Raw genomic sequence first — 70,829 nt, 5'->3', positions numbered from 1 at the left:
GCTTGAAAGGGAAGGTTATAAATTTTGCTAATCCTTAAAATGGATTTTTGCATCAATTCTGTTATGTTGGTTGCAGGATAGCATCTTTTTCAAACATCCCCAGCAATTCCAGGAGGCAATTAACTCAGGCACTCCTCAATTTACAACTACAACTAGCTAACAAAATGAAATTCAATGTAGAGAGAAGTCAAATCTTACACTTAGGCAAGAAAAACCAAAAGGACACATGTAGATTGGGTGAAATCAGGCTTAATAGCGGTCACAGGGATCTTGGAGTCTTAGCGGACAACCTGTTTTTCATGAAAACTGGCCCATTTTTTCCCCAAAAAAGAGGCATGAATAGCCTGGGGTGGGGGCCTTGCAGAGTGCACCTGGGGGGGGGGGGAACGAGCAAAAAACACCCAATTGTTTGCAAAAACGGGTTCGTTTTTTGTCAAAAAAATTGCAGGCATAGCCTTATGGAGGCTTATAGAGTGCTGCTGGGAGGGGGGAGGCCCATTTTTCACTCCTGCCCTCCCCAGCCCCCAGGAGCTCTCTGAAAGCCTCCATAAGGCCATGCACGGCCATTTTGGTGAAGGGAGGGAAAAAAATGCTGTATTCGATGTATAAGACGCACCCAGAGTTTCAGCCTCTTTTTTGAGGAAAAAAGGTGCGTCTTATACTCCGAAAAATACGGTAGGTTGTCCCCATCTTCTTTGTGGCTCTTTCCAAAGTTCCAACATCATCTTTTTTTTAATATTGTGGCAATCAAACCGATGCAATCTCTATATATAAAAAAACGGCTGTATGTATGTTCGTTCTACCATAACTCTGGAACACCTCAAGCAATTTCAACCAAACGTGGTACACAGGCGACTTACTCTCTGGAGAAAAATACTGGGGGTGGGGGTGTAAGGGAACCCTAGAACCCCTCGGTGTGTGTTAAGATACAGCCTGTCATACCTTAACGTGGCTTCTACTGTACAGCCGTAAAATGGCTTCTATTGTACAGCGCAGTGGCGTTGTCATGGTAACGGCTTCACAGTACTCTACAAGAGGGCTACCTCTGGTAAGGGGGAAAACTCAACATTAGAAATGACGTTTGGTCCAGACACTTACCTCCTATAAGGAGTTATCGGCTAGTAGTATAATACGGTATGTTCTTCTCTGGCACGCCTTTAACAGAAACTTTAAAGCTTAGCCAGGGTTTTCCGAATGGATTATATATTTCCTTTTATTTAACTTATTAACAGTCAGTGTTTTATTTCCCTTCATGATTACAAAGCAGTCCAAAATTTTTTGAGTCTACAAGGGGCTTGGGGGATGGGGGTGGGAGGGTTGCATGTTTAACTCCCACGGGAGCAAAAAGTGGTAGTGCTTGCACACACGTGTGCATCGGCCTGAGTGGTCCTTCTCCTGGGTACGACGCTACGCCGTTACTTCAGCCATCATCTCTCCTCCTTCATCGGTAATAAAACCCGCTATTCATTCTGAGGCCCCTCCCAAAATGATTTGCAACCGATCAGAAAAATGGAACATACGGGAAGTTCTCAATTTACAACAGTGGGTTTAGCAACCGAAGGTCCAACTAAAAGCGACATTTTTTTACAGTGGCATCTCCCCGCTCACCGGGATTAAACTTCAGAGGCTTCCTGACTCATATTTTACCACCATTGCCGTATCTCGCGGTGTTGCCCTGTTACCGATTGACTCGCAGCGATTCACTGAACAACCATGGCAAGAAAATGGTCCCGAACTCGCTGAACTTTCCCTTAGCCGCAGACATTTGGGTCTCAATGGTGGTCGTAAGTCGAGAACTATCGGTACATTCCAGATTTGGGGGTTGGGGGAACCGTCGTCTTCGTAGACAGCGTTCTTTTCTGTTTCTCTTCGCTGCGAGCTTCAATGAAGAATTTATCGGCCGACAATTGGACATTTTGGGAGCCCAGACCAAAACGCACTGTCCGTCGAGAAGTGCAACGAAGAACATTGCTCGTCTCGTCTGATCCAGCCATCGGTTTCTTTCGGGGAGGGAAGGATTTGAAATAAGTCTTCGTTTGGGGGATTTGGTTACCTCTGGTCCAATGTCCCGAACGCAAGCCCTTTGCAACGAGAAGTGTGTCACAGACACAATTATTAAAAACGAGATGAATGCATAGGTCGAACTCTCGAATCCTCTCTCGGACGTCAGTCCGTAGACTCGGCCCTAATTTCCATGTCCGACATCGGTAAAACGGAAATAAAAACAGAATTACCTCCCACCAAACCCCCAAATTGTCCCTCGAAGAACTTTTTTTAAAAAAAAAAATCCGATTTTAAAAACCGAAGGATTAGCTCGACCTCCTAGCTAAGTGTTTCGACACACAACTCTTAACCCCGTATCCTTGAGTTCGTAAGCACCCCCAAATCCTTCCATTGCCGAAAGCAGAAAGGGTATTAAAAATTCTCTTCTGGGGAACAAATTTTCAGATTTTTCTTTCTCTCCTCGATAGTCCGCGGAGAATCGTCTGCCCGTTTGACTGAAATTTGCCTTAAATTTAAGATTTCAGTTCGTCTCTGGAGTAAAAGAATAGTGAGTACATTAAAGGTCTCCCTTGCTGCTTCCAAATTCAGCGTTTCTTGACCTGAAGCACTTGAAAATGTAGGGACTTCAACTCCAGAATTTCCCGGGTCGTTTTCCGGGAACAAAAATGGTGGACAATTGGCTCGCTTCACAATCGCGATGTTCATTTAACCACTTAACAATCGCGATTTGCTTAACGAACACTGCCCAAAAAAAAAGTCGTAAAATTAAGTTGGTCACCCATTTCATGACCGGCATGACTTACGACCATAATTCCGGTTTCCATTATGGTCCTACATCTAGGACTATCTATTTTCTTTTCTATTTTGTCTGTTATTTAATTTCTGTTCTTTTCAAGGCAGGCCGCAGGACACCCAAGGGTGTATAATATTATCCGTCCAAATGAAAAGGAATGAAAATTAACGTAATTATGTTAAATTATTAAGGAAGTGGGGAAAAAATAAACCCCACACAACCATCCTCAAGTTTGCAATGCAAATTTTAAAAAAGGCAATAGGTAGTTAAAGAGTTGAAGTCCACACATCTTTTAAGTTTCCAAAATTGAGAGACGCTACGCTAGCTAATTCTGGGGCAACTAGCTATGACTCCTAGTTTCTAATTTAAGTCTGTCCGTTTAAATAAACGAGTTTTTGCTGCTGGTGACTCCTTTTTTGCTGCAAATGACTCCATTTGCAGATGAAGTGACTCCTTTCGTGCAACGCCAGAAGCAGAAAAAGCCCAAATCTGAATTTTTTCCCCCTTCCTCCTGGCTTCCATTCGGCTCTTGCGTTCGCTGGATGAGCCCACCCGTCGAGGCTCAAACCGAGCCCGCCGTGACATCAGCTGACAGGATTTGGGGTAGAGAGCAAGGGCACATCATCTCGCCGTGTCACACTGTGGGAGTCCCGGGCCACAGACTCGCCGGCCCGCCGGAGCAGGGAAGGCCTCCGGTAAAGTTCTCCGTCGTGCAAACTTTCGGGCAAGGGTTTGCGTTTGGTCTCAGGCAGCAGGAGCAGGCAAAGCAGGGCCAGGATGTTGAGGGAGGCCAAGACGATGTGTTCCAGGAAGGAGCCGTGCTGCTCTCGCACCCGCAACAGCGGGGCGCTCAGCCCTCCGAGAGAGGCCAGGGCCAGCGTGATGCCGAGACCCTTCCCTCTGTGGATGAAAATTGTTAAGATTAGCAGGAGCCTCAAGTTTTCCGCAGGGAGGAAAGGATGCAGGAAGGAGGAAGAGAGGAAGGAGGGAGGGAAGAGAAAGGACAAGTGATAGGAAAGAAGGAAGGAAGGAAGAAGGATTAAGGAAGGAAAGGATGGGGGAGGAAAGGAAAGAAGGAAGGAAAGGAGTGACGAAGGAAAGAAGGAAAAGAGATAAATAGGAAGGGAGGAAGAAGAAAGGAAAAGAGGAAGGAAGGGGACAGGAAAAAAGGAAGGAAGAAAGAAAGAAAAAAGAAAGAAAAGGAAAGAACAACTACAGAGAAAGGCAGAATGGAAGAAGAAAGGAAAAGATGGATGAATGGATGGGAGGAAGGTAGGAAGGAATGAGAAAAAAAAGAAAAATAATAAGGGAAGGAGAGAGTTAGGAAGGAGAAAGGAAAGGGGATCGATGGATGGATGGATGAAAGGAAGGAAGGCAGAAGGAAACAAAGGAAGAAGAAAAAGCTGTAATCATGAGGACTAGACACTTGAAGACAAAATGGGTGGATGAAAAGGTATGGAAGGGTGTAAATTTACACTGGAGATTTCTCCTCACTTCCCCGAAAGCTGTTTTTCTGTGCTTTAACTCAGCGACCGCCCAGTGCGGTGGGGAGGGAGGGCAAGAGGGAATGATTTTGGGTGAAGTGCAGGTGTGAGCACACAGCTTTATTTGTGAGTGGCGGGTCCATGTGCCCATGACTTGTGCGAGTAGGGTTGCATGCCTGCCACTCCCGTGGCCCCATTTGCGAATAGGCCTCAGCCCTCAGGTAGCAGGCTGTGGCCCAAAGGTTGGGGACCCCTGCATTAACTCTCTATTTTTCTACCCTGGGAACCCCTCCCTATTCTCTTGGGAGGGGGGGCTTTTCCCCCTGACCTGATTATGGTGGGGATGACTTCAGCAGCGAAGAAGATGCTGAGGGAGCCGGCTGCGTGGGAAGTGAAGAGTCCGAGAATGGAAAACGTTCTTCGGGCTGCGTTGTTGAGATCTGCAACGGAAGACAAAACGGAAGGTGTGAAAATGACAAAAAAAGGGAGAGAAGGGGAAGTCAAACAGGCCGGGGCTGCTGGGAGTTGTAGTCCAACATCTGGACAGCAGCACATTCCCAAAACCAGGATGACCCCGCAACAGCCATTTATAGCTATCTCATCAGAGAGAGAAAAAAGGTGTTTGATAAAGTTAAATGGCCAATTTCAACGTTTTCTTGGATCATTCCTCCCAATTTTTCTATTTCCCAGGGAGGCTTTAACATAGATTTTATTTTTTAAATTCTTCTCCTGAAATTGAAAGATGATTTTAGGAATTGATTTTTTTTAATAGGAGAAAGGCATATTGCCTCTTTTTATTTGCCCTACAACTGAACGGCGAGATTTATGGCTTGACAACCACAGATAATTAATACGGGGTAGCACTTTTCTGTACAACGATCCTTGCAATAAACTCATTTATTCTATTTATAGCTTACTCCCGCTTGATAACTTATTTCTCAACCTTGATAACTTCAGCACCCGTGGACCTTGATTCCCAGAATCCCTCAGCCAGCATGTCCACAGGTTGGACTAGAAGACCTCTAAGGTCCCTTCAAACGCTTCTGTTCTGTTCTACTTTATTCTAAGGGGTTAAAGACTTCTAATGTCTATTCTATTCTATTCTATTCTATTCTATATTCTACTCTACTCTACACTCTATTCTATTCTACTCTACTTTACTCTATATTGTACTGTATTGTATATTCTATATTCTATTCTATTCTACTTTACTCTATTCTATTCTACATTCTATTCTATTCTATTCTATTCTACTTTACTCTATATTCTATTGTATTGTATTCTACTCTATTCTATATTCTATTCTACTTTACTCTATTGTATTGTATTCTATTCTATATTCTATTCTACTTTACATTCTATTATATTCTACTCTACTCTAGATTCTATTCTATTCTACATTACTCTATTGTATTGTATTGTATTCTATTCTATTCCATTCTATATTCTATTCTACTTTACATTCTATTATTCTACTCTACTCTAGATTCTATTCTATTCTACTCTATTCTATTCTACATTACTCTATTGTATTGTATTGTATTGTATTCTATTCCATTCTATATTCTATTCTACTTTACTCTATTGTATTGTATTCTATTCTATATTCTATTCTACTTTACATTCTATTATATTCTACTCTACTCTAGATTCTATTCTATTCTACTTTACTCTATTCTATTCTACATTACTCTATTGTATTCTATTCTATTCTATTCCATTCTATATTCTATTCTACTTTACTCTATTGTATTGTATTCTATTCTATATTCTATTCTACTTTACATTCTATTATTCTACTCTACTCTAGATTCTATTCTATTCTACTTTACTCTATTCTATTCTACATTACTCTATTGTATTGTATTGTATTCTATTCTATTCCATTCTATATTCTATTCTACTTTACATTCTATTATTCTACTCTACTCTAGATTCTATTCTATTCTACTTTACTCTATTCTATTCTACATTACTCTATTGTATTGTACTCTATTCTATTCTATTCCATTCTATATTCTATTCTACTTTACATTCTATTATTCTACTCTACTCTAGATTCTATTCTATTCTACTTTACTCTATTCTATTCTACTTTATTCTATTGTATTGTATTCTATTCTATTCTATTCCATTCTATATTCTATTCTACTTTACATTCTATTATTCTACTCTACTCTAGATTCTATTCTATTCTACTTTACTCTATTCTATTCTACTTTACTCTATTGTATTGTATTGTATTCTATTCTATTCCATTCTATATTCTATTCTACTTTCTATTCTATTCTACTCTACTCTACTCTACTCTATATTCTATTCTTTTCTACTTTACTCTAGATTCGATTCGATTCTACTTTACTCTATTCTATTCTACATTACTCTATTGTATTGTATTGTATTCTATTCTATTCCATTCTATATTCTATTCTACATTACTCTATTGTATTGTATTGTATTGTATTCTATTCCATTCTATATTCTATTCTACTTTACTCTATTGTATTGTATTGTATTCTATTCCATTCTATATTCTATTCTACTTTACTCTATTGTATTGTATTGTATTCTATTCTATTCCATTCTATATTCTATTCTACTTTACTCTATTGTATTGTATTGTATTCTATTCTATTCCATTCTATATTCTATTCTACTTTACATTCTATTATATTCTACTCTACTCTAGATTCTATTCTATTCTATTTTACTCTGTATTCTATTCGATTCTACTTTACTCTATATTCTATTCTATTCTATATTCTATTCTACTTTCTATTCTATTCTATTCTACTCTACTCTATATTCTATTCTTTTCTACTTTACTCTAGATTCGATTCGATTCTACTTTACTCTAGATTCTATTGTATTGTATTGTACTATATTGTATTCTATTCTATTCTATATTCCACTTTATTCTATTTTACTCTACTCTACTTTATATCCTATCTACCCTACCCTACTCTATTCTAGCTTTACATCTTAGGCTGAAGATTTTCCTTAGAAATTGAGCCTGGGGTACTTACATTCACCCAGCCCCAGCAGGATCAGAGAGGAAATGCCGGTCAGGGTGGTGGTGAGGAGCAAAATCCCGCGACGTCCATACCGGTGTACGGTGAGGCACAGAAAGAGGCACCCGAGACCGGCGCTGCCAGCCGACAACAGGAAGGGGAAGTAGAACTTGGCGCGTGGGTCCTCCAGCGACTCCCAGACCTGTTGGTAGCAGTGGGAGATCGCGTGGGCTATGAATCTGAAGGAGAGCGAGCCGAAGGGAGAAACCAAAAATTGGCTTAAGCTTAGGTTCAGGGTCTCAAAAGCACGAGAACAAACCAGGATACCCCCGACGCAATTAGGATGGAAGGAAGAATCTCACCGACGTTAAAAGGACCCACAAGAGACAAATAAGAAAATCACTTTGGTCCAGTGGTTAAGGCACCAGACTAGAGAGCAAGGAACTGTGAGCTCAAATCCTGCCGTAGACATAAAAGATGGCTGGCTGACTTTGTGCCAATCACCAGAAGACCATGAGTTCTAGTCCTGACTTAGGCACGAATGCTGGCTGGGTGACTTTGGGCTAATCACCAGGAGACAGGGAGTTCTAGTCCTGCCTTATGCATGCAAGACAACTGGGTAACTTTTGGCCAATCACCAGGAGACAGGGAGTTCTAGTCCTGCCTTATGCACGAAAGACAACCTGGGTGGCTTTGGTCCAATCACCAGGAGACCATGAGTTCTAGTCCTGCCTTAGGCACGAAGGTTGGCTGGGTGACTTTGGGCTAATCCCCAGGAGACAGGGAGTTCTAGTCTCACATTATGCATGAAAGACAACTGGGTGACCTTGGGCCAATCACTAGGAGACGGGGAGTTCTAGTCCCACATTATGCACGAAAGAGAACACGGGTGACTTTAGTCCGATCACCAGGAGACAGGGAGTTCTAGTCCCACCTTAAAGATAATTGGGTGATTTTAGTCCAATCACCAGGAGACAGGGAGTTCTAGTCCCGCCTTATGCATGAAAGATAACATGGGTGACTTTGGCCCAATCACCAGGAGACAGGGAGTTCTAGTCCCGCCTTATGCATGAAAGATAACATGGGTGACTTTGGCCCAATCACCAGGAGACAGGGAGTTCTAGTCCCGCCTTATGCATGAAAGATAACATGGGTGACTTTGGCCCAATCACCAGGAGACAGGGAGTTCTAGTCCCGCCTTATGCATGAAAGATAACATGGGTGACTTTGGCCCAATCACCAGGAGACAGGGAGTTCTAGTCCCGCCTTATGCATGTAAAACTACTGGGTAACGTTTGGTCAATCACCAGGAGAAGGGGAGTTCTAGTCCTACCTTAAGCATGAAAGACAACTGGGTAACCTTTGGCCAATCACCAGGAGACAGGGAGTTCTAGTCCCACATAATGCACAAAAGACAACATGGGGGACTTTGGTCCAATCACCAGGAGACGGGGAGTTCTAGTCCTACCTTACGCATGAAAGACAACTTGGGTGACTTTGGTCCAATCTCCAGGCAACAGGGAGTTCTAGTCTCACATTATGCATGAATTATTTACCTAAAAAATGTTCGCTAGCACCTTGCCTCTTTTACCAAGTTCCCCTTACTTCAATTTTCACTGTTTTTTCCCCCCGTTCTAAGAATTTCTACATCTCTCAGCCGCCCACAAGTCTACCCCACCATTCCCGAAGCCTCCATAGGGTCTAGTAGCATGCAAAGTTCAACGTACGTGGTAAAACCAAGGATCAGAATGTTTTTCCAGATGTTCCTGCAGGACAGGAGGGTGCGGAGTGAAATCTGGGCAGCTGCAGGCAGATGACAAGCGTTGTCCAGCTCTGCAGGGTTGGCGGGAGATGGGAGGGGCCGGATCAGACAGTGGAGGAAGGAAAAACGGAGGTCCATCAGTGGAGATGTTATCACACCAGGAGAGCTGATGTCTACAGCAGTGTTTCTCAATCTCAGCAGCTTAAAGATGAGTGGACTTCAATTCCCAGAATTCCCCAGCCATGCTTAAACACTCTCTTAAAGGCCTCAAACCCAGCCATGGGGATTCTGGGAGTTGAAGTCCACCCATCTTCAAATGGCAGAGACTGAAAAAACACTGTCTTAAAGGTCCCAAAACCAGCCATTGGAATTCTGGGAGATGAAGTCCACCATCTTGAAGCAGCCGAGGTGGAAAAACACTGTCCTAAAGGCCCCCAAACCACCCATGGGGATTCTGGGAGTTGAAGTCCACCATCTTGAAGCAGCCATGGCGGAAAAACACTGTCCTAAAGGCCCCCAAACCACCCATGGGGATTCTGGGAGTTGAAGTCCACCATCTTGAAGCAGCCGTGGCGGAAAAACACTGTCCTAAAGGCCCCCAAACCACCCATGGGGATTCTGGGAGTTGAAGTCCACCCATCTTCAAATGGCAGAGACTGAAAAAACACTGTCCTAAAGGCCCCCAAACCACCCATGGGGATTCTGGGGGTTGAAGTCCACCCATCTTCAAATGGCAGAGACTGAAAAAACACTGTCCTAAAAGCCCCCAAACTACCCATGGGGATTCTGGGAGTTGAAGTCCACCATCTTGAAGCAGCCATGGCGGAAAAACACTGTCCTAAAGGCCCGCAAAACCACCCATGGGTATTCTGGGAGTTGAAGTCCACCCATCTTCAAATGGCAGAGACTGAAAAAACACTGTCTTAAAGGCCCCCAAACCACCCATGGGGATTCTGGGAGTTGAAGTCCACCATCTTGAAGCAGCCGTGGCGGAAAAACACTGTCCTAAAGGCCCCCAAACCACCCATGGGGATTCTGGGAGTTGAAGTCCACCATCTTGAAGCAGCCATGGCGGAAAAACACTGTCCTAAAGGCCCCCAAACCACCCATGGGGATTCTGGGAGTTGAAGTCCACCCATCTTCAAATGGCAGAGACTGAAAAAATACTGTCTTAAAGGTCCCAAACCCAGCCATGGGGATTCTGGGAGTTGAAGTCTACCCATCTTCAAGTGCCCACGGCTGAAAAACCCTTCCTAAAGGCCCCCAAACCAGCCATGGGAATTCTGGGAGTTGAAGTCCACCATCTTGAAGCAGCTGAGGCTGAAAGACACTGTCCTAAAGGCCCCCAAACCAGCCATGGGTGTTCTTATCCTCGACTTACGACCTGACAGCCAGCAACAGCCAAGCAGCGCCTGATTGGCTAAGACGCGGCTTGGCTGAGCGCGGGCTACTCAGGACGTTTCTATTGGCTACCCTGCTTGACGACTCTGTATAAATAGCTCCCTCAGTTCCCTCAGCCGACAAGGCGACGTTTCCCCCCCCCTCTCGCTCTCGCCTCCTCGTCCTATTCACGGACACTACCATGGCGTCAATGCCTCCCGTCGCTCCTTATGGAACCCCAGGCGAAACGTGGGCCGGGTTCATGGGACGCTTCGAGTGTTTTTTAATCGCCAACGGCAACTACGACCTGCCCGCGGACCGCAAGGTCTATTTTTTCCTCAGCTGCTGCGGGTCCGGTCATGTTCAACTCTGCCAGGGCTCTCGCCGCGCCACTGCCGGCTCATGCCCTCCCCTGGGACACGCCAAGTTAAAAAATCACTTCGCTCCAGCTCCCTCAAGGATCGCACACCGTGACGCCTTTCGCCAACGCGTACAGAAGGAATCCGAGCCCGTCAGCCCATTCCGTCAATCCTTGAGGATGGCTGCGATCCCGTGCGAGTCCGCTGACCTGGACGACTCGCCGGTGGAGCAATTCGTGTGCGGGGTCCGGAACCTCCGCCTGAGGCGGCATTGGTTGGCCCGACCGGAGATCACACCGCAGCAGGCGGTGGAAGAGGCCAGAGCCGCGGAGCTGTCTGACCAGTCCACGGCTGAGATGTTCAACAACCAGCTACCTCCTCAGCCCAACCGAGCCTGCCTCATAGACGAGCTCGTGCCATCGGACGATCTCGAGGACGAGGACCAGGTGGACCGGCTGGGGGCCGTGCCTAGGCGCCAAGCGCAGCAGCCGTTCCGCCAGACCGCGGGGAGCTGCCTTGGTAGTGGAGGCAACCACGCCAGGACCGCTTGCCCTTTCAAAGCTTCAGCGTGCCGCAGATGCCACAAGAAGGGTCAGCCACGCCTCGACCGGATCGAAGATCACAGTCTCCCTTTTGCTCAAGGGGTCGCCCTGCACGACGGAGGTCGACTCTGGGTCCTCTGTCTTAAAGACCCCCAAAAGCAGTCATGGGATTTCTGGGAGTTGAAGTTCTCACGTCCTAACTTGACTCACAAACATGCAATTACAAAGTGCTAACTTATCTCAGAATTGTGCCGAAAGGATCCCAGTTTACAACTCACACACTGTGCTATGGTAATGCTGCAATGCCCAGTCAACCAACTGGAATGACAGGGTTTTTTTTTTTTTTTTTGGCAAGCTGCAATACTCACCATCCAGGGCCTCCCGGGTCTCGGGTTCCTGGGCGTTGCCATCTTGGCACAGGGCTAACAAGACGTCCTTGGCCCGAGCTGTACGACGGGTGGCCAAGAGCCAACGGGGAGATTCCGGATACAACCCTGGGCAGCTAGGGAGAAAGGGAGGATTAAAAAAAGAGGGAAAATTAATGAGGGAGGAAGGAAGGAAGGAAGGAAGGAAGGAAGGAAGGAAGGAGAGAATTTAAAAAAATAAATAAAGAGGGAGGAAGGAGGCAGAAGGGTGGAAGAGGAAGGAAGGGAAAAGTATTTTAAAAAGGAAATATTAAGTAGGGAGGGAGGAAGGAAGAAAGGAAGAAATTTTAAAAAGAAAAATTAAAGAGGGAGGGAGAGGGAAGGGAAGGAGGGAGAGAATTTTAAAGGAAATATTAAGTAGGGAGAGAGGGAGGAAGAAAGAAAGAAAGGAAGGACGGAATTTAAAAAAGAAAAATTAAAGAGGGAGGGAGAGGGAAGGAAGGGAGAGGGAATTTTAAAAAGGAAATATTAAGTAAGGAGGGAGGGAGGAAGAAAGGAAGGAAGGAGGAAATTTTAAAAAGAAAAATTAAAGAGGGAGGGAGAGGGAAGGGAAGGAGGGAGAGAATTTTAAAGGAAATATTAAGTAGGGAGAGAGGGAGGAAGAAAGAAAGAAAGGAAGGACGGAATTTAAAAAAGAAAAATTAAAGAGGGAGGGAGAGGGAAGGAAGGGAGAGGGAATTTTAAAAAGGAAATATTAAGTAAGGAGGGAGGGAGGAAGAAAGGAAGGAAGGAGAGGATTTAAAAAAGAAAAATGAAAGAGGGAAGGAGAGGGAAGGGAGGGAGAGAGAGAATTTTAAAAAGGAAATATTAAGTAGGGAGGGAGGGAGAAAGGAAGGAAAGAAGGAGAGGATTTAAAAAAGAAAAATTAAAGAGGGAGGGAGAGGGAAGGAAGGAAGGGAGAGAGAGAATTTTAAAAAGGAAATATTAAGTAAGGAGGGAGGGAGGAAGAAAGGAAGAAAGGAAGAAGGGGATTTAAAAAAGAAAAATTAAAGAGGGAGGGAGAGGGAAGAAAAGGAGAGAGAGAATTTTAAAAAGGAAATATTAAGTAGGGAGGGAGGGAGAAAGGAAGGAAAGAAGGAGAGGATTTAAAAAAGAAAAATTAAAGAGGGAGGGAGAGGGAAGGAAGGGAGAGAGAGAATTTTAAAAAGGAAATATTAAGTAAGGAGGGAGGGAGGAAGAAAGGAAGAAGAGGATTTAAAAAAGAAAATTAAAGAGGGAGGGAGGGAGAGAAGGAAGGAAGGAGGGAATTTAAAAAAGAAAAATTAAAGGGAGAGGGAGAGTGAGAGGAGGGAAGGGAGAGAATTTTAAAAAGGAAATATTAAGTAGGGAGGGAGGGAGAAAGAAAGAAAGAGAGAAAAAAGGAGAAGATTTAAAAAAGAAATTAAAGAGGAAGGGAGAGAGGAAGGAGGGAGGGAAGGAAGGATGGAGGAGGGGAAGGAAGGAGGAAAGGAAGGGAGGAGGGAGGGAGGAAGGAAGGTTTTGTAATTCATGTTCAATAAAAATAAAAAGCCAAAACAGGAAGGGAGCTCATCTTGCAAACAAACAATTCTGCTAATAAATAGGGAGAAACAAGCCTCATCCAGCGAAGATGAACAAACAAACAAGGATTAAACCTGGAATGAGGAACTGCCTTGCCAAGATTTCAAGATTCTGTGGTTCTATATTAACAATAAAGCAGCATTTGAGAGACCTTGGGTGCTCGTTCCCACTATGGCCTACTTGGAAGGGCTGAGAAATTTCTCCCAAACTCCTCTCTAACGTGTGGCCAAAACGGGCCTTCCGACGAACGTCACAATTCAAGACAAAACTGGAAACACAAGGAATAGAGCCTTGTGTATCTTGCTCAGCTCCCAGCAGCCCCGTGGGAAGCCTTATTTAAAACATTTCCATGGCAATGGCTGAATTTAAACACGTCCATTTGTCTTCTCACTAAGCCAATTGTCCTCTGGAAGGCGGCAGGAGGGCAGGAAGTAACCCGAGGTCTACGATTTATGCAGATTTATGCAATTTTTGCCTCGCATTCCTGAAATGCAGAAAGATCAGCGCATCTCCTTGGTTTTATAAGGGACTAGCCGGATACCCGTGCTACGCTACGAAACTGTGTGATCGGGCTTGATACTTAAAGCTTGAAAATTAATGTACAATGTGTAAGCTCCTTAGCATCAGAGTGTCTTAATATAAGGTAACGGGCAGTTGGAACAGAGTTCTTTTCAGGTGGGGAGAGGGAGTAGAATGTCTAAACTTTCAGCCTGCAGGCTGGATGAGTCACGCACTGGCCATGCCCACGCCCGGTCTAGTGAAGGGGGCAACACGAGAGCGTGTTAATATAAGGCAACTAGCAGTTGGAACAGAATTCCTTTCAGGTGGGGAGGGGGAGTAGAATGTCTAACTCCTTAGCATCAGTGTGTGTTAATGTAAGGTAAATGGCAGTTGGAACAGAGTTCCTTTCAGGTGGGGAGGGGGAGTAGAATGTCTAATTCCTTAGCATCAGAGTGTGTTAATATGAGGCAACTGGCAGTTGGAACAGAGTTCCTTTCAGGTGGGGAGGGGGAGTAGAATATCTAACTCCTTAACATCAGAGCGTGTTAATGTGAGGCAACTGGCAGTTAGTACAGAGTTCCTTTCAGGTGGGGAGAGGAAGTAGAACATCTTAACTCCTTAGCATCAACGTGTGTTAATATAATATATTGTACTGTATAAGAACTACTGATGATCTGATGGCATTTTGAAAAATCCTTTCTTAGCAAGCACCTAAGAAGCCAAGAGGAACATACGTGTCAAATTTCAACTTCGTAGGCTTTATAGTTCTGGAGATTTCTTGATGAGTGAGTGGTATTTGCCTTTTATATAGAGAGATAATAGTGAAATAATATTATTTACTTATACATAATAATAATCTTTCAACTTCTAATTTTTGCTTCTATTATCTAACCTTTCCCATGTTGAAAAATATTCGGTATCTTCTTTATCTTTTATCTTTAACATTAACGTATCCATTTCCACGCAATCTAGTATTTTTGTCATCTGCAAAAGTTTCCTTATTTTTCAAGTGCTGTCCAAATAGAATTATTGATGCGGTCAAGACACGTACTATGGAATATATATTCCCTTTTGTCATATTTTTCTCGTAATATACCTAACAAAAATATTTGAAATCTTTACGTTGTTTTATCATTTTCTCTAACCATGTATGTATATTCCTCCAAATATTTTTTTTTCTTGTCTTCGGATTCCCAGTCTCTGGTAGGGAACAGCATCAAGATGGTTTGATATTGACTTTCCTTCTCACCCGTTGCTCTTTCCTGGGGCCGAGTGGCCATTTCTCTCCTTTTAATGGTTCTGGCATCCCTTCCTCAACGTTGCTTGACCCAGTGTGGAGAAAGGTAAGTCAACTTACCCATACAGCAGGCAAACCCCCATTCCGGTTGAGATGACCCCTTGTAGAACACGCCAACTGCCGCAGACCCACGCCAGACCCAGGAGAAGGAAGTGACCTCCCACCTGGACAAGGTCTCCTGCCATGGCTACCGGCAGCCGTTGCGAAGGACAACACAACTCCAAACCTAGGGAAGGAGAGAAGGCAGGCAGGGCGTTGTAACTCAAGAGGCAGAATAGAGGCTCAAGTCCTCACCTTACGACCAGAATGGAGCACAAAATGCATTTATATTTTATGTATTACTAGCTGGATACCCGTGCTCCACTACGAAACTATTGATCGGGCTCGATAAACCAATACTTACAGCTTGAAAATTAATGAGTAGTTACGGTCCCACAGAAGCCTCTCCTCTCCTCTTTCTCTCCCTCAGGCTGGTCCCATTGATCCTCTCCTATCCCCTTCTCTCCCTCAGGCTTGCCCCACAGAGGCCTCTCCTATCTTTATCCCCTTCTCTCCCTCATTCTAACTCCTTAGCCTCAGAGCTTTTTTCAGATGGGGAGGGGGAGTAGAATGTCTAAACTACCAGCCCGCAGGCCGGATGAGTCTCGCGCTGGCCACGCCCAAGTGGCAGTTGGAACAGAATTCTTTTCAGGTGGGGAGGGGGAGTAGAACGTCTAACTCCTTAGCATCAGTGTGTTAATAATAATAAAGCACCTAGAAGCCAAGAGGAACATATGTGCCTAATTTCACGTTTGTAGGCTTTATTGCTATTCCATTCTATATTTTATTCTATTCTATTTAATTCTATTCTATTCTATTCTTTCCATATTCTATCCTATCCAATATTCTATTCTACTCTACCCTATTCTACTCTATCCGAAGTAGGAAACTTAAAAAGTCAGCTTTGGCCCATTTTACGACTTTTCCTGCCACATTTGTTAAGCGAACCACTGCAGTGGCGAAGTTAGCAACTTGGCCGTTAAGTGAATCTGGTTCTCTATTAATTTAAGGTTGCAAAACATTTCACTCTGGGACGTTGCAACCGTCATAAACGTGAGTCCAAAATCACGGGGATGCTGCAATGGTCCAAAGTTTTTTTTTCAGGGCCCGCTGTAACTTTGAACGGTCGCTAAATGGAACCGTTGTAAGTCGAGGACGACCTGTAATCCAAACCATAGCTGGAAGTTTACCGCGGCATTCTCTAAAGTTGGCAATTTTAAGATGGGTGGACTTCCACTCTCAGAATTCCCTGGTCATTTTTCCGGAAAACATTTATGGACAATGGGCTCACTTAACTGTAATGTTCACTTAACAGCCATGTTTAACAAGCACTGCCAAAAAAGGGTATTAAATCATCTCGGTCACGTGAGGACTCATTTAACGACCGGCATGACTTACAACGATAATTCTGGCCTCCATTATGGTCCTAAGTGGAAGACTACCTTCCCCCTCCACCCCAGTCCCATTTTGTCTGTTATTTAATTTCAGCTATTTTTCAAGGCACCGAAGGGCATGTAATATTATCCGCCTTAATGAAAAGGAATGAAAATTAACATAATTATATTAATTAAGCAAGCAAAAAAAAAAAAACCAACAACAACAACCCACACAGCACAGCAAAATTAGCAAATTTTAAAAAAAGGGAACAAGCAGCTAAGTGCTTCTCCAAGTTTAAGGATAAGGGCAGAAGATGATGGGATTTGTAATCCACGTCTGATGAAGCATTTCTCAAATCTCCCACAATTTACGGTGCGTAAACAATCCATGTTTCAAGCATTTTGGAATTACAATAATACAATACAATAGTAGAGTTGGAAGGGACCTTGGAGGTCTTCTAGTCCAACCCCGCCTAGGCAGGAAACCCTATACCGTTTCAGACAAATAGCTAATTTGAATTAATTTTGGAATAGCTGCATTTGAAGGCCCGACGTATTCCTGGTTTCAAGATTGGACAAACCAAACTAACAAGAGTTGGAAGGGACCTTGGAGGTCTTCTAGTCCAACCCCCTGCTCAGGCCGGAGACCCCTATATCACGCGGGACAAATAGTCCAATCTCTTCTACAAACCTTCCAGTGATGGAGCGCCCACGATTTTGGGTGGCAAGCTGTTCCACAGGTTAATTGTCCTCCCTGTTAGGAAGTTTCTCCTTCATTCCAGCTTGCTTCTCTCCTTGGTGGCTTTCCATCTGTTGCTTCTTGTCCTACCTTCAGGGTCTCTGGAGAAGAGGTCCGACATTTCCCAGAAAGGCAGCTGCCTTTGGAGGCTGAGTGAGGAGGAAGAACGGCTGGGGCCTGCTCCGGATGTGCATATGCACAGAGCAGTTAGGAGAGGAGAACAAGGGAGGACAAGGAGTCGACTGGGGAAGCAAAGCACAGGTGGACGCTGAACGGCCCCTCCCTGGCTGGGGAATAAATAGAAGGAAAGGGGAGTGGTGGTCGTAGGAGACAACAGTTCGTATTTCTGAAGATTTTGCTCATGGGGTTTCGTGCCACAAAGACTACTTGCCAGCCTGGGAGCTGCCCTTGCAATTATCGCAAGGAACTGATAAGGTCTGTACTGCAGTTAACTCCTTGAAGGACTCCTTTTGTATGTTTCTTGCTTCTGTTAAGGAAGGGTCAGAACAACTGGAGGTTATAACATATAAAGAGCAATTGCAGGAACTGGGTATGTCTAGTTTAATGAAAAGATGGACTAGGGATGACATAATACCAGTCTTCCAATATCTCAGCGGTTGCCACAAAGAAGAGGGGGTCAACTTATTCTCCAAAGCACCAGAGGGTAAGACAAGAAGCAATGGGTGGAAACTAATCCAGGAGAGAAGCAAGCTAGAACTAATGGGGAATTTTCTAACAGTTAGAAGAATTAACCAGTGGAACAACTTGCCACTAGAAGTTTTGGGTACTCCAACACTGGAAATTTTTAAAGAAGCGATTGGACAGCCAATTGTCTGAAATGATATAGGGTTTCCTCCCTGGGCACGGGGGTTGGACTAGAAGACCTCCAAAGACCCTTCCGACTCCGTTATACTTTTATATATGTCTTCCCCGTCCTAATTGCATTTTATTCCTTCCTCCTTTTGGGACTATTATTTTAAAACTCATTCAAAAAACCGGCAAAAATTTAGGGCGTCGAAAGAAATACGTTAGGCTTCAGGCCTTGCCATATTTTAAAAACATAATTCACAGCCAGCGCTTCGGTTCCTAAGCCAGGATTGTGGGTCTCATCCAGCCGTCCAAAGAAATCCCAATTTGGTGGGGCGATGCACGGAAGCCCCGGCGTGGTACTTACGGGTAACGTAGAGAGCGAGTTGCATGGCACCTAGCATTGTGCCCCACAGGCACCGGCCCAGTATGAAGACGGAGGGAGAGGCGGCGAAGGCTGCCAGGAGACCCACGGGGCAGCCGAGAGTCAGCGCCAGGAGCAAAGTACTCCGTCGCCCTATACTGCGAAAAGCAAAGGAAATCGAGAGATTACAGGGCAATCCTCGACGTATGACCCTCATCGGGACGGCAGAGGCGGTTGTTAAGTGAGCTGTGCCGGATTTTGCCCGCTTTTCCGCATTGTTGATCCGAGCGGTGTCGGTACGTAGGTTTTGCGACCTATCTTGCCGTCGTTCTTAAGTGAATCCCGGCAGTTGTTAAGCCAGTAAGACGGTCGCTTAAGCGACTCTGTCATCCCCAAACGAGAGTTTGTCAGACGCCGGCTGGGAAGGTCACAATCGCGTGACCTGCAACGGTCGTAAGTGTGAAGACTGGTGGGAAGTCCCTTTTGCCAGCGCCGAAGAATCGTTAAACAAATGTTTCTGAGTCCTCGACCTACGACCCACCACTGAGCCGAACGTTTCCCATCGCGAAGCGAGACGTTTGTCAAGGTGAACCTTGCCCCATATTACGATGTTTCTTGCCGCCGTCGTTAAGCGAACCATTGCAGTGGCGAAGTTAGCGACACGGCTGTTAAGCGAATCCCGGTTCCCCTTTGACTCTGCTTCGTAGAAGGTCGCAAAATGGGATCAGGTGACCCCTGGTTGATGCGACCGTCATAAATACGAGTCAGTTGTCTGAATTTCGATCATGTGGCCATGGGGATGCTGGTACAGTCATTGAGTGCGAAAAACGGTTGTAAGTCACATTCTTCGGTGCCGCTGTAACTCTAAATGGCCACTAAACAAACTGCTGAAAATGGTGGACTACCTATACTTGAGTTTTTCTTTTTCTTTCTTTTTCTTTCCTTCCTTCCTCTGCTTTCTTTTTTTCTTACTTTTCTCTTCCCTTTCTCCCTCGCTTTTTCTTCCTTCCTTCCTTCTTCTTCCTTTCTTTTCTTTCCTTTCCTTCCTTTTCTCTTTCCTTCCTTCCTTCTTTCTCTTTCCTTCCTTCCCTTCCTTTTTTCTCTTTCTTTCTTCCTTTTTATTTCTTCCTCTTCTTTCTTTCCTTCCTTTTCTCTTTCCTTCCTTCCCTTCCTTTTTTCTCTTCCTTCCTTCCTTCCTTTTTATTTCTTACTTTTCTTTCTTTCCTTTCTTCCCTTCCTTTTCTCTTCCCTTCCTTCCATCTTCCTTCCTTTTCTCTTTCCTTCCTTCCCTTCCTTTTTTCTCTTCCTTCCTTCCTTCCTTTTTATTTCTTACTTTTCTTTCTTTCCTTCCATCTTCCTTCCTTTTCTCTTTCTTTCCTTCCCTTTCTTTTTTCTCTTCCTTCCTTCCTTTTTATTTCTTACTTTTCTTTCTTTCCTTTCTTCCCTTCCTTTTCTTTCCTTCCATCTTCCTTCCTTTTCTCTTTCCTTCCTTCCCTTTTTTCTCTTCCTTCCTTCCTTTTTCTTTCTTACTTTTCTCTTTCTTCCTGTCTTCCCTTCCTTTTCTCTTTCTTTCCTTCCCTTCCTTTTTTCTCTTCCTTCCTTCCTTCCTTCCTTTTTATTTCTTACTTTTCTTTCTTTCCTTCCATCTTCCTTCCTTTTCTCTTTCCTTCCTTCCCTTCCTTTTTTCTCTTCCTTCCTTCCTTTTTCTTTCTTACTTTACTCTTTCTTTCCTGTCTTCCCTTCCTTTTCTCTTTCTTTCCTTCCATTTTCCTTCATTCCTTTTCTCTTTCTTTCCTTCCTTTTTTCTCTTTTCTTCCTTCCTTCTGTCCTTACTTCCCCCCTCTCTCTCTCTCTCTCCTTCCTTCCTTGTATATGCCACTCATCTGGAGGGGCCCCCTAAGTGACTAGCAATCTGTAAAAATAATTAACCAATAAAAAAACCATATGAAAACCATAAATAGCAACACCATTTAACTGACAAACCAAAAACTCCCGTCCGAACCTTCCCATTTACCTGTCCACCAGGTGACCCAGGAAAACGGCTCCTGCTGCGAAGCCCAGGAGGAAACAGATCTGCTCCAGAGGGATCACCCAGCTGCCAGAATGATCCAGGGACCACTGCGGACAAAGAAAAAAAAAGATTTTTAAAATGTGCATATATATATATATATATATATATATATATATATATATATATATATATATATATATATATATATATATATATATATATATATATATATATATGTTGTAATTGTACTGATAAATACATACATACATATATATATATATATATATATATGTTGTAATTGTACTGATAAATACATACATACATATATATATATATATATATATATATATATATATATATATATATATATATATATATATATATATTTAATTCCTTCATTCACACCTTCGAAGGAACAAATGCGTAATTTAAATCGGATACCTACCTATCTACTCTCTCTCTCTCCCTACCTACCTACCGTATTTCTCTCTCTTTCTCTCCCTCTCTATCCCTCTACCTACCTACCTACTTTTTTTTTAATTTGCCTCTTCAAAACCTTGGTGCGCCTTATACTCTGGTGCGTCTCATACTCCGAAAAATACGGTACATTACATTGGCTTTTTTGACAGCTGCAGCACACCGCCAACTCACACTCCTGGCTTAGCATCGAACTACCGTAGTCCTCATCTTACAACGGTTCACTTAGTGTCCGTTCAAAGTCACAACAGCTGTGAAAAAGGTGACTTATGACCCTTTTTCACGCTTACGGTCCTTGTCGCACCTGCCCCAGTCGCGTGATCCAAATTCAGAGACTTGGCAACCGACACATAGTTACGACGGTCGCAGAGTCCCTGGGGTCACATGATTCCCCTTCCGCGACCTTTGGATGAGCCAAGTCAAGGGAGGAGGCAGGAAAGCAGATTCACTTAACAACCGAGCGGCTAACATAACCACTGCAGCGATTCACTTAACGACAACGGCGAGAAAGGTCATAAGATGGAGCAAAACTCACCGAGCCACTGTCTCCCTTAGCAAATTTGGGGCTCCGTGGGTGGTCGTATGCCAAGAACCATCTGCGGTGGTCTGCCGGTGGCCTGCGGAGCTGGCAGCAGTGAGGAGATTGGGGAGGGGCATGGGCGAGTCCTGGAGTCTGGGGAAGGCTCGGACGAGGGCTCTGCGTCGGACATCAGCGAGGCAGAGGAACAGGGGGAGCCTGTTCCCAGTGCATGCATGCGCAGAGTTGCCAGAAGGCAAGAACAGTCACGACAAAAGGGGCAACTCGGGAGTAAGGCTTGGAGATGATTGGCCCCCTCCCATAGGACATAAAGAAGGAGCAAAGGCACATGAGCCTTTGCAGGAAGCAACTTTGTTCATTGTGGTCGGTTTAAAGTTTGTAGCTCCGTTTAGACTCTGTGCTCCGTGTGGCTTGCAAAGCTAACTGCCAGTTAGGCCTTTGGCAGCGTTTCAAGGGAGAGAAAGGTGGGTGCTTATCAGCCTTCTCCCGAAAGACTGTGGCAGACTTCTGTCGGACTCTTGACAAACTATTTGTGGCTCATTACGGGGTCTGAATGAACATCATTCACAGCCGTTGAAATAAAAAGAGAGGTCTTGGAAGGAAGCGTGTGCTTTTTACTGCCTCAGGAAGCCTAGGTCCGAACACTGTCCGAAATCATGAAGCGTTCCATTTTGCGTCCTATCTTTCTTTTGCCACATTCAGAAATCAACATTTCAGATCTTTAGTTAAGTCCCAGCAAACAGTCTTTCAAGGGTGAATTTCAAACACCAACCTTCTCAGTCCTTGGACAGTTGCCAGGCTGATAAGCTTCCAAAGGCAACAATGTACAAGAAAATACTCGGCAAGGAATCTCTGAGAGCCACGAACAAATCTTCACACTAATTAAACGAACTGATGGCCTCCTGCAAACTCCACTCCCCTGTCGCTCCTCTTTTATTTCCTCTGGGAAGGGCCATTCACCGACCGCTGTTCTTAACTGTTCCCTTCTCCTGGCAGCTCTGCGCATATTGGGAACAGGCTCCAGCTGCTCTTCTGCCTCACTGATGTCCGACTCTGAAGGCAGCTGATAACTGTCGGACGGCTCTGGCCCCCTCTCTGCCTCCGACGCAGATCCCTCCTCCGAGCCTTCCCCAGACTCCAGGACTGGCCCAGGTTCTTCCCCAACCCTCCTCACTCTCCGAATCGGCTGCCAGCTCTGCTAGCGCAATACTTAAAAAACTAGAAGCATTCAATAAAATTTCTCTTTCCAAAGATCAAAGCCACGCCACGTTTCCTAAATGGGCTTCACGGTCTTGAATAAAACCAACGGAAAACCTCTTGCTGATCACATTTCGGAATTGGTGTCCCTTTCTTCTTTTGTTTGTGGAGGAAAACAACGCCCCGTTTCTCCATTGTTCGGCCCAGAAGCAGCTTTGACTAACACAAACAATCCCTAATCTGTGTTTTAACACGTTTCCAGTTGCACCATCTGCAGATAACACGTTTAACATTCTCCTTTTTGACATTTTGACGTGTTTAGTCTTTGATTTTTCCTTGGCGGCCTCCAATCTCTGCGACTCAAGAACCGCCTAAAACACTTAAAAGGAAAATAGACGACGAATCTTTTATTCGCTTTGATTAACGTACACTTAATAATGCCACGTAAAGCCGCGATTCTACTTTAGCGTAAGGCTACGTTAACCGAATTCTACTTTTATCCTAAAGCTACGTGAACAGCAACCATGAAAGTTCCAGTAGTCCTCAACGTACGACCACAATTCAGCTGAGAAAAAAAATCCGTCGCTAAGCAAGATCACGGGACGGTGGGGATGCTGCCACCGTCGTAAGTACGAAGACTGGTTGTTAAGTCACTTCTGTCACCGACAGGACTCTTTTCAGGTAGTCCTTGACTTACGACCACGATTGAGCGCCACATTTCTACTGATAAGCGAGGCCGTTGAGTTTTGTCTCATTTTACGACCTTCCTTGCCACAGTTGTTAAGCGAATCACTGTGATTCTTAAGTTAGTAACTTGGTTGTTAAGTGAATCAGTAGGTCGCAAAAGGGGATCACGTGACCCCGGGACACTGCGACCGTCATAAATATGAGTCAGTTGCCCAGCGTCTCTATTTTGATCATGTGACCTTGGGAAGGCTACAATGGTCGTAAGTGTGAAAAACACTCTTAAATCCCTTTTTTACAGTGCCGTTGTAATTTCTGTCGCCAAAACGAACAGTTGTAAGTCGAGGACTACCTATTTCAATCTCCCACCATCTCTTTTACAGCCCGAAGGTTCTTCCTTCTCTTTCTCCACCCATTGTGCAGCTCTGGGGCAAGGCTGCCTCTTCTCTATTTCCTAGGTTGCATTTTTGAAGTCTTTTGCATAAATCATCACAATGAGAATATACTGCGGAGCAAAACTCAGCACTGGTGACAGGAAAGGCATCTGGCCAGTAAACACTCAGCTCCATTCAGATGTCCAGATTCAGGAAAACGAAGTGGTGAAGATACTCACCTCTGTCACTGGGTTGCTGGTGAGGATGGGGAGTCCCCCAGAGTCCCCACTTTGACCATGGGGGCCATGACAGGTGGCATTATCGGGCAGCTTGGTGCCGTTGGAGTCCCCGCAACGACGCAGAGGCGTGAGAGCGAACAGGACGTCTGAACCCAAAGCCAAACCCACGAGGACGCAGGGAAGACAGCTGAGGGCCAGTAGAAGGCGCTGCCGACGTTGGCCCCGGGCCCCCAGGCGCCCCAGCAGCCATTCAAAGGAGGGAGGGCCCGCCTCCGAAGCCGAGGTGGTAAAATCCCTTCGAGGACCCCCGGGATCTTGGATCGGGGGGCTGGTGTCCATGGGAAGCGTCTGCAGAAGGGGGGGAGGAATGGAATGAATAAGGCAATAAGGAAGAAGTACAAGAGAGAAAATCGAGAGGGGAAAAGAAGACGGGTTGAAATGAGCGATTTGTGAACTGTGGCCCCTTTAAGACGGGGGGACTTCAACTCCCAGAATTCCCCAGCCAGTAGGAGTTCTGGGAGTTGAAGTCCATCTGTCTTAAAGGGGCCAGCGCTGCTTTAAATGAACGGCTGCCTCTCTAAACAGTCTTGCCTCGTTTTTTGGATCCAGCAATCCTCAGATGAGGTGATCTACCCCTACGCCCAATACAGATAGTCCTTAACTTACAACGGTTCATTCAGTGACCATTCAAAGTTACAACGGCATTGAAAAAAAGTGTCTTATGACCGTTGCAGCATTCCCATGGCTACGTGATTTAAGCTTGGATGCTTGACAAGCGGCTCATATTTACGACGGTCGCAGAGTCCCCGGGGTCGCGTGATCCCCTTTTGCGACCCAGGGAATCCGGATTCACTTAACCACCGTATGACTCATTTAGCAGCGGCAGGGATTCACTTCACAAATACGACAAGTCATCAAACGGGGCAAATCTCGGTCTCGCTTAGCAACATAAATTAGGGGCTCCATTGCGGTCGTAAGTCGAGGACTACCTGTCCCGCTTTACAGAAATACTAACTCGGGTTAAAATAAACCAAGAATCTTGGCTTAGGGCAGGGGTCGGCAACCTTAAAACATTCAAAGAGCCACAAAGGTCCTAAACGGAAGCTGCCCCCTGCCCCGCCCCCCAATTCTGGAGCCAACCAGAAGTCCAGTTCCCCCACCATAGAGTCTCCTCCTAGTGCGGCATCCTTTTTCCTCTACCTGTCCTATCCGAAAGCCCTATCAATTGTACAGCTGACCAGCGACAGGGAGCCGCAGCAGAGGGATAAAAGAGCCACAAGGGGCTCCAGAGCCGCAAATTGCAGATTTTTAGCATATGGGGAGAGAAAGCAGATTATGGGAGTCCAGACAAGTAGGTTGCCTTGCAATTCCCACAATCAGCAGCATGGGGGTGCCATTTCCCTTGGTTCAAGGGGTCCCAACCTCAGGGCAGTATCACCAGATTCCTGAGTGTCAGGAATTTAACAGGTCAGGTCGTTCTGACAACCATTTGGCCCCAAACCATCGTCCCTCCCTCGAAAGGCAGGAGACCACCCTGGCATCCACACACGGGGCTGGCTGGGGATTCTAGGTTTTGCAATCCATCTAGGTGACGCTGGGCATTACATCTGGGGAAGCTGGCTGGGGATGCTAGGTTTTGCAATCCATGGGGGGGGACACTAGGCCTTGCATCTGGGGAATAATGGCTGGGGATGCTAGGTTTTGCAATCCATCCAGGTTGACACTGGGCATTACATCTGGGGAAGCTGGCTGGGGATGCTAGGTTTTGTAATCCATGTGTGGGGGGGAATGCTAGGCCCTAGCTCAAGACCCACCTTTTTCAATTATCTGGCCTGGCTCAACCGTAGTTTATCCTTTCCTCCTGACAGTCCTTTTAAATTTGTAATTTTATTATGGGGTATTTTTAATGGTTAATTTTATTATTATTATTGTGATATATGTAATTGTTACCTCCTCCGTGTCTGTGTCCGTGTATGTATATGTATGTGTATGCTTATATGTATTTATGTATGTTTTTATTGTACGCCGCCCCGAGTCCCTTGTGGAGAGGGAGCGGCTAACAAATTAAATTATTAATTATTATTATTATTATTATTATTATCTGGGGAATGCTGGCTGGGGATTCTAGGTATTGCAATCCATGGGGGCGGGGGAGAATGCCAGGCCTTGGAACTGGGGGAAAGCTGGCTGGGGATGCTAGGCTTTGCAATCCCTCCGAGGGAACGCCAGGCCTTTTGCAACGCCATCCATCCAAAAGCTGGCAAGGGGGGGAGGAGAGAGAGGGGGCTAAGGGAAGAAAGATGGGCTTTGTAGTAGCCAGGCTGAAGAAGAAAGCATGGAGCAGGGGGAAGAGACAAAGCAGCGAAGGATGCAGATAATTTGGGGGGGGGGGACTAAGTGGGGAGAGGGGGGGGCAAAAGAAGCGAGGAAAAGCCGGGGGGGGGGCGTGAGAACCCAGCCTGGAGATGCTCAACTCACCCAACGCCAAGCGGGCGCCCACCGACGGCCGCAAGACTCCCCGAATCCTAGCCGCCACCGCCCGGGAATTCCAGGCCGAGGAAGCCGGCAGTCCCCGCCCCAAGGCCGCCTCTTCCTCCCCCCGGAGCCGCCGCCCCCGGCTCGACGCAGCGGCCTCCTGGGCTCGCTTTAGCCAGCCCGGGTCTGCAACCTGGCGCCCGCTGCAAATGAGAGTAGCACGCAATAGCAATTCGGCCAAGCAAGGGGCTTAGGACTTCGGACTTGGGGAGGGGGCGTCATCATCATCATCCCCTCCCAAGGGAAGGCGGGGGCGGAGGACGAGCCCCAGGTTCGAGCCCCCACGGGCGATCCTAAGCTTCTGCGCGCCCGGGGGGGAGGGGGAAGGGAAGGCTCTGGGATCGGGCGCAGCGCCCTTCCGCAATGGGGTTTATTATTTTTTTTAGGGGGGGGGTTGGTCGGTCTTCAGGAGGGCATGCCGGGAGATGTAGTTCGGAAGAGCCGGGCAACCAGTCTTGGCCAATGGTATCCGAAGGCGGAAATTTAAAATCTCTTTTTGTTTTGTTTCTATTCTAATTCTATTTATTCTGATACTATTCTTATTCTGTTCTATTCCCTGTACTGTTGTGTATTCTATTCTAATTCCATATTTTCTATTCTATTCTATATTGTATATTCTATTATTCTATTCTATTTTCTATTGTATATTGTATTCTATTCTGCATTCTATTCTCTATATTTTATTTATTCCTATTCTAATTCTATTCTGTTCTTATTCTAATCGTATTCTTATTCTGTACTATTCTATGTATTATTGTGTATTCTATTCTAATTCCATATTTTCTATTTCATTCTATACTATATATTCTATTCTCTATGTTCTATTGTATTCTATTCTGCATTCTATTCTCTATATTCTATTCTAATTCTATTTATTCTGATACTATTCTTATTCTGTTCTATTCCATGTACTGTTGTGTATTCTATTCTAATTCCATATTTTCTATTATATTCTATATTCTATTATTCTATTGTCTATTGTATTCTATTTTTCATTCTATTCTCATTCTGTTCTAATTCTATTTATTCTGATACTATTCTTATTCTAATTGTATTCTTATTCTATTCTATTCTTATTCTGTTCTAGTCCATGTACTGTTGGGTGACGTTCGGAGAGCGTCTTTCTAATCACTTTAAAACGTACTGTAAAACTACTTCAAATACATCAGAAGCCAGCTGTCAAGGGGGGTTAGCCTCTGTAGCTTTATTGCTACTCCAGATCATCCAAATCATTGATAGTGCTTATTTGCAGATAAATTATCTCTGAATTTACTATATATTTCTGCTATTCTGAAGCAAAAGGTGGGGGAAATAGAAACGTAGATCTAACATTGAAATGGCAATGATGCAGCACTGTAAATATTCTATTCTATTCTCTATCGTGTATTCTGTTATTCAATCCTATTATTATTTTATTCTATTTTCTATTCTATTCTATCCTGCATCCTATTCTCTATATTCTGTTCTATTTTATTCTATTCCCCCCACCCCCATTCTATGTAGCAAGGTGCCTAATTTTAAACCCCTCTCCAGATCTTTTTAAAACTCTGGCCCTTTAAGAGACGTGGACTTCAACTCCCAGAAGTTTTGCTGGCTGGGGAATTCTGGGAATCGAAGTCCACCTATCCTTAAAGGGATGAGGTTGAGAAACATAGTGCTGAAGTCAATGCAAGCAGCGACCTCCCTATGCCGTTATTTTCACTGCCTGTAAAAATCTGCTTTAAAGGGGGAAAAAGTCCTGTGTATGACATAGAAAGGATTATAAGCAAAAAAGAATTAAAGGTAAATTACAATACAATACAATACAATACAATAGTAGAGTTGGAAAGGAACCTTGGAGGTCTTCTAGTCCAACCCCCTGCCTAGGCAGGAAACCCTATACCGTTTCAGACAGATGGCTATCCAACATCTTCTTAAAGACTTATTAAATTAACTAAGGTGAATAAAGATAGTAGCTGATACGTATCAATAATGGAAGGTGAAATGATTATGCTGTGGATACAAATAAGAAAAAAATAATAGTTGGGAAAGATATCAGAAGAGGGGGGGGGAATGGCAGGAAAATATGGAAATACATCTAATGATGTATAGTTACAATTATAAGAGGAAACAAAATAAGGGGGCTTAATGATGTAAAAATATGTAACGGCACGACGAAGATAGCGGGAAGTTTGAATCTGTCTTGCACTGCGTCCAAAAAAAGAGATTTTTTTTGGGGGGGGGGGAGAGGAAACAATTGGAACTCGTATAAAGGTATACCTTTAAAAGAAAAACTAGCAATATGGAAAACATTTTCCCTCCCCGCTGCTTTCGTTGGGAATATAATTATCAATTCCATTGATATTAAATGGAGTTTGCTAAAAGGTGGAAATACACCACGTAAAATAGAGAACGGAAGGGAGATAAAGAGAGGGAAAGAGGGAGAATGGAGACAGGAGAGAGGGAAGTAGAAGGGAGGGAAAGAGCAGGAGAGAGGGAAGGTGTGAAAAGAGAGGGAGAGAGCAAGGGAAAGTAGAGAAGAGAGAGAGAGGGTAGAGGGAAGAAGGAGGTAGGGAGGAGGAGAACTGAAGACGAAATAGACTATAATATGGTGTATGGAAAGCAGAAGAGCAAATAAAAATTGAAGAGGCGTAATGGCAAAAAGAATTGATATACTATTGAATACTCAAAAAAATGTTTGTTAAGATGCATAGGTACGCTTTGGATTATATTATATGTATGTTAAAAAATCTATACAAAATCTTTTCTCCAAAAAAAAAAAAAAGTCCTAATATACCTGGTCCTTGACCACAATTGAGCCTAAAATAGGGCCACAATTGAGCCTAAAATCTCTGTTCCTAAGTGGGGACGGTTGCTAAGTGAATTTTGCCCTCCTCGCCAGTTTTTAAGTGAATCATGGCAATGGTTAAGTTGGCAACGCAGTTGTTAAGGGAAATTGGCTTTACTTGTCACAAAAGGTGAATTACGTATGCTTGGGACACTGCAACCGTCGTAAGTACATGCCAGCGGCCAAGCGTGCGAGTTTTGATCAAGGGATGTTGCGACGGTTATAAGTGTGAAAAACATTGTCAAAAGTCATTTCCCCACGCAACTTTGAACGATAACTACATCATCATCTTTTAATGACCCCGTAATCCACCCTCGCAGGGTGGAATCTGGGCAACTGAATGGAACGTAGTGTTTCCTGGCCGGATGCCATTCCTGTCTCCAATGAGGAGTTTTGTTCAGGAGATATATTCTCGCCGTGCCCAGAGAGACAAATATTGGCCTCTCCCTAGGATTGAACTCACAGTATCCTGATGTGGGAGGCGAGAGCTCCACCTCCAGGCCACCGTACCGCTCCGGAACGATCACTACAGGAGGGGTTGTAAATCAAGGATTACCTGCCTTCCCATCATTGAAAATAAAACTAAAGGCCTCCCACGAAGAACGTCGTAAGTGTGGATCAGGCAGGTCGTTCTCAACTTACGATCACAATGGGGAGCGGAATTTCCATTGCTCAATAGGTTGGTTGTTAAAACGATTCGCATTCCATCTTACGACCATTTTTTTGGGGGGGGGCACGTTTTTTAAGTGACTCCCTGAAGTCATTAAGTGAATCAGTCATTAAGCGAATCCAGCTCTGGGCGAAAAAATTTAAAAACGCAGCTGTTTTTTCCCAGCTATTTTATTATCATCAAACCTAGAGAGATTCTGAGAAATATTTCCTGAGGGGGGGAAAAATACTTTGTCTCCGTTTACTCATAATTAGCGTTTCTGCCCATTCAGTCTTTTCGACCGTGGCCCCTTTAAGAGGGGGTTGGACTTCAACTCCCAGAATTCCCCAGCCAGCTGGCTGGGGAATTCTGGGAGTTGAAGTCCATCCCCTCTTAAAGGGACCACGCTTGAGAAATACTATTGTAATTGCCTCATCAATTCAGCTAATAACCTTTTGTGTCCTTTGTCCTTCCAAACCTTGACACAATATTTTTTTATTGCAGCTAATCGAGGGGGTGAGGGCGGGGCGGGCGAGGAGGCTGGCAACGAAACACCCGGTTCGGCAGCCATTTTCTTCTTCCTCATTTCCTATTAAGCCTCTGTGGGAGTGTCCGGACATACCGGATACTGTTCCCCTCCTTTCGACCGTCAGGAGTGTCCAGAAAGCAGCAAAGGTCCCCTGTTCTCTCCTTCCCCCCACATCCCAAATCTGTTCATCTCCGTGGACGACGGGGGTCACCCTTCCAGATTATAGAGTCTGTGCTGAAATCCGGCAGCGGACGAGGCCCCGAGTTCCAGAGACGCCGGCGAGGGGGCCGAAACCAGGGACGTTCTTTGGCTAAGGAAGATTGGCAAGGACGTAAGGAAGGAGGCCAAAAGCCGGTCCTTGAGATACGACAGGGTGCTCTGTTTTTTCTTTTTGTTTTGGCACATGCATCGGCCGTGGCGGATCTGGTCTTGACCGATGAACGAGCCTGGCAGAAGCGGGAACATTGGTACCGATTCCCGGACCGTCACCGGCTAGGATGGGCCCCGCCAAGCACCCTCCATAGAAAGAGAGACCTATTGTCCCATTGTCCACCGTAGGGGTGGATGGCAGCCGTGAGGAGTCCCGCATCAAGAGGGCGCCAAAGTGCCCAGCAAGGTGGTGAAAGCCAGAGCTTGGCGCGACAACTCCGCCACGCAACCCTGCATCTCGTGGGCGGCCGGCAACGACGGGTAACTCAACGCGGCGCTTTTGACCGCGAGGACCGCTTCCTTCAAGGCTTGGCACAGAGCCGTGCTGGCGGCCCCCACCCTGGCCCGCACGGCCGTCGAAGACGCCAGGCGGGAGACGGTATCGCCCACGAACACCAGCTTGTGCGCCGTGACGATGACGAATTTTCCATGGGGCACGAAGATACGAGGTGGCTGGTGGGCCCCGGCACTGGCCAAGAGGGCCTCGATGGCCGACAGGAGGGTGCAGTAGTGCGTCTGGCATTGCCCCGTATAGAACTGCAGCAGTTGGCTGTCCTCCGGGGATGGTGGCACCTGGCGAGGAGAGAGAAAGGTGGTTAGGACATTTATGACCTTAGGAACTCTTTGCCACTGCAAATGGACATTTCCTGACATACGCCACCCCCTGGAAGCGGAATTTTCCCTGGGGGATCTAAAAGGATTTTAGCAAAAGTATTTCAACGCGGCGGGATCCACAGGGTGGGGTTAAAAAAGTCAAGATGGCGGCCGTGACAGTGTGATCGGAGCTCGGTAGGTTTTTCGGGGGTGTCATAAACAGAGGATCGATTTGGATGGCAGCATTGCTATTGAGATTTTAACATATGATGACGCTATTTTATGATTATGATCATGGTTTATCACTTCTTGTGTGTATGCACACTGAGAGTTTATGCACCGGAGACAAATTCCTTGTGTGTCCAATCACACTTGGCCAATAAAGAATTCTATTCTATTCTATTCTATTCTATTCCATTCCACTCTATTCTATTTTTCTATTCTATTCCATTTCTATTCTATATTCTATTCTTATTCCTATTTTCATTCCTCTATTCTATTCTATTCTATTCCTATTTTTGATTTGATTTGATTCCATTCTATTCTATTTCTATTCTATTCCTATTTTAAATTCTATTCCATTCCATTCTATTCTATTCTTCTATATTCTATTCTATTCTATTTCTATTCTATATTCTATTCTTATTCCTATTTTCATTCCTCTATTCTATTCTATTCTATTCTATTCTACTCTATTCCTATTTTTGATTTGATTTGATTCCATTCTATTCTATTTCTATTCTATTCCTATTTTAAATTCTATTCCATTCCATTCTATTCTATTCTTCTATATTCTATTCTATTTCTATTCTATATTCTATTCTTATTCCTATTTTCATTCCTCTATTCTATTCTATTCTATTCTACTCTATTCCTATTTTTGATTTGATTTGATTCCATTCTATTCTATTCTATTCCTATTTTAAATTCTATTCCATTCCATTCTATTCTATTCTTCTATATTCTATTCTATTTCTATTCTATATTCTATTCTTATTCCTATTTTCATTCCTCTATTCTATTCTATTCTATTCTATTCTATTCTACTCTATTCCTATTTTTGATTTGATTTGATTCCATTCTATTCTATTTCTATTCTATTCCTATTTTAAATTCTATTCCATTCCATTCTATTCTATTCTATTCTATTCTATTTCTATTCTATATTCTATTCTTATTCCTATTTTCATTCCTCTATTCTATTCTATTCTATTCTAGTCTACTCTATTCCTATTTTTGATTTGATTTGATTCCATTCTATTCTATTTCTATTCTATTCCTATTTTAAATTCTATTCCATTCCATTCTATTCTATTCTTCTATATTCTATTCTATTCTATTTCTATTCTATATTCTATTCTTATTCCTATTTTCATTCCTCTATTCTATTCTATTCTATTCTACTCTATTCCTATTTTTGATTTGATTTGATTCCATTCTATTCTATTTCTATTCTATTCCTATTTTAAATTCTATTCCATTCCATTCTATTCTATTCTTCTATATTCTATTCTATTCTATTTCTATTCTATATTCTATTCTTATTCCTATTTTCATTCCTCTATTCTATTCTATTCTATTCTACTCTATTCCTATTTTTGATTTGATTTGATTCCATTCTATTCTATTTCTATTCTATTCCTATTTTAAATTCTATTCCATTCCATTCTATTCTATTCTTCTATATTCTATTCTATTCTATTTCTATTCTATATTCTGTTCTTATTCCTATTTTCATTCCTCTATTCTATTCTATTCTATTCTATTCTATTCTATTCTATTCTACTCTATTCCTATTTTTGATTTGATTTGATTCCATTCTATTCTATTTCTATTCTATTCCTATTTTAAATTCTATTCCATTCCATTCTATTCTATTCTTCTATATTCTATTCTATTTCTATTCTATATTCTGTTCTTATTCCTATTTTCATTCCTCTATTCTATTCCATTCTATTCTACTCTATTCCTATTTTTGATTCCATTTCTTTCCATTCCATTCTATTCTATTCCTATATTCTGTTCTATTCTATTCTATTCCTATTCCTATTCTATATTCTATTATTATTCCTATTTTCATTCCTCTATTCTATTTCTATTCTATTCCTATTTTAAATTCCATTCCATTCCATTCTATTCTTCTATATTCTATTCTTCTATTTCTATTTTATATTCTATTCTTATTCCTATTTTCACTCCTCTATTCTATTCCGTTCCATTCTACTCTATTCCTATTTTCGATTCCATTCCATTCTATTCCCATGTTCCGTTCCATTCCCTATTTTCCATTCCATTCTTATTTTTTCACCAAACCCCTGGGGACCCCTGTGCTGTTTACACAATGTGTTGTGATCAGGTACACAATGATTCCAAGCAGCGGGTGCAAATTCCACCTGGGGGAAACATTTCGACAGGACGTTTGCAAGAAGGGAAGGGCAGGAGCCAAAGGTCAGCTTCTGATTTTGCAAGCATGGCTTTCAACAAATGTGAGAGACCCCGAGGTCATAAATTTGGGTGGGAGACAGCGAGAGCAAGGGGTTATAAAGTTCAAAAAAGAGATACCATTTCTTCCGTCGGAGTTGCCTCTCCCGAGACCGTCAGCATGGGGCTGGCTTCGGGTGTGGAGGTTTTCTGCTGGATTTTATCAGTCCCCTGAGAAGAGGAGAGAAGGAAGCAAAAGAAAGAGAAAGAAGGAAGGAAGGAAAGAGAAGATGGAGGGGAGGGGAGGGGAGGGGATGAGAAGCAAAGAACGGTAATAGGAATGGAGGGAGGAAAGGAAGATAAAGATAGAAAAGAAGGGAGGGAGGGAGGCAGGAAGGAGATGAACAGAAGGTGGAAGAGAGGGAGAGCGAGAAAGGAGGAGGTGAGTGGAGAGGAGAGGAGGAGAGGAGATGAGAAGGAGAGAATGGTAACAGTGACGGAGGGATGGAAGAAAGGAAATTTAAACATAAGGGGAAGAAAAGGAGGAAGATAGAAAAGATGGGAGGAAGGAAGGAGAAGAAAAAGTATTAGGAAGAAGAAGAAAAGCAATGGTAGAAAAAAGTTGGAAGGAAGGAAAAGAAAAAAGGAATAGAGGGAAGGGGAAGAAACACATTTTAAAAATAAAGGGGAAGTAAAGGAAAGGAAGATAGAAAAATAGAAGGAAGGAAATTAAAAAATAAAGGGGAAGAAAAAGAAAAGAAAGATAGAAAAGATGGAGGGAAGGAAGGATAATGGAAGGAAGGAGATGAACAGAAGATGGAGGGGAGGAGAAGCAAAGAACGGTAACAAGAATGGAGGGAGGAAAGAAGGAGAGAAAGATAGAAAGGAAGATAGAAAAGAAGGAAGGGGGAGAGGAAGGAGATGAACAGAAGAATGGAGGAGTGGGAGGGAGAGAAGAGAGGAGGCAAGGTGATGAGAAGCAAAGAAGGGTAACAGTGAGGAATGGAGGGAGGGAAGGAAATTTAAACATAAAGGGGAAGAAAAGGAAAAGAAGATAGAAAAAGATAGAAAAGGTGGAAGGAAGGAAGAAGAAAAGATTAGGAAAGGGGAAGAAACACAATTTAAAAATAAAGAGGAAGAAAAGGAAAGGAAGATAGAAAAGATGGAAGGAAGGAAGGAGAAGAAAAAGGATTAGGAAGGAGAGGAAAGGAAATGGTAGAAAAAAGATGGAAGGAAGGAAGGAAAAGAAAAAAGGAATAGAGGGAGGGGAAAGAAACACATTTTAAAAATAAAGGGGAAGTAAAGGAAAGGAAGATAGAAAAATAGAAGGAAGGAAATTAAAAAATAAAGGGGAAGAAAAAGAAAAGATAGAAAAGGAGGAAAGAAGGAAGCACGGAATTTTTAAAAAGGGAAAAAGACAAGGAAGATAAAAAGGAAGGAAGGAAGGAGGGAGAGTGGAAGATGGGAAGGGAAAAGAAAGAAAGAAGGGGAAAAAGGAAGGGGAAAGACAAAAAGAAAAGAAGAAAGAACAACAAGAAGAGTGCATTTATTCGCTGAATTTATTTATACAAGATAAAAGAGACAGAAAGCCAAATGCCAGAACACAATTAAGAAGCTTTTTTGAAAAAAAACTGAACAGAGGATAAGAACTGAAGCCGGAATTCTTTCTCCTGGGTATTTTTGATGGGAAAATGAGGAATAAATTACAATACGTAACATTACACATATTTAACCGCAAGCAGAATCGTGTTAGCACCGAATTGGAAACAGACAGATATTTCCCCCAAAATCCGATTATAAGAAGGAAAATTTATGAACGTGCAGAAATGGATAGAATGTCTATGGGAATGAAGGAGAGGGAAGAAACCGAGTAACCAATTTCATTGTATTTATTTTGCACAATAACAATAAAGACTATACTATACTATCAAATTTGGAATAGATGGTATTCCTGGCTCAAGAGTAAACGTAAAACTTAAGGTATAAGCTGTAAAAGTATCAATATATCGAATTGTAAGAAATATATGATATCGATTAGTGAATGGAATAGAATAGCAGAGTTGGAAGGGACCTTGGAGGTCTTCTAGTCCAACCCCTTGCCTAGCCAGGAAACCCTACACCACTTCACTTCAGTAGATGTCCTTACGATTTAAATAAGGATATAATAACATAGGATAATGCCGTAGAGATAGAGTTTTTGTAAATAGGATGGTTACGAAAGACAATTGATACCAATATGGAAAAGCTGTTACCAGCGTAAATTTGGCTTGTTTTGTGTTTTAAATGTTGGGAAATTCAATAAATACTGTTTTGTTTTGTTTAAAAAAAAAAGCTCTTTTGAAAAAAAAACAAAAACACAAACACAGACCATTTGCAGGGAAGATTCCCTCCTCATCCCCAAACCCCCATCCCTCCCTCCTCCGACGCCTTTTGGCATTGCAATCCCCCAAACTCTGCTGACCGGGTGTGTTAGTTCAGCAAAATTGTGTGTGTACACAAGAGGATTGTTTTTACTGGCTTGGGATTGTGAGGTTTTGAAATCCGGCCGTTAAGTCCTTTGAACCCGAATTCGAAATTTTCGGTATGCAGTTCCTTCGCCCCGCCAACTATTTCGGCTAGCTGAGACAGGCAAAAAACGGATCCTTTTGTGTTTTTAACGACACACCATTTCTCTCTCCTCCAGTAGAAATGTACATATTTGAACCGAGAGAGAGAGAGAGAGAGAGAGAGGGCTCGGCGCAATACAAGGACATCCTCGACGTACGATCATAATTTGAGCCCCACGTTTCTGCGGCTCAGCGAGACAGAGGTGAAGTGAGTTTTGCCGCAATTTTACGACCAGTCTTGCCACAGTCGTTAAGTGAAATCACTGCAGGCGTTAAGTCAGTCACCCGGTGGTTAAGTGAGTCGGGCTTCTCCGTTGACTTTGCTCGTCAAACAGTCGCAAAAGTTGATGACGTAACCCCCGGGAGAGTACGACCGTCATAAATACAAGTTCAGCTGCCGAGCCTCTGAATTTTGATCACGTTCAAACTTGAGTAACTTTAGGTCAAAGTTACAACAGCCCCGAGAAAGGTGACTTGTGACCATTTTCCAAACTACGATCCGCTGATCACAATTTGGGTGCTCGGCAACCAATTCATACTTACGACGGTCGGCATGTCCCGGGGACACGCGATTCCCTTCGGCGACCTTCCGACAAGCAAAATCAACGGGGGAAGACAGGTTCACTTAACAACGGCATGAGTCACTTATCCACTGCAATGATTCGCTTAAAAACCATGGCAAAAAAAAAAAAAGTTGGTAAAATGGCGGCAAAACTCCCCTCACGCACGTTTCACTTAACAACAGAAGTTTGGGGCTCCGTTGTGGTCGTACGTCGAGGCCGGCTACCATGTACACCGGAAGTTAAAACATTAGAAAGCACGAACGATTTTAACTCAAAAGAAAAGGCAGGCATTGTTTTGAAGGAATCCGCTTGGAAACTTTACAATGACTCTCGCGGATCGGTGTCGGGTACGAGACAAAGCAGTTCTCCCCAATCCCGTTGTGCTCGAGTGAATTTTGCACACCAGCGTCTAACATGAATGTCATTGTGGGTTAATGTTCACCTTTCTTTGGCGGATGAAAGAATGGAAATAGTTTGAGGCCGAGAGCGTGTTGACAAGAATGAGGAAAATAAAACCTGATTTCACAAAACAGTAAAACGTGCTTTCTCGTTTATAAAGGTAAAAGTTCCCCTCGCACATACGTGCTAGTCGTTCCCGACTCTAGAGGGCGGTGCTCATCTCTGTTTCGAAGCCGAAGAGCCAGCGCTGTCCGAAGACGTCTCCGTCGGTCATGGGGCCGGCATGACTCAACGCCGAAGGCGTGTGGAACGCTGTTATCGTCCCACCGAAAGTGCTCCCTATTTTTCTACTTGCACTTTTTACGGGCTTTCGAACTGCTAGGTTGGCAGGAGCTGGGACAAGTCACGGGAGCTCACTCCGTTATGCGGCGCTAGGGATTCGAACCGCCGACCTTTCTGACCGACAAGCTCAGTGTCCTAGCCCCTGAGCTATCGCATCCCCTATATTTACAATATAATATTATAAATATATCTAGTAAAATATGTCTTTATAATATAATTAACTTTATAATAATTATGGTCGTAAGTCGAGGACTACCTGCAAAAGCATCGTGGCATGTAGATGATGTCCCAATGTCAAGAACAGGATAGCGATTAACCTCGTGTTGTGGCGGTCCTTACCTTCAGGTGGACATAATCGTACTCGTCGGCCAGACGGATCCCTTCGTATTCGTTGTGGACATCATCCCTGGCTTGGTCCAGCTGCTCTCCTGCCCCGAGACCCCCCAGCCTGGGCGGAGGGAGAGGCAGCGGACGGTCCTGGATGCTACCTTTCCGCACGATGTTGGGTGATGGGGGCGGTAGCTCGCCCGAAAGCCGCTCCTCGCTAGGAAGAGCGGGCAGCGGACGGCGGGACAGACTCTCCGCGGACGGCAGCCGGGGACGAGTGGGGGGTCCCGGATCCCTTAGATTGAGTCCTTGGAGGGCTCCCTCCAGGGGTGGGGTGCTGGGCGTCAGTAGAGGAACGTCATAAATGGCCCCTTCGTCCTCTTCGTCCTTTTCACTAGCCCGGATGTCTTCGGGAGATTCGTACAAGTTAAGCAAGGCGGAAGCCCGGCGTAAATTGGACGGGATGGCATAGATCAGTGGCCCTTCGCAGTTTTCTTCCTCCTCCTCCTCCTCTACCCCCTCTTGTGCCAGGGCTTTTTTGAAGGCGAGCGGCACGTCATAAGCCTCGTCTGCATTCGGCGGGGCGCTGGGCTGGGGGGCTACGCGGGCAACTTTTTTGACCCGCAGGGCCGGCGAATCGTACGTGTCCAAAACCACATCGCGGAGCAAAGCTGAGGGTACGTCGTAAACCTACAAACGGAAAAAAAAAAGAGGATAAAGAAGAAGAATTCCCAAATGAAAGTCTGTTTGGGGGGTCAGGCATCCAGCTAAGCCATAAACCAGCTTGGTTGCTTTGGGGGTCCTCACGCTGGGTGAATCCAGCTATTAAACCATAGTTTACGGCTCAGTCCGTTTGAACCCTACATCATAGCTGGACACAGTCCCTTTGATTATAAACTGCAGTTTATGGCTTAACTTAATGTTCTGCTCTGGTGGTTCAGTCCATGCACCATGATTAAAATGAACCATAGTTAAAACAAACCATGGCTTACATTATGTGTCAAGACAATGTAGTGTTTCTCAGCCTTGGCTCATTGAAGATGGGTGGACTTCAACTCCCAGAATTCCAATGGCTGGCTTTGGGGCCTTTAAGACAGTGTTTTTCAGCAGTGGTCATTTGAAGATGGGTGGACCTCAACTCCCAGAATTCCCATGGCTGGCTTTTGGGCCTTTAAGACAGTGTTTTTCAGCAGTGGCCATTTGAAGATGGGTGGACTTCAGCTCCCAGAATTCCAATGGCTGGTTTTGAGGCATTTAGGAAGTGTTTTTCAGCCATGGGCACTTAAAGATGGGTGGACTTCAAGTCCCAGAATTCCCATGGCTGGCTTTGGGGCCTTTTAAGACAGTATTTTTCAGCAGTGGCCATTTGAAGATGGGTAGACTTCAACTCCCAGAATTCCCATGGCTGGTTTTGGGGCCTTTTAAGACAGTATTTTTCAGCAGTGGCCATTTGAAGATGGGTAGACTTCAACTCCCAGAATTCCCACGGCTGGTTTTGGGGCCTTTTAAGACAGTATTTTTCAGCAGTGGTCATTTGAAGATGGGTAGACTTCAACTCCCAGAATTCCAATGGCTGGGTTTGAGGCCTTTAAGAGAGTGTTTAAGTATGGCTGGGGAATTCTGGGAATTGAAGTCCACTCATCTTTAAGCTGCTGAGATTGAGAAACACTGCTGTAGACATCAGCTCTCATGGTGTGATAACATCTCCACTGATGGACCTCCGTTTTTCCTTCCTCCACTGGTTTTGGGGCCTTTAAGACAGTGTTTTTTCAGCCTCGGCCATTTGAAGATATGTGGACTTCAACTCCCAGAATTCCCATGGCTGGTTTTCAGCCTTGGCCACTTGGAGATGTTTATGGCTGGGGAATTCTGGGAATTGAAGTCCACACATGGTCAAGTAGTGAGCTTGGGAAACACTAAGATAGTAGAAAAAGGACGGCATAGAGCCGATTTCCAAACTGGCTGAATCCCACCTCTGCCTGGGACACTGCAACCGTCAGAAATACATGCCAGTTCCGAAGCGGCTGAATTTTGATCACCGTTATAAGTGTGAAAAACGGTCACAGGTTACTTTTTTTCAGCGCCGTTCACTAAACGAACGATTTGTAACTTCAGGACTTTCTGTATTTATTGCTCGCTGCTGGATCTATTGCCACCTCTTTTGCCGCTGGACAGTCCAGTTGGACCTAAACTGTCCCGTAGAGACGGTGACCATTTTGGTTTACAGTTGAACAGAATCGGAAGGGAGCTCGTAGGTCATCTAGTCCAACCCCCCATCCAAGCAAGAGACCCTACACCGTTTCTGACAGTCTCTTCTTGAAAGCCTCCAGGGATGAAGCTCCCACAACTTCCTCTTTTTATAGGGTGGTGACCAAAACTGGGTGCAATATTCCAGGTGTGGTCTTACTAAGGCTTTTAGTATTAGTAGAATAGAATAGAATAGAATAGCAGAGTTGGAAGGGATCTTGGAGGCCTTCTAGTCCAACCCCCTACCTAGGCAGGAAACCGTACACCACTTCAGACAATGGCTATCCAACATCTTCTTAAAGACCTCCAGTGTTGGGGCATTCACAACTTTCGGAGGCAACTTCTGTTCCACTGATTAATTGTTCTAACTGTCAGGAAATTTCTCCTCAGTTCTAAGTTGCTTCTCTCCTTGATTAGTTTCCACCCATTGCTTCTTGTTCTACCCGCAGGTGTTTTGGAGAATAGCTTGACTCCCTCTTCTTTGTGGCAACCTCTGAGATATTGGAAGACTGCTGTCATGTCTCCCCTAGTCCTTCTTTGCATTCAACTAGACATACCCAGTTCCTGCAACCGTTCTTCGTATGTTTTAGCCTCCAGTCCCCTAGTCCTCTTTGTTGCTCTTCTCTGCACTCTTTCTAGAGTCTCCACGTCTTTTTTTTTTTACATCGTGGCGACCAAAACTGAATGCAATATTCCAAGTATGGCCTTACCAAGGGATTGTAAAGTGGTATTAACACTTCACGTGATCTTGATTCTATCCCTCTGTTGATGCAGCCTAGAACTGTGTTGGCTTTTTTGGCAGCTGCTGCACACGGCTGGCTCCTATTTAAATGGTTGTCCACTAGGACTCCAAGATCCCTCTCACAGTTACTACTGTTGAGCAAGGTACCACCTATACTGTCCCTGTGCGTTTCGTTTTTCTTGCCTAAATGTAGAACCTGACTCTTTTCACCATTGAATTTCATTTTGTTAGATAGCGCCCAATGTTCAAGTTTGTCGAGATCCTTCTGTATCTTAAGCCTGTCTTCTGGATGCCCCTCTGGTATTGACAGATATCCCCAGCTTCAAAAGGCACCGGGGGGACGCTCCCAAAAATTACAGTCTAGCATTTTGTTTTCAAACTTCCCCAGCTGCTAACCTCCGCATTCTCACCTGTCCTTCCCACAAATGTGTGTCTCCATTTAAGGCGAATGTTGGTTGGGATGGGAAAGGCAGCTGTTCCCCTTTCTAAAGGACTCAGATACAATTACTCTCAGCGGCAGGACAGGCATAAAATTTAATCCAACAGGCGCAGCCAGTTATCGGCCCCCGTTCCCCCTCCCTGGAGGCTTTGCCGGTCGCCACCGGGCGCACCAGCCGATGGCAACTGGCGCCGAGATCAAACGTGACCCCCTGAAACCAGCTGAGATTTTGACTCCCGGGGTAGATTTAGAATAGAAACCAGTTGGCCGGCGGTCAGGTGGCAATCACATATAATGTAAGAAAAGATTTTTTAAAAAAAAAAGATCATAAAATGAAACAAGAGAAATGACAATAAAATAAAAGAGCAAAGTGAAATAAAAAAAAAGAATAGATTGAGAAGAATAAAACAAAACCGGATAGATTTAGAAGAATAACATAAAAAGGGACAGATTTAGAAGAATAAAATAAAAGAAGAAGAATGAAACAAAACAGTGGAGGGTGGAATAAGAAAATAAAGTAAAATGAAAGAATAGAGGAATAAAGTAAAAGAATAAATAAATTAATTAAAATAGCAGAATAAAATAAAACAGGATAGATTTAGAAGAATAAAATAAAAAGGGACAGATTTAGAAGAGTAAAACAGAAGAAGAAGAATGAAACAAAACAGTGGAGGGTGGAATAAGAAAATAAAGTAAAATGAAAGAATAGAGGAATAAAATAAAAGAATAAATAAATTAAAATAGCAGAGCAAAATAAAACAGGATAGATTTAGAAGAATAAAATAAAAAGGGACAGATATAGAAGAGTAAAACAGAAGAAGAAGAATGAAACAAAACAGTGGAGGGTGGAATAAGAAAATAAAGTAAAATGAAAGAATAGAGGAATAAAATAAAAGAATAAATAAATTAAAATAGCAGAGCAAAATAAAACAGGATAGATTTAGAAGAATAAAATAAAAAGGGACAGATTTAGAAGAGTAAAATAAAAAAGAAGGAAAATGAAATAAAACAATGGAGGGTGGGATGATAAAATAAAGTAAAATGAAAGAATAGAAGAATAAAATAAAGGAATAAATAAATAAACAATAAAATAAAATAGCAAAGTAAAATAAAAAAGAATAGATTTAAAAGAATAGATTTCAAAGAATAAAATAAAAAGGGACAGATTTAGAAGAATAACATAAAAGAAGAAGAAGAATGAAACAAAATAGTGGAGGGCGGAATAAGAAAATAAAGTAAAATAAAAGAATAGAGGAATAAAATAAAAGAATAAATAAATAAATTAAAATAGCAGAGTAAAATAAAAAGGGATAGATTTAGAAGAATAAAATAAAAAGGGATAGATTTAGAAGAATAAAATAAAAAGGGATAGATTTAGAAGAGTAAAATAAAAAAAGAACGAAATAAAATAAAACAATGGAGTGTAAAATAATGAAATAAAGTAAAATGAAAGAATAGAAGAATAAAATAAAAGAATAAATAAATAAAATAGCAAAGTAAAATAAAAAAAGAATAGATTTAAAAGAATAAAATAAAAAGGATAGATTTAGAAGAATAAAATAAAAAAGAAGAAAAATGAAATAAAACAATGGAGGGTGGAATGATAAAATGAAGTAAAATAAAAGAATAGAAGAATAAAAGAATAAATAAATCAGTAAAATAAAATAGTAAAGTAAAATCAAAGAATAGAGTAGAATAACCAAATAATAAAATCAACAAAATAATAAAATAAATTAATAAAGTAAAATCAAAGAATGGAGTAGAATAATACGCTAAAATAAAAAATTGTAATAAACTAAAAAAAAAGAAATAAAATAAAAATATAAAATGAAATTAAAAAGTAAAGTAAAATAAAATATAAAGTAAAATAATAAAATAAAATAGCCATGCCATCTCAGTTGACAAAACAGATAGTTCTTGATTTACAATTATTTGTTTAGTGACCATTTGAAGAGATGTTTTTCACACTTACGACCGTTGCCCCATCCCCACAACCACGTGATCAAAAACCAGACACTTGGCAACTGACTCATACTGATGACCGTTAGTTTCCCTGGGTCATGTGACCCCCCTTTAGCGACCTTCCGACAAGCAAAGCTGATGGGGAAAGCCATTCACTTAACAACCGGGTGACTCACTTAACAATTGCAGTGATTCACTTTAACAACTGTGGCAAGAAAAGGCCAAAACAGACCCCGGGCCCATCTTCTCCTTTGGCCTCTCAAAATACCTCTGCAGAATCTTCTTCCCTCCGGGTCCCCCGAGGGACCCTGTAGATCCCTTCTGGGGGCAACGGGCAGGGCCTTGCCGGTGGTGGGATCTCATAGACCTGGGGTGGAAGAAAAAGACAAGGAGAAACCAGGAATCAGGATCTGGAGAGAAGGAGCTGATGATCCCTGGAGCTTCAAAACCATATCTCAAGATAGGTTGCGCACCAACCTGGCTAGGCTACAATGGGGGTGGAGCGTTTGTGGTTTGGTGTGGCGGAGGAAACCAGCTTTCATCGGGGTTGGTTGGGTGACCCATCCCATCCAAGTGGACCTCAAAAGCAAGTTTGGGGGTCAACATCTTAGGGGGGTTTAGAAGATCGAAAAGTTGCTCCTCAACAGCTCTTCTAGTAGGCATACTTCTCCACCCTGGGAACTTGTAGATATGGTGGAGGACAGTTCCCATCATCCACACACAGCTAAAATGGGTGGGAATCTCTCAATACACTTGTCTACCGTCTACTCAAACTTCTACCCAAGATGAGAAAGATGGACTTCAATATCTTCCACCAGAGCAGCGAACGCTGCTCTGGTGGAAGATATTGAAGTCCATCTTTCTCATCTTGGGTAGAAGTTTGAGTAGACGGTAGCAAGTCCCTGGGGATGTTTCGTGTCACCTCTCCAAGGTGACACCATGGAGACCAACAAGCAGGAGAAGACCTCCAGGTTCCCCCCCCCCCCTTCTCACCTCTTCTTCTTCTTTCGTTTGATCTCTTCTTCTCCATCCGTCCATGGATCCATCTGAGATCTTCCCCATCAGAAGAAGACCTTCCTTCTTCGGGACCTGGTAGACCTCTGCCGGGGTGTGATTTGGGTGAGATCCCGACTCGGGGAGAACCTTCACCCTGTTGGCGGGCACGATCCCTTGCTGGCCGTGCAAGGAACACAGGTGCCAGCCCTCCAGGCCGGTCCCTTCTGGCTGGAGGAGGACCATAAGGTCTCCTTTGTTGAAGGAGAGTTCGTCCGGACACTCGGCCGTGTTGTCGTAGAGCGCACGACACAACTGCGCCTGTGGACAAAAAAACAAGGTGGATACTCAGGGCTCAAGTCACACTTTCCAAAGTTTGGTGTTAAGCCCTGCTCTACAGACTACGATATCCAGAATTCTTAAAGACTACAACTCCCAGAATTCCAAGACTGCAACCCCCCAGAATTCTTAAGACTACAACTCCCAGAATTCCTAGACCACAACTCTCAGAATTCCCAACTACAACTCTCAGAATTCCAAGACTACAACTCCCAGAATTCCAAGACCACAACTCCCAGAATTCCAAGACTACAACTCTCAGAATTCCCAGACTACAACTCTCAGAATTCCAAGACTACAACTCCCAGAATCCCCAAACTACAATTCCCAGAATTCCAAGACTACAACTCCCAGAATTCCAAGACTACAACTCCCAGAATTCCAAGACTACAACTCCCAGAATCCCCAAACTACAATTCCCAGAATTCCAAGACAACTCCCAGAATTCCAAGACTACAACTCCCAGAATCCCCAAACTACAATTCCCAGAATTCCTAGACCACAACTCTCAGAATTCCAAGACTACAACTCCCAGAATTCCAAGACTACAACTCCCAGAATCCCCAAACTACAACTCCCAGAATTCCAAGACAACTCCCAGAATTCCAAGACTACAACTCTCAGAATTCCCAGACTACAACTCCCAGAATTCCAAGACTACAACTCTCAGAATTCCCAGACTACAACTCTCAGAATTCCAAGACTACAACTCCCAGAATTCCAAGACTACAACTCCCAGAATTCCAAGACTACAACTCCCAGAATCCCCAAACTACAATTCCCAGAATTCCTAGACCACAACTCTCAGAATTCCAAGACTACAACTCCCAGAATCCCCAAACTACAACTCCCAGAATTCCAAGACAACTCCCAGAATTCCAAGACTACAACTCCCAGAATTCTTAGACTACAACTCTCAGAATTCCAAGACTACAACTCTCAGAATTCCAAGACTACAACTCCCAGAATCCCCAAACTACAATTCCCAGAATTCCAAGACAACTCCCAGAATTCCAAGACTACAACTCCCAGAATCCCCAAACTACAATTCCCAGAATTCCTAGACCACAACTCTCAGAATTCCAAGACTACAACTCCCAGAATTCCAAGACTACAACTCCCAGAATCCCCAAACTACAACTCCCAGAATTCCAAGACAACTCCCAGAATTCCAAGACTACAACTCTCAGAATTCCCAGACTACAACTCCCAGAATTCCAAGACTACAACTCTCAGAATTCCCAGACTACAACTCTCAGAATTCCAAGACTACAACTCCCAGAATTCCAAGACTACAACTCCCAGAATTCCAAGACTACAACTCCCAGAATCCCCAAACTACAATTCCCAGAATTCCTAGACCACAACTCTCAGAATTCCAAGACTACAACTCCCAGAATCCCCAAACTACAACTCCCAGAATTCCAAGACAACTCCCAGAATTCCAAGACTACAACTCTCAGAATTCCCAGACTACAACTCCCAGAATTCCAAGACTACAACTCTCAGAATTCCCAGACTACAACTCCCAGAATTCCAAGACTACAACTCCCAGAATCCCCAAACTACAATTCCCAGAATTCCAAGACTACAACTCCCAGAATTCCAAGACTACAACTCCCAGAATTCCAAGACTACAACTCCCAGAATCCCCAAACTACAATTCCCAGAATTCCTAGACCACAACTCTCAGAATTCCAAGACTACAACTCCCAGAATCCCCAAACTACAACTCCCAGAATTCCAAGACAACTCCCAGAATTCCAAGACTACAACTCCCAGAATTCTTAGACTACAACTCTCAGAATTCCCAGACTACAACTCTCAGAATTCCCAGACTACAACTCCCAGAATCCCCAAACTACAATTCCCAGAATTCCAAGACCACAACTCCCAGAATTCCAAGACTACAACTCCCAGAATCCCCAAACTACAACTCCCAGAATTCCAAGACAACTCCCAGAATTCCAAGACTACAACTCCCAGAATTCTTAGACTACAACTCTCAGAATTCCCAGACTACAACTCTCAGAATTCCCAGACTACAACTCCCAGAATCCCCAAACTACAATTCCCAGAATTCCAAGACTACAATTCCCAGAATTCCAAGACTACAACTCCCAGAATTCCAAGACTACAACTCCCAGAATTCCAAGACTACAACTCCCAGAATCCCCAAACTACAACTCCCAGAATTCCTAGACCACAACTCTCAGAATTCCAAGACTACAACTCCCAGAATTCCAAGACCACAACTCCCAGAATTCCAAGACTACAACTCCCAGAATCCCCAAACTACAACTCCCAGAATTCCAAGACAACTCCCAGAATTCTTAGACTACAACTCTCAGAATTCCCAGACTACAACTCTCAGAATTCCCAGACTACAACTCTCAGAATTCCCAGACTACAACTCCCAGAATCCCCAAACTACAATTCCCAGAATTCCAAGACTACAATTCCCAGAATTCCAAGACTACAACTCCCAGAATTCCAAGACTACAACTCCCAGAATTCCCAGACTACAACTCCCAGAATCCCCAAACTACAACTCCCAGAATTCCAAGACAACTCCCAGAATTCCCAGACTACAACTCCCAGAATTCCCAGACCACAACTCCCAGAATTCCCAGACTACAACTCCCAGAATTCCAAGACCACAACTCCCAGACTTCCCAGACTACAACTCCCAGAATTCCCAGACCACAACTCCCAGAATCCCCAGACTACGACTCCCAGAATCCTCAAACTACAACTCCCAGAGTTCCCAGTTCACACGACTATCCACAACCAAGATGCTAAAATGACTTTTTTTGGGGTTGCAAAACATACAGTTGTTGGGACCAACAACTGTAAGTTTTAATGTTTGTCTGTATGAGCATCTCCCTTTCTATAATATGTAGTCCTTGTTTAGTGACTGTCTCGCTTAGTGACCAATTGTGGTCCCAACAGTAATAAGGAAGGAACTTTGCGACCAGTTCTTGCACTTATGACTACTGCAGGTCTGCCAAGCGAAGAAAAACAGAACCAAGATTGGGAAATCATGTTTCACTTAGCGACCGACAATCAAATTACCCGACTGTGGTCGCTAAAGTAGGACTGTCTGTACATTAAAAACTCTGTAGGCTTCTGCGTTAGATCTCTACATAGGGGTAACATTTAAAAATATATATGCATGAGAAAGGTTATTATACCACAGGACAAAGTTGCACAGGTACTTCTTACAACTACACCTCCCATCATGCCCAGCTATTCTATTTTTTCCAACTGCCTCCCAGGCAGCTATATCCCATCATCCTGTTCCCTAAGGAACCTAGAAGCTGTTGGCTGAAACAGCTTTGGAAACATCTGGTTGAGAAAGCCCCAAGCCAAAGGACTGCAAATTTACTCTCCCCGCATGTAGAAAACTAGTGCTTCAGGGATAATGTTAGCTCTTCACTGGCGGGGAGTTTTTAAACGGCCCTTAATCTGGCCATTTCCCCTTCCCTGATATTCTGAATGGGCTCTACCCACTAGGGGCGGACTTCTTTTAAGACTGCCCGGAGAAGTTGCATTTTTAAATCCGTGCTTGAATTCCTCCGAAAAATAAACGTTTGGCTGGGAAATCTGCCCAAAAATTGGGAACGGGATGAACGAAAAGACAAATTCCGGCATTGCTCAGCGTTCCCATTTATAAACAATTGTGGAGTTTTGCAACCAAAACTTTTTTAAACTTAAAACTCAATTGCTGAACATTTCCTGGATTAAAAAAAGTGATTTAGGAGCTTTTTTCACACTTACGACCGTTGCGACATCCGTCGTGTAATCCGAATTCAGACCCTTGCCAACACGATCTCTTTCACGACCATCTTACAAGCTAACGTCCATAAGGAAGCTGGATTCCATCGTGTCACTTACTTAACAACGGCAGGGATTCATTTAATGACCGCGATGAGAAAAGTCGTAAAATGAGGCAAAACTCACTTAATAAATATCTCACTTAGCAACGTAAATCTGGGGCTGAATTGTGGTTGTAAGTGGAGGATTATCTATAGTGTTTATACCATGTCGTAGAAACCTAGAAAACTGATGCCAGAAAAAGAGGTTCTTAATCCACTTTTTAATTGAGGTTTTTTTTTGTTATTAATTTTCCTTTTAACTAATAAATTTATTAGGCTTTATTATTGCCATCACCGCATGGATGGTCCTACTAAAAATATTTATTTTTAGTATTATCATTTTATCTTTTGTCTTTTTCTACATTTTTGTTGGATGAGAGAGATGGATTTACCAACCCACAAAACATTAAAAAATAAGTAAAGGTAGTCTTTGACTGACAAACAATTCGCTTAGTGACGTTTCGAAGTTACAACAGCACGGGAAAAAAGTGACTCGGGAGCTTTTTTTCACACTTACAACCGTTGCACCATCCTCCCGCACACGTAATCAGAATTCCGACACTTGCCAACTGACTCGTATTTACGACGGTCGCAGTGTCCCGGGGTCACGCGATCCCCTTTTGCGACCGTCCGACAAGCAATGTCCACGGGGAAGCCGGATTCACTTAACAACCGTGTCGTTTACTTAACGAACAGCGGCGATTCATTTCACAAGGTCGTAAAGGGGGCAAAACTCACTTCACCAACGTCTCACTTAGCGGCAGAAATTCTGGGCTCCATTGTGGTCGTACGTTGAGGACAAGCTCTGATTCCCCATTTCCCCCCCCCCCCACCCCAGCTTTTGCTTAAGCCATCCCAGAGTCCTGCAAACTCTAATAATCATGTTAAAATCGGCGGTGGGATTCATTTAGGTTCATAACTGTGAGCGCGCATGCGGACGGACACTTGCATCGTGCGCCCGCCTTGGGCGCATGCGCTTTGATCACATGTGCAGCGTGCACGCATGTCCGCAGCGTCGAAAACGGGGCTACACAGGACGTTTTGGAGCCGAGGCGGCCGCCCGCAATTTGCTGCTACCACTTCGGTTGAACCGTTCCGAACCGGCTGAATCCAAGATCTGGTTAAAACAGAATATAAATCTCAAGCAATAATCTTGTTTCTGACGGGGTGAGGGCGGATATGATTTTGATGGTTACTTGGCGGACAAGGAAAAAAGTGAAATCACTCATCTGGGTGTTGACAAATAAAATTTAGCCAGAAATGATCTCATTGGGGGGGAGGGGAGTTTTAAGACCCAGAAAGCAGAAAGTTGACGAATTTCAGCCAAAATCGTACGTTATCGACGGGAAATATTTCAATCGTCAACGCAAAATTGAAGTGAGGCCTAACTTTGCGCTTCAGGAAAAGCTGCCGTATTTTTCAGACTGGCGAGGGGAGCCTTCTTTAAGCGTGAGAAGGGATTCCTAAACCCCTAAGCCGCTCGATTTTCCCTTTAGAGGCAATCCTCGACTTACGACCACAACGGAGGGCAACATTTTTTGTTGCTAAGCGAGACGTTTGTAAAGTGAGTTTTACACCCTTTTGTGGCCACGGCTGTTAAGCGAATCCGTGCCACTGTTCGGTTAGTAACCCAGTCGTTAAGTGGATCTGGCTTCCCCCGTGGACTTTGCTTGTCAGAAAGCCGCGAAAAGGGAATCATCTGACACTCCCCCACACCGCGACCGCCATAACTACGAGTCGGTTGCCCAGCGTCTGCATTTTGATCATGTGACCACGGGGATGCTGCAATGGTCATAAGTGTGGCTCAGGAGTCATAAGTGTGAAAAAACGGTCCTACATCATTTTTTTTCAGTCCCGGCGTAATTTCGGTCATTAAGCGAACTGTTGTAAGTCAAGGACTGCCTGTGTTTAGCCACAACCGCATGAAAAGTGCTTTTCCAGAGATGCAGCTTGAAAAAGTAAAACCTCAAAAAGGGCTGATTTTTTTTAGGGGAAAAGTATTTTGAGTTGCAAAAGTAATTAAGGAGAGCCTTGAGTTCCTCCCTCTTCCCCACCACCCCAAAATCTTTTTCGGTGCCCCTCTTTGTCAACCCAAGTCAACAATACATCAAAGCCTTCACTGCCACTTATCGTGTTTGCAGATAATAAGGAGCCGAAATCACCTTGAAATGCAAATCTTTCCCCTGAGGGTCAAAATTGTTCTCAATCCTGTTTTACTACAAATTGTGGTCAGGGTAACCTTTGATTTCTTTCCCTTCTTTCTTTCATTCTCTCTCTTTTCTTTCTCTTTTCCTTCCCTTCTTTCTTTATTTTCTCTTTAATCTTCCTTTCTCTTTTCTTTTCTCTTTCCCTTCCTTCCTTGATATTTTTTTCTTTTCTTTCTCTTTCCCTTCCTTCCTTGATTCTTTCTTTCTTCCCTTCCTTGAGTCTTTTTCTTTCTTTCTCATTCCTTCCTTCTTTTTCTTCCCTTTCTCTTTCCCTTCCTTGATTCTTCTTGTTTCTTTCTTTCTCTTTCCCTTTCTTCCTTGATTCTTTCCCTTCCTTGATTCTTTCTTTCTTTCTCCTTCATTCCTTCCTTCTTTATTTCCTTTCTCTTTCCCTTCCTTCCTTGATTCTCTTTCTTTCTTTCTTTTTCCCTTCCTTCCTTGATTCTCTTTCTTTCTTTCTTTCTCTTTCCCTTCCTTCCTTGATTCTCTTTCTTTCTTTCTTTCTCTTTCCCTTCCTTCCTTGATTCTCTTTCTTTCTTTCTTTCTCTTTCCCTTCCTTCCTTGATTCTCTTTCTTTCTTTCTTTCTCTTTCCCTTCCTTCCTTGATTCTTTCTTTCTTTCTTTCTCTTTCCCTTCCTTCCTTGATTCTCTTTCTTTCTTTCTTTCTCTTTCCCTTCCTTCCTTGATTCTCTTTCTTTCTTTCTTTCTTTCTCTTTCCCTTCCTTCCTTGATTCTCTTTCTTTCTTTCTTTCTCTTTCCCTTCCTTCCTTGATTCTCTTTCTTTCTTTCTTTCTCTTTCCCTTCCTTCCTTGATTCTCTTTCTTTCTTTCTTTCTCTTTCCCTTCCTTCCTTGATTCTCTTTCTTTCTTTCTTTCTCTTTCCCTTCCTTCCTTGATTCTCTTTCTTTCTTTCTCTTTCCCTTCCTTCCTTGATTCTTTCTTTCTTTCTTTCTCTTTCCCTTCCTTCCTTGATTCTCTTTCTTTCTTTCTTTCTTTCTCTTTCCCTTCCTTCCTTGATTCTCTTTCTTTCTTTCTTTCTCTTTCCCTTCCTTCCTTGATTCTCTTTCTTTCTTTCTCTTTCCCTTCCTTCCTTGATTCTCTTTCTTTCTTTCTTTCTCTTTCCCTTCCTTCCTTGATTCTCTTTCTTTCTTTCTTTCTTTCTCTTTCCCTTCCTTCCTTGATTCTCTTTCTTTCTTTCTTTCTTTCTCTTTCCCTTCCTTCCTTGATTCTCTTTTTCTTTCTTTCTCTTTCCCTTCCTTCCTTGATTCTCTTTCTTTCTTTCTTTCTCTTTCCCTTCCTTCCTTGATTCTCTTTCTTTCTTTCTCTTTCCCTTCCTTCCTTGATTCTTTCTTTCTTTCTTTCTCTTTCCCTTCCTTCCTTGATTCTCTTTCTTTCTTTCTTTCTCTTTCCCTTCCTTCCTTGATTCTCTTTCTTTCTTTCTTTCTCTTTCCCTTCCTTCCTTGATTCTTTTTTTCTATCTTCCCTTCCTTGATTTTCTTTCTTTCATTCCTTCTTTCTTTCTTCCCTTTCTTTCCCTTCCTTCCTTCATTCTTTTTCTTTCTTTCTCTTTCCTTGATTCTTTCTTTCTTTCTTCCCTTCCTTGAGTCTTTTTCTTTCTTTCTTTCATTCCTTCCTTCTTTTTCTTCCCTTTCTTTCCCTTCCTTGATTCTTTTTATGTTTCTTTCTTTCTCTTTCCCTCCCTTCCTTGATTCTTTCTTTCCCTTCCTTGATTCTTTCTTTCTCCTTCATTCCTTCCTTCTCTTTCATTTCCTCTTTCCCTTCCTTCCTTGATTCTTTCTATCTTCCCTTGATTTTTTTCTTTCTCTTTCATTCCTTCCTTCTTTCTTTCTTCCCTCTTTCCTTTCCTTCCTTCATTCTTATTTTTCTTTCTTTCTCTTTCCCTTTCTTCCTTGGTTCTTTCTTTCCCTTCCTTGATTCTTTTTCTTTCTTTCTTTCTCTTTCCTTCCTTCCTTCCTTCTTTCTTTCCTTTCTCTTTCCCTTCCTTCCTTGATTCTTTTTTATTTTTCTTTCTCTTTCCCTTCCTTGTTTCTTTCTTTCTTTCTCTCTTTTTTCTCTTTTCCTTCCTTCTTTGGTTTTTCTTTCTTTCGCTCTGTACGCTCTCTTTTTACCTTTCTTGACTCATTCATTCCTCCTTCCTTTCTTTTTCCTTCTCTTTTTTCTTCCTTTCTCTTGCCCTTTCCTCTTTCCCTCTCTTACCCTATCCTTCCTCCCTTGGTTCTTAATTTCTTCCTCCCTCCCTCCCTCCCTTTTCTTCTTTATTTTATTTCTCTCTTTCTCTCCCTTTCTTCCCCCCTCCCTCCCTCCCTCTCTTTCTTTTTCTTTCTTTCCTACTTACACTTACAGACATGTTGGGCCTCCAACATCAAACAAAGGGATGAGAAGACGTGAACAGCCTCCGGGAACCAGAATGACACCTTAATATATTAAGTCTCTTGAAAAAATAAAGCCAGTCGTTAGAAGCATTCTTCTCTCTTGCTCTCTATGTACGTTGTGCCCGGAGGGTAAAACAACAAAAGGAAAAAAAAGATTCCTGAGAATTTTAAAATAGATTTTTCCTCATCTTAAGCAAGCCAACAAACCACAAACACAGAAGCTATAACACTCCAAAAGAATCCTTGGCAAGATGAATAATTCCAATGCAAAGTGAGGGGAGGGGGGGAAAAAAGTCTCTATTTAGAGAGATTTTCCAGGGGTTTCCTATATAATTTATATATATTTGTGTGCAGTGACTGTGGTATGCTTAGAAGTTCGTCTAGCTGCAATGTGCAATTCCCTATGATTATTCCCCCAGCAGTTTTTCTGAGGTTTTTCCACATTTCTGGGTCAGCAAAATTAGGCCAGAAAAGCGATTGGAGCGACCTTGATTGCTTCCAGACCCGAAAGGATCGAGCGAAGGAAGACAAGAATGAAACAAGCTGGAACACGGATCCGTGAGTCGAGCAGAAAGCGGAGAAGCAGACGTTAAGGGGACGTCTTTTTCCAACGCTGGTTTAAAAAACTGCAATAAGCAGACCAGCCAGAACCCAAGAAAAGAAATCAAAAGTTTCCTTTTGGCAACGAAGAAGCCCAAATGATCCACAGTTCCCATCTGCCCGCAAACTTTTCCTTTTTCAATCCAGAATTATTTGGGGGGTTCGTTGTTTTTTAAACAAACAAACAAACAAACCAGTTTTCAGAAATTCCTTCAAAAGTATTCAGCAATATTTATTGTTTCCTGAGGACAAGCAAAGACGCATCGGCGGTTATCGTTCATATTTGGCCTCTTTTTTTCTCTTTCTCTCTCTCTCTCTCCGCTCTTCTGCTTTTTTTTTAAAAAAAATTAAAGATCAAGTCCAACTTTTAGCCAATTCCGAAAAGGCCTGCCGGGCATCGATCCAGTTCCCCCCTTCCCTAAAAAATTCCAAATCGCCCACCGATCCGACACGTATCTCAAACGAGGAACTCCAGGAATTGGGAGGCATTTCCAAATCAACGTAATATTTCCAGGGAAGTTAGCTTCTCGCTCCTTTTCGAGGCTAAAAGGACGAGGTTCGAATCCAGATGAATTCTAATTTCGAGGGAGTTTTCCTGCTTTCCCCCCCCCCAAAAAAAATCTTCGGCAAACGTCCAGATAATCTTGTTTTCATTCTTCTAATTCAACCGCAGGCGGGAATGTCCGAGTCAGCAGGGAGAGCGACGTTGCGGCGCGGGAGGGGGGTGGTGTAAATCCAGATATAATGCGCTTCTTTTGTTTGGCCCCAAATATTTATTTCACAAGGAGAGGCGGGAGGCCAGGGTTGAGTTTCATGCAAATTTCCCCCAGCATTTCTTTCTTAAAAAGTTACGGAAGGGACATATTTCCCGGGCCAAAGGTGGCAGCCTCTCTCCCATTTAGACCAGTTGGGTCTCCTGCTGTGTCCCACTCCGTCACCTGCTGAGACCAAAATACAAAGAAGCGTTGTTAAGAATTGGATTCCAGCCTTAACTTAAAGAAAGTGACTTTCCCCAAAATCCAGGAGAATTTCTTGCATTCTGGAGGAAGGTTAATTTTTAAAAAGCTTGTTTTTCCTTCCTTCCTTCCTTCCTTCCTTCCTTCCCCTTCTATCGTCCCTCCCCCTTCCCTCTCTTTTCCTTCCTTCCCTGCTTCTTCCTCTCTCCCTTCCTCTTTTCCTTCCTTCCCTCCCCTTCTATCGTCCCTCCCCCTTCCCTCTCTTTTCCTTCTTTCCCTGCTTCTTCCTCCCTCCCTTTCTCTTTTCCTTCCTTCCCCCCCTTTCTGTCATCCCTCCCCCTTCCCTCTCTTTTCCTTCCTTCCTTCCTTCCTTCCTTCCTTCCTTCCTTCCTTCCTTCCTCTTTTCCTTCTGTCTTTCCTCCCTTTCCCTTTTTCTTCCTTCCGTGTCTATTTCTTTTCCTATCATCCTTTCTTCCTCTCTTTTCCTTCCTTCCTTCCATCGCCCCTCCTCCCTCCCTCTTTTTTCCTTCCTTCCCTGCTTCTTCCTTTCTCCTTCCTTCTCCTTCTATCCTTCCTTCCTTCCCTCCTCCTTTCCTTTTTTCTTCCTGACTTCCTCCCCTTCCCCGTCTATTTCCTTTGCTGCCATCCTTCCTCTTCCTCTCTATTTTCCTTCCTTCCTCTCATTCCCTTCCTTCTTTCCTTTTATTTTCATACTTTCCTTCTTTTTCCTTCATTCCTTCCTCTTGTCTATTTTCCCTCCCTTCCCCCTCTCTTTCTTTCCCTTTCTTTTCCTTCCTTGATTCCTTGATCCTTCCTTCCACCCTTCCTTCTGTCCTTCCTCTTTCTCTCTCTTTTCTCTTTTCTTTTTCTTTCTCTCTCCCTTCCTTCCTAGATTCCTTGATCCTTCCTTCCTCTTTCTCTCTTCTTCCTTTCTTTTCTTTCCCTCTCTTTCTCTCGCTCTTCCTCTTCCTTCCTTGATCCATTCATCTCTCCTTCCTTCTTCTTTCTCTCTCTTTCTCTTTCCCTCCTTCCTTGATTCCTGGATCCATCCTGCCTTCCTTCCTCTTTCTCTCTTCTTTCTCTCTCTTTTCTTTCTCTCTCTCTCTCATTCTCTCTCTCCCTTTCCCTTCCTTCCCTGATTCCTTCCTTCCCTATTTCTCTCTCCTTTCTCTTTCTTTTCTCTTTTCTTTCTTTCTCTCTCCCTTCCTTCCTAGATTCCTTGATCCTTCCTTCCTCTTTCTCTCTTCTTCCTCTTTCTTTTCTTTCCCTCTCTTTCTCGCGCTCTTCCTCTTCCTTCCTTCATCCATTCATTCCTCCTTCCTTCTTTCTCTCCTTTCTCTTTCCCTCCTTCCTTGATTCCTGGATCCATCCTTCCTTCCTTCCTTCCTCTTTCTCTCTTCTTTCTCTCTCTGTTCTTTCTTTCTTTCTCTCTCTCTCTCTTTCTCTCCCTCCCTTTCCCTTCCTTCCCTGATTCCTTCCCTCCCTATTTCTCTCTCCTTTCTCTTTCTTTTCTTTCCCCCCTCTTTTCTTTCTCTCTCCCTCCCTCCCTCCGGTACCTTCACAGCCCTTTCTCCAAAGTTGTTATTTTCACACACACACACAAACACACCTCTTCCCCTTCTCGTGGGGGAGGGGGGCGTCCTTCCGAACCAAGCAGACCCCCCACCCACCCACCCACCCCCACCAGCCCAGCTGCCTGGCCATCCAAAGCTCCATCACCCCGACTCAGCAATTCCTCCCCGCCAGCCGGGCTCCCGAGGCCAACGTGGCTGGCTGGCTGGCCGGCTCCCGAGTGGGGGAGAACGGGGCAGGAAAAAAGGGGGGAACGGGCAGGCAGCCCACCCACCCAAAGAGCCCCGGGAGATGCGGAGGGGGGAGAGAAGAGAAAGGGGGGATCGGGGCTGGGGACCCCCCCAAAACTCCCCTCCTCCTCCGCCCCCTCCCCACAATCCAGGTTCAAAAGGGGAGGGGGAGATGCTTACTTGGCCGGGCCCCGCGACCCCCGCCGGCGCCCTCCTCGCCTCCGCCCGGCTGCCAAGTCGGCAGCTCCGTCTCTTCTGCGCCGGCGCTTCCCCTCCTCCTCCTCCTCCTCCTCCTCTCCTCCCCCTCCTTGGAGGGTGGGGAGGGGGCTTTGCCCCCTTGGAGGTCTTTCCCCCTCTCTTTCCTTCTTCTCCCCCGCCCCAGGCTCCTGTTTTCTCTCCCCCCCCCACTCCTGCCCACCTTAGGGGTCTCCAAGCCAAGCCCCCCCTCCCCTTTCTCTCCTTGGAGGGTGGGGAGGGGGCTTTTCCCCCTTGGAGGTCTTTCCCCCTCTTTCCTTCTTCTCCCCCTCCCCCAGGCTCTGTCCTGGTCCTTCCACCGCTCCTGCCCACCTTGGGGGTCCCAAAGCCAAGACCCCCCCTCCCCTTTCTCTCCTTGGAGGGTGGGGAGAGGGCTTTTCCCCCTTGGAGGTCTCCCCCCTTTCCTTCTTCTCTCTCCCCCCCCCCCAACAGGGTCCTTTTTTTCCCTCCTGCACACCTTGGGGGTCTCTAAGCCAAGACCCCCCTCCACTTTACGTCCTCCTTGGAGGGTGGGGAGGGGGCTTTTCCCCCTTGGAGGTCTCCCCCCTTTCCTTCTTCTCCCCCCCCCGCCCCAGGTTTCTGTTTTCTCCCCCCCCCCCACTCCTGCCCACCTTGGGGGTCTCCAAGCCAAGCCCCCTCCTCCACTTTACGTCCTCCTCCTTGGAGGGTGGGGAGGGGGCTTTGCCCCCCTGGAGGTCTTTCCCCCACTTTCCTTCTTCTCCACCTCCCCCAGGCTCTGTCCTGGTCCTTCCCCCGCTCCTGCCCACCTTGGGGGTCCCCAAGCCAAGAGCCCCCTCCCCTTTCTTTCCTTGGAGGGTGGGGAGAGGGCTTTTCCCCCTTGGAGGTCTCCCCCCTTTCCTTCTTCTCTCTCCCCCCCAACAGGCTCCTTTTTTTCCCTCCTGCACACCTTGGGGGTCTCCAAGCCAAGACCCCCCTCCCCTTTTTCTCCTCTTCCTCCTCTTTAGAAGGTGGGGGGTTAGGGCTCCCCCCCTTTCCTTCTTCTTCCCCCCCCCCAGCCCCAGGCTCCTGTTCCTCCCCTCCTCCTGCCCACTTTGGGGGTCCCCAAGCCAAGACCCCCCCTCCCCTTTCTCTCCTTCCCTGCAGCACCCTGCCGGGTGGGGGGAAGGGGGTCAGGCAATGGGGCTGGGCTGGCCAGCGCTCAAGCCCCCCTTCTCTGTCTCCCACAGCCTCCGCCCCTGCGCCTCTTCCCCCCAGGGCACATACAGGTCCCTGCTTGTCACCTGCCACCCTTCCAAACTCCCCGGTCCTAAACAGCCTCTTTGCCAGCCAGGGTTTGGGGAAAGGGGAGGGGGAGAAAGGCCAAAGGACCCCTCCCCACCCGACGGAGGGTCTTGAGGACTAGCGCCCAAGGGCAGCCCTGGAGAAGCTTCCTCCAGATGGCGGGAAGGCAGGGTTCCCTCAGTGTGGGCTGTGGGAGGCATGGAGGGATTTCCCCCCCCCCGTGTAATAATTCCCTCCCCCCCCAGCCAGCTGGATTCCAGGGGTATGGGGGGGGGGGTCTTCTGGATTGGGGATTTATTCCTTGTGGTCTCAAATGGCGGGCAGAGGTCATAAGAGGGGGAAGGGAGAAGGGAGGGAGGGAGGGAGGGAGGAGGAATGAGGAGAAGGAAGGGAGAATGAGAAGAAGGTAGGGAGGAGGAGATAGGAATGAAGAGAATGAAGCAAAGGAGAAATGAAGAAGGGAGGAAGGAAGGAAGGAGATAGAAATGAGGAAGGAAGGGGGAATGAGGAGAAGGAAGAAAAGGAGAAGGAAAGGAAGGAAGGGGGAATGAGGAAAAGGAAGGAAGGAGATAGGAATGAGGAGAATGAAAGAAAGGAGAGGGAGGGAAGGAAGAAGGAAGGGAGAATGAGAAGGAAAGAAGGAAGGAAGGGGGATTGAGGAAAAGGAAGGAAAGAAAGAAAGGACTAGGGGAGACATGATAGCAGTCTTCTAATATCTCAGGGGTTTCCCCAAAGAAGAGGGAGTCAAACTATTCTCCAAGGCACCTGAGGGTAGAACAAGAAGCAATGGGTGGAAACTAATCAAGGAGAGAAGCAACTTAGAACTGAGGAGAAATTTCCTGACAGTTAGAACAATGAATCAGTGGAACAGAAGTTGCCTCCAGAAGTTGTGAATGCCCCAACACTGGAAGTCCTTAAGAAGATGTCTGAAATGGTGTAGGGTTTCCTGCCTAGGCAGGGGGTTGGACTAGAAGACCTCCAAGGTCCCTTCCAACTCTACTATTGTATAAAGAGATAGGAATGAGGAGAAGGAAGGGAGAAGGAAGATTAGGAAGGGATAGAAATGAGAAGGAAGGAAAGAAGGAAGGGGGAATGAAGAGAAGAAGGAAAGAAGGGGGAATGAGGAGAAGAAGGGGGAATGAGGAGAAGAAGGAAAGAAGGAATGAGGAGAAGGAAGGAAGAAGGAAGGGGAATGAAAAAGAAAGAAGGAAGGAATGAGGAGAAGGAAGGACAGGGCAATGAGGAGAAGGATGGAAAGCAGGAAGGAAGGAGATAGGAATGAGGAGGAAGGAAAGAAGGAGAAGGAAGGAGGGAAGGAGAAGAAAGGAAGGAGATGAAGAAAGAAGGAGGGAGAGAAGGAGATGAAAAGGAGAAGAAAGAAGGAAAGGAGAAGGAAGGAGATGAGAATAAGGAGAAGAAAGGAAGGAGAAAAGAGGAAGGAAGGAAATGGGAAGGAAGGAAAGAAAGAAAACACTTCTATGGGAACGGCTCTTGTCCAAGTCACCCCATTCCCCAAAATGGGATTTTAAATTGAGTCTGGAAAACCGCCTTCTCCTATCTCTATCAACCAGAAGGCAGGTCGCTATCCAACTGGTACATCCCTCTCTGCCCCTCCCCCCATCCATTCATCACTTTGACCCACCCTGACCTCTTTCCCATAGACCACAATGTGACATCACAGCTGGCTGGGGAATTCTGGGAGTTGAAGTCCCCAGGTCTTAAAGTGGACCCACCTGTCCTACAGATGCCAGCGGTGTGGCCTTCTGCAATTGACCAATGAAAAATTCGTCAATGTCCAGATTTCCCTTTTGATAGGATACCCCATGTGCCAATAACCGGTGGAAACCCCGCCCCCGGGCGGTTTACCTCAAACCTTCCGTTTCAATTTTCGAATCTTATTACTTCTTCATTTCTCCTAATTTTGGTCTTCTGCAATTGACCAATGAAAAAGGTGTCAATGTCCAGATTTTCCCTTTTGATAGGATACCCCATGTGCCAATAACCAGTGGAAACCCCGCCCCTGGGTGGTTTACCTCAATCCTTCCGTTTCAATTTTCGAATCTAATTACTTCTTCATTTCTCCTAATTTTGGTCTTCTCTTCTACAATCCCCTGGTATTGCCGCACCAATAAGCCACACTTCCCTTTTAGTCAACCAACGATTAAACCTGGTTTGTTTGGACCAAGCCTTTCTTAGTTTGTATTGGGAAGCCCCAATTTAACCTGCTTATTTTCAATTATTTTTTTCAACTCCATATTTCCCATTTAATTTTTCGTCACTGGCACACAATTATTTTTATAAGAAATCAATTTGGCGACTGTGTTGTGTTAGTGTTTGTGTGATTTCCGCAAGACCTGAATACAGCTGGTTTGTACATTACAATGCAACAGTTTGTTTAGTGGCCATTCAAGTGACTTATGACCGTTTCTCACACTTACGACCGTTGCAGCATCCCCATGGTCACATGATCAAAATCCAGACGCTTGGCAAATGACTCATACTTATGACGGTTGCAGTGTCCAGGGGTCATGGGATCCCCATTTGCGATCCTCTGACAAGCAAAGACAAACTCACTTAACAACCATGTTACTAACTGAACAAATGCAGCGACTCGCTTAACAACGGTGGCAAGAAAGCTTGTAAAACATGATAAAGCTCGCCAAGTGTTTCACTTAGCAACAGAAATTAGGTCGTAATTTTGGTCTAACAGAAATAGGTCTTTGGTCTATTGTGGTCGTAAATCGAGGACTATTTGTATGCAAATAAGAATACAAACAGAAGGAACAATAGATTGTATACATTGTTTCTTCTATTTGTATTATCTTATTATGATATTAATACAAGGTCCCTTGTAATTACAAGGTCCCTTCCAACTCTGATATCTTATGGACAGGTGAAACTCGAAAAATTAGACTATCGTGCAAAAGTTCATTTATTTCAGTATAATGCAACTTAAAGGTGAAACTAATATATGAGATAAGACTCATTCCGTGCAAAGCGAGATAGTTCAAGCCGTGATTTGTCATAATTGTGATGATTATGGTTTAAAGCTCATGAAAAACCCCAAATCCACAATCTCAGAAAATTAGAATATGAAAAGGTGCGATATTCTGGGCTCAAAGTGTCCCACTCTAATCAGATAATTGAGCCATTATGCCTGCAAAGGGTTCCTGAGCCTTTAAATGGTCTCTCAGTCTGGTTCAGTAGGAATCACAATCATGGGAAAAACTGCTGACCTGACAGTTGTGCAGTAAACCATCATTGACCCCTTCCATAAGGAGGGAAAGCCTCAAAAGGTAATTTTGCAAAAGAAGTTGGATGTTCCCAAAGTGCTTTATAATGCCTTGGTGAGGCCACACTTGGAATACTGCATTCAGTTCTGGTCGCCACGATGTAAAAAAGATGTGGAGACTCTAGAAAGAGTGCAGAGAAGAGCAACAAAGATGATTAGGGGACTGGAGACTAAAACATATGAAGAACGGTTGCAAGAACTGGGTATGTTTAGCTTAAGAGAAAGAAGGACTAGGGGAGACATGATAGCAGTCTTCCAATATCTCAGGGGTTGCCCCAAAGAAGAGGGAGTCCAGCTATTCTCCAAGGCACCTGAGGGTAGGACAAGAAGCAATGGGTGGAAACTAATCAAGGAGAGAAGCAACTTAGAACTGAGGAGAAACTTCCTGACAGTTAGAACAATTAATCAGTGGAACAGAAGTTGCCTCCAGAAGTTGTGAATGCCCCAACACTGGAAGTCTTTCAGAAGATGTTGGATAGCCATTTGTCTGAAACGGTATAGGGTTTCCTGCCTAGGCAGGGGGTTGGACTAGAAGACCTCCAAGGTCCCTTCCAACTCTACTATTGTATTATTGTATTGTAAGTCACACATAGCCAAGCAGATGTAACCGCAGACTTAAAGGCAGGAAGCTTAGGCAGGAAACGTAGATAGATTTGCAAGAAGCCTGTGACCTACTAGGGGGCTGTCAGAAATGTAACCAATCATAAGATGTCACAAGTATGTATAATAGTGACTGTATTAGAATCCTTCGGGGTTCAACCTTTGCTACTTGTGTTGCACTGAACCTTGCGCAATAAACCTTTTCTGTTTGATCCCGGAATTCCGTGTCAGTTCCTAGAATTCCATAATAAAAGTGCTGGGGACTTTCACAAGGAGTGGACTGAGGCTGGAGTCAGTGCATCAAGAGCCACCACACACAGACGGATCCTGGACATGGGCTTCAAATGTCGTATTCCTCTTGTCAAGCCGCTCCTGAACAACAAACGACGTCACAAGCGCCTTACCTGGGCTAAAGAAAAACAGACCTGGTCTGTTGCTCAGTGGTCCAAAGTCCTCTTTTCTGATGAGAGCAACTTTTGCGTCTCATTTGGAAACCAAGGACCCAGAGTACGGAGGAAGAATGGAGAGGCACACGCTGCAAGATGCTTGAAGTCCAGTGTGAAGTTTCCACAGTCTGTGTTGATTTGGGGAGCCATGACATCTGCTGGCGTTGGTCCACTGTGCTTCATTAAGACCAGGATCAATGCAGCCGTCTTACCAGGAGATTTTGGAGCACTTCATGCTTCCTTCCGCAGACGAGCTTTATGGGGATGCTGACTTCATTTTCCAGCTGCCCACACTGCCAAAAGCACCAAAACCTGGTTCAATGACCGTGGGATTACCGTGCTTGATTGGCCAGAAAACTCGCCTGACCTGAACCCCATAGAGAATCCATGGGGCACTGCCAAGAGAAAGATGAGAGACATGAGACCGAACAATGCAGAAGCGCTGAAGGCCGCAATTGAAGCATCCTGGTCTTCCATAACACCTCAGCAGTGCCACAGGCTGATAGCTTCCATGCCACACCGCATTGAGGCAGTAATTGCTCCAAAAGGGGCCCAAACCAAGTACTGAGTACATAGGCATGCTGATACTTTTCAGAGGTCCGATATTGTTCTATGTCCAATCCTTGTTTTATTGATTGCATGTAATATTCTAATTTTCTGAGATGGTGAATTTGGGGTTTTCATGAGCTGTAAGCCATAATCATCACAATGATGACAAATCACGGCTTGAACTATCTAGCTTTGCATGTCATGAGTCTTATCTCATATATTAGCTTCACCTTTTAAGTTGCATTACTGAAATAAATGAACTTTTGCATTCTAATTTTTGCATTCTAATATTCTAATTTTTCGAGTTTCACCTGTATAATTCCTTGCATTTAGACAAAACAGCTTTGGTTCTTCAACCATCCGTTTACTTTATTTATTGCTTTATCCATTGCTTTATTCAACTTTAAACTAGCTTTAATTTACTATGCCAGACAGATTTTTTTGAGGAGGTAACATATAATCCAACATATAATCATTTTAAATTTAGCTCCTAACTTTAAATTAGTGAACCACAGTCTTAACAGAGAGAATTTAACATGATGCTTACTGCATTTTTTATGGTTAGTGCAAATGTCATAGGAGCCTCTGATTTTAAAGGATAAAATTTTGAATATTTGCAGAACAGAACAGAACACAAAAGAAAAGAAAATATGGAATGGAATAGAACAGAATGGAATGGAATGGAATAGAATAGAATATAAAAGAAAATATGAATGGAATGGAATGGAATAGAATATAAAAGAAAATGTGGAATGGAATGGATTGGAATGGATGGAATGGAATAGAATAAATAGAATATATGGAATGGAATAGAATAGAATAGAAAATATGGAGTAGAATATAATAGAAAATATAGAATAGAAAAGAAAATATGAATGGGATGGAATGGAATAGAATGGAATGGAATAGAATAGAATAGAATAGAAAATATGAATGGGATGGAATGGATTAGAATAGAATAGAATAGAATAGAAAATATGGAATGAAATGGAATGGAATAGAATCGAATACAGTAAAATACAATGCAATGCAATGCAATGCAATGCAATGCAATGCAATACAATACAATACAATACAATACAATACAATACAATACAATACAATAACAGAGTTGGAAGGGACCTTGGAGGTCTTCTAGTCCAACCCCCTGCTCAGGCATGAAACCCTACACCATTTCAGACAAAGGGTTATCCAACATCTTCTTAAAAACTTCCAGCGTTGAAGCATTCACAACTTCTGGAGGCAACTTCTGTTCCACTGATTAATTGTTCTAACTGTCAGGAAATTTCTCCTTAACTCAAAATTCTAAATATATTTATAATTTTTAATTATTTTAAAGGGTAAGATGTGCATTTATCTGCAGATGTCCATGGATTTCATTAACTAACAATGAGATCCTCTGAAGTAGAAGGCCTCTGAATTCCGACTAAATATACCCAAAACTGGAGTCTTTAATTTTTCATTATTTCAGGACACATTTTAGGATTAAAGAGAGGCCCAGTGTTTAGTTCACACCTACAAATATTGTTTAACTCTAAACTTGGTGGATTTTGGTTTTTTGAGATTTGGGGTGCTGGGCACGATCAGCCTGTTTGATTCACTGTTCTGCAAATCCAGAAAAGTGAGTTAAGTCGGTCATTAAATGATGAAATTCAAAACCCAATTAAATCATTGTCTCCGCAGCGCATCTCCCGGGACCATAAATAAATCAATTATAATTCAAACTTAGTTCATCATCTGCAAAGAAATTTATTGCGGGTCTGGATGCAACAGAATGAATGCTGGCTTGCATGTTTAATTGCAATTTTGTTCTTTCTGAAGATCGCCTGGGCGGATGATCTCATTTGTGAAATGACACCAGTGATATTTTTACACATTACCACACTTCTGTGCACATTATGCCGAAAGCACAAAAATGCGCAAACAACATAAATTTAACACTGAAGGCACCTTCAATACACTGCATTGAAATGGAAAGCACCGAAAGTTAAATGGAATTCGTGTTTAAACAAACAGGATTTACGTAGCTTTACAAATTTGCTTTGTTGTTGTTGTTTTTAAAATGGGATTAGATTAACATAACAAAACCTGTTTTGGGACATAGAGTTATCTGAAATTTTATAAAACTGTCTCTCGTAGGGTCATCTGAAAGATAAAACAGGAAAAAAAAGAGACAGCCAAGGATTTTTAAATGTGAAAAATGAAAAACAAAAACTATCGAGGCAGGATGTTTCAAAAATCTACATGAATGTAAATGGAAAAAGGACAGGAAAAAAAAATCAGCGTTATTAGTAAGGTGACCAACCGTCCTCCTTTAGGGAGGACAGTCCTCCTTTTGTAAGTTCTGTCCTCCCTCGAAAAGTGTCCTCCTACATGTCCTCCTTTTTGATATTTGAAGGCTAATCTGTTGCGCGTTATGTGACGTATTTTATTAAACAGTTTTTAATGGTGTTTCTTTTTACTTCATCGCAAGTATATTGAACAGATATTGAATCTTGTGTTGAATTTTTATCTAAAGAAATGCTAGACATTAAAATAGACGACAATTGTCTCTTTGAAGAAATTAGAAGACTGAATGTATATTTAAATTCTGAAAAAATAATACAATGGGAAAATCAACATGTTGAAATTGATAAAAGATGGGTGGATATTTTCAGCCATTTCAAAAATGAACATATTCCACGTGAACATTTATTTATACTTGTTCAATTTACGTTGTGCTGCCCTGGAACTAATGCAGCAGTTGAAAGAGTTTTTTTCAATTGCCAATGATTTTTCGACAAGTGAGAAATCGAGATTGAATGTTGATACTCTAGCTGCAGCACTTGCCGTAAAATTCAATATGAAGGATATTTCTTGTTCAGATATTTCCAATATATTGTTAGAGGATGATACATTGACAAAAAATATTAATTCAATGGAAAAGTACTCATTTAAATAATAATTAACAGGCATGTAAGCATAATTACAATATAAAATGTTGCAAATGTTTTATTATGCATATATCATATTTTAGTGTATTATTGTTGCAATGAATAAAATATTTCTTTTCTTTACGATATATTTTTCCAATTTATTTGTCCTCCTTTTCATTGTAAAAAAGTTGGTCACCTTATTATTAGGGATTGGGATTGTTAGAGGGATTATGCAGAAGGATGATTGTTGAAAACAAATCCAGGCTTAAAGCACGTCGTAGACCCGGACGGAGGCAAAAATGTCAAGATGGCGGCTTCACAAACATCGGGATTTGGCTGTTGTTTGTGATCTCCCTGCAGTTGTGCCTGGGGGCAAGTAATTAAGGTCAGTTGGGTCTCCGGATTAAGGCATCAAGGTAGAAACTGGGAGACAGGGAGTTCTAGCCCTGCTTGAGGCAGGAAAGCCAGCTGGGTGACTTTGAACCAATCACCAGGAGACATGGAGTTCTAGTCCTGCCTGAGGCAGGAAAGCCAGCTGGGTGACTTTGAACCAATCACCAGGAGACGTGGAGTTCTAGTTCCTCCTAACGCATGAAAGCCAGGTGGGTGACTTTGAACCAATCACCAGGAGTCGGTGAGTTCTAGTCCTGCCTGGGGCAGGAGAGCCAGGTGGGTGACTTTGAACCAATCACCGGGAGCCGGTGAGTTCTAGTCCTGCCTTAGCCACGAAAGCCAGGTGGGTGACTTTGAACCAATCACCAGGAGACGTGGAGTTCTAGTCCTGCCTGAGGCATGAAAGCCAGGTGGGTGACTTTGAACCAATCACCAGGAGACATGGAGTTCTAGTCCTGCCTGAGGCATGAAAGCCAGGTGGGTGACTTTGAACCAATCACCAGGAGACGTGGAGTTCTAGTCCTGCCTGAGGCATGAAAGCCAGGTGGGTGACTTTGAACCAATCACCAGGAGACATGGAGTTCTAGTCCTGCCTGAGGCATGAAAGCCAGGTGGGTGACTTTGAACCAATCACCAGGAGACGTGGAGTTCTAGTTCCTCCTAACGCAGGAAAGCCAGGTGGGTGACTTTGAACCAATCACCAGGAGACGGTGAGTTCTAGTCCTGCCTGAGGCAGGAAATCAGCTGGGTGACTTTGAACCAATCACCAGGAGACGTGGAGTTCTAGTCCTGCCTGAGGCATGAAAGCCAGGTGGGTGACTTTGAACCAATCACCAGGAGACGGTGAGTTCTAGTCCTGCCTGAGGCAGGAAATCAGCTGGGTGACTTTGAACCAATCACCAGGAGACGTGGAGTTCTAGTCCTGCCTGAGGCAGGAAAGCCGTTGGGTGACTTTGAACCAATCACCAGGAGACATGGAGTTCTAGTTCCTCCTAACGCAGGAAAGCCAGCTGGGTGACTTTGAACCAATCACCAGGAGACATGGAGTTCTAGTTCCTCCTAACGCAGGAAAGCCAGGTGGGTGACTTTGAACCAATCACCAGGAGACATGGAGTTCTAGTTCCTCCTAATGCAGGAAAGCCAGCTGGGTGACTTTGAACCAATCACCAGGAGACATGGAGTTCTAGTTCCTCCTAATGCAGGAAAGCCAGCTGGGTGACTTTGAACCAATCACCAGGAGCCGGTGAGTTCTAGTCCTCCCTGAGGCATGAAAGCCAGCTGGGTGACTTTGAACCAATCACCAGGAGACATGGAGTTCTAGTCCTGCCTGAGGCAGGAAAGCCAGGTGAGTGACTTTGAACCAATCACCAGGAGACATGGAGTTCTAGTTCCTCCTAATGCAGGAAAGCCAGGTGGGTGACTTTGAACCAATCACCAGGAGACATGGAGTTCTAGTTCCTCCTAATGCAGGAAAGCCAGCTGGGTGACTTTGAACCAATCACCAGGAGACATGGAGTTCTAGTCCTGCCTGAGGCAGGAAAGCCAGGTGAGTGACTTTGAACCAATCACCAGGAGACATGGAGTTCTAGTTCCTCCTAATGCAGGAAAGCCAGCTGGGTGACTTTGAACCAATCACCAGGAGACGTGGAGTTCTAGTCCTGCCTGAGGCATGAAAGCCAGCTGGGTGACTTTGAACCAATCACCAGGAGACGTGGAGTTCTAGTCCTGCCTGAGGCATGAAAGCCAGGTGGGTGACTTTGAACCAATCACCAGGAGATGTGGAGTTCTAGTCCTGCCTGAAGCAGGAAAGCCAGGTGGGTGACTTTGAACCAATCACCAGGAGACATGGAGTTCTAGTCCTGCCTGAGGCATGAAAGCCAGCTGGGTGACTTTGAACCAATCACCAGGAGACATGGAGTTCTAGTCCTGCCTGAGGCAGGAAAGCCAGCTGGGTGACTTTGAACCAATCACCAGGAGACATGGAGTTCTAGTTCCTCCTAATGCAGGAAAGCCAGGTGAGTGACTTTGAACCAATCACCAGGAGACATGGAGTTCTAGTTCCTCCTAACGCAGGAAAGCCAGCTGGGTGACTTTGAACCAATCACCAGGAGACGTGGAGTTCTAGTCCTGCCTGAGGCATGAAAGCCAGCTGGGTGACTTTGAACCAATCACCAGGAGACATGGAGTTCTAGTCCTGCCTGAGGCAGGAAAGCCAGCTGGGTGACTTTGAACCAATCACCAGGAGACATGGAGTTCTAGTTCCTCCTAATGCAGGAAAGCCAGCTGGGTGACTTTGAACCAATCACCAGGAGACATGGAGTTCTAGTTCCTCCTAACGCAGGAAAGCCAGCTGGGTGACTTTGAACCAATCACCAGGAGACATGGAGTTCTAGTCCTGCCTGAGGCATGAAAGCCAGCTGGGTGACTTTGAACCAATCACCAGGAGTCATGGAGTTCTAGTCCTGCCTGAGGCATGAAAGCCAGCTGGGTGACTTTGAACCAATCACCAGGAGACATGGAGTTCTAGTCCTGCCTGAGGCAGGAAAGCCAGCTGGGTGACTTTGAACAAATCACCAGGAGACGTGGAGTTCTAGTCCTGCCTGAGGCATGAAAGCCAGGTGGGTGACTTTGAACCAATCACCAGGAGACATGGAGTTCTAGTCCTGCCTGAGGCAGGAAAGCCAGCTGGGTGACTTTGAAACAATCACCAGGAGACATGGAGTTCTAGTTCCTCCTAACGCAGGAAAGCCAGCTGGGTGACTTTGAACCAATCACCAGGAGACGTGGAGTTCTAGTCCTGCCTGAGGCATGAAAGCCAGCTGGGTGACTTTGAACCAATCACCAGGAGACGTGGAGTTCTAGTCCTGCCTGAGGCATGAAAGCCAGGTGGGTGACTTTGAACCAATCACCAGGAGATGTGGAGTTCTAGTCCTGCCTGAAGCAGGAAAGCCAGGTGGGTGACTTTGAACCAATCACCAGGAGACATGGAGTTCTAGTCCTGCCTGAGGCATGAAAGCCAGCTGGGTGACTTTGAACCAATCACCAGGAGACATGGAGTTCTAGTCCTGCCTGAGGCAGGAAAGCCAGCTGGGTGACTTTGAACCAATCACCAGGAGACATGGAGTTCTAGTTCCTCCTAATGCAGGAAAGCCAGGTGAGTGACTTTGAACCAATCACCAGGAGACATGGAGTTCTAGTTCCTCCTAACGCAGGAAAGCCAGCTGGGTGACTTTGAACCAATCACCAGGAGACGTGGAGTTCTAGTCCTGCCTGAGGCATGAAAGCCAGCTGGGTGACTTTGAACCAATCACCAGGAGACATGGAGTTCTAGTCCTGCCTGAGGCAGGAAAGCCAGCTGGGTGACTTTGAACCAATCACCAGGAGACATGGAGTTCTAGTTCCTCCTAATGCAGGAAAGCCAGCTGGGTGACTTTGAACCAATCACCAGGAGACATGGAGTTCTAGTTCCTCCTAACGCAGGAAAGCCAGCTGGGTGACTTTGAACCAATCACCAGGAGACATGGAGTTCTAGTCCTGCCTGAGGCATGAAAGCCAGCTGGGTGACTTTGAACCAATCACCAGGAGTCATGGAGTTCTAGTCCTGCCTGAGGCATGAAAGCCAGCTGGGTGACTTTGAACCAATCACCAGGAGACATGGAGTTCTAGTCCTGCCTGAGGCAGGAAAGCCAGCTGGGTGACTTTGAACAAATCACCAGGAGACGTGGAGTTCTAGTCCTGCCTGAGGCATGAAAGCCAGGTGGGTGACTTTGAACCAATCACCAGGAGACATGGAGTTCTAGTCCTGCCTGAGGCAGGAAAGCCAGCTGGGTGACTTTGAAACAATCACCAGGAGACATGGAGTTCTAGTTCCTCCTAACGCAGGAAAGCCAGCTGGGTGACTTTGAACCAATCACCAGGAGACATGGAGTTCTAGTTCCTCCTAATGCAGGAAAGCCAGGTGGGTGACTTTGAACCAATCACCAGGAGACGTGGAGTTCTAGTCCTGCCTGAGGCAGGAAAGCCAGGTGGGTGACTTTGAACCAATCACCAGGAGACATGGAGTTCTAGTTCCTCCTAACGCAGGAAAGCCAGGTGGGTGACTTTGAACCAATCACCAGGAGACATGGAGTTCTAGTTCCTCCTAATGCAGGAAAGCCAGGTGGGTGACTTTGAACCAATCACCAGGAGACATGGAGTTCTAGTTCCTCCTAACGCAGGAAAGCCAGGTGGGTGACTTTGAACCAATCACCAGGAGACATGGAGTTCTAGTTCCTCCTAATGCAGGAAAGCCAGCTGGGTGACTTTGAACCAATCACCAGGAGCCGGTGAGTTCTAGTCCTCCCTGAGGCATGAAAGCCAGCTGGGTGACTTTGAACCAATCACCAGGAGACGGTGAGTTCTAGTCCTGCCTGAGGCA

General features: G+C 44.2%; 2 protein-coding genes across 6 annotated transcripts; both read right to left on the bottom strand.

The window, feature by feature from the left end:
- Nucleotides 1-1,186: 1,186 nt before the first annotated feature.
- Nucleotides 1,187-26,715, bottom strand: LOC309381616 (solute carrier family 22 member 17-like). The gene is made up of 10 exons (XM_081932804.1): nucleotides 26,421-26,715; nucleotides 23,943-24,290; nucleotides 20,437-20,540; nucleotides 18,426-18,580; nucleotides 15,158-15,323; nucleotides 11,704-11,837; nucleotides 9,020-9,125; nucleotides 7,308-7,531; nucleotides 4,610-4,721; nucleotides 1,187-3,697 (listed from the first exon to the last, which is right to left on the bottom strand). Exons 2-10 carry the CDS (start codon nucleotides 24,279-24,281, stop codon nucleotides 3,382-3,384), a joined length of 1,656 nt encoding a protein of 551 aa, XP_081788930.1. The 5' UTR covers nucleotides 24,282-24,290; nucleotides 26,421-26,715; the 3' UTR covers nucleotides 1,187-3,381.
- Nucleotides 26,716-30,065: 3,350 nt separating this feature from the next.
- LOC309381618 (embryonal Fyn-associated substrate-like) lies at nucleotides 30,066-56,968 on the bottom strand. Of its 5 annotated transcripts, none has more exons than XM_081932810.1 (7): nucleotides 56,901-56,968; nucleotides 53,326-54,903; nucleotides 44,547-44,867; nucleotides 43,822-43,920; nucleotides 38,176-38,853; nucleotides 34,068-34,157; nucleotides 30,066-31,484 (listed from the first exon to the last, which is right to left on the bottom strand). In XM_081932810.1, exons 2-7 carry the CDS (start codon nucleotides 53,335-53,337, stop codon nucleotides 31,071-31,073), a joined length of 1,614 nt encoding a protein of 537 aa, XP_081788936.1. In that variant the 5' UTR covers nucleotides 53,338-54,903; nucleotides 56,901-56,968; the 3' UTR covers nucleotides 30,066-31,070. The 5 variants fall into 5 exon arrangements, with proteins under 5 accessions (XP_081788936.1, XP_081788938.1, XP_081788937.1 ...); XM_081932812.1 differs by having other exon boundaries at nucleotides 53,326-54,900; nucleotides 56,901-56,960; XM_081932813.1 differs by having other exon boundaries at nucleotides 30,067-31,484; nucleotides 53,332-54,903.
- Nucleotides 56,969-70,829: the final 13,861 nt, after the last annotated feature.

Source organism: Natrix helvetica (assembly GCF_964273705.1).
Source record: "Natrix helvetica genome assembly, chromosome: Z".
NCBI lineage: Eukaryota > Metazoa > Chordata > Lepidosauria > Squamata > Natricidae > Natrix > Natrix helvetica.
Note: the sequence above shows the minus strand (reverse complement) of the source record. Positions and strands in the feature narration are given on the sequence as shown.

Bases quoted from the DNA above. Each gene is read 5' to 3' on its own strand.
- LOC309381616 (XM_081932804.1), bottom strand. From the start codon at position 24,281: ATGGACACCAGCCCCCCGATCCAAGATCCCGGGGGTCCTCGAAGGGAT. The intron at 18,581-20,436 runs GTAAATGGGAAG...TGCTTTTCGCAG, and splicing joins CTGGGTCACCTGGTGGACAG to TATAGGGCGACGGAGTACTT. The intron at 9,126-11,703 runs GTGAGTATTGCA...CCAACCCTGCAG, and splicing joins GACCCGGGAGGCCCTGGATG to AGCTGGACAACGCTTGTCAT.
- LOC309381618 (XM_081932810.1), bottom strand. The intron at 34,158-38,175 runs GTAAGGACCGCC...TCCTCTTCTCAG, and splicing joins ACGATTATGTCCACCTGAAG to GGGACTGATAAAATCCAGCA. The intron at 31,485-34,067 runs GTATCTCTTTTT...TCTCCTCGCCAG, and splicing joins CAACTCCGACGGAAGAAATG to GTGCCACCATCCCCGGAGGA.